This window comes from Vulpes vulpes, chromosome 10 (assembly GCF_048418805.1).
Source record: "Vulpes vulpes isolate BD-2025 chromosome 10, VulVul3, whole genome shotgun sequence".
Taxonomy (NCBI): domain Eukaryota; kingdom Metazoa; phylum Chordata; class Mammalia; order Carnivora; family Canidae; genus Vulpes; species Vulpes vulpes.
In genome coordinates, this window is record NC_132789.1 from 92618046 (window position 1) to 92690134 (window position 72089).

At 34.8% G+C, this 72089-nt stretch overlaps 1 pseudogene; it reads right to left on the reverse strand.

Moving 5' to 3' along the window:
- Positions 1–15877: 15877 nt before the first annotated feature.
- Positions 15878–53516, reverse strand: LOC112926942 (cell cycle progression protein 1-like; annotated as a pseudogene).
- Positions 53517–72089: the final 18573 nt, after the last annotated feature.

Here is a 72089-nt window from a genome sequence, read left to right on the forward strand (position 1 = left end):
AGATATCACTAAACTGAAAATGCACTTTTAAAAAAGAGTATGCCTAGATGGAATGATATTTATTAATGATACATATTAATGATATTAATGATATTTATTAATGAAATCCAGTCCATTCTTTGACCAGAAACCCATTTCATCCAACATTTCAAAGACTTTACTTGTCAGGCTTTTCTCTTGCTCTAAGATCCCATCCTTACCGAATACTCAGAGCTACTCAGGCATCATCCCTCTCCACACTGAATCAGAACTGCAGCACATCTTGCTTCCTCGATTGCTCCCAAGCAGTCTTCACACAAGGAGATTTAGTTAAAATTTCTGGAAAAGAGAGTGTATTACAACACCACACCACAAAATTAACAAATGTGAATTTTAAAAGTCCTGTTTATATGCATTGGTGAATACTACACTTGTATGTGAGTATAAAAATATATCTTTTTTTTTTCCTTTTTTCTTATTTTGGAATAATAGCCATATATTCAAAAAGGTGACAGTTACTTTTAATTTAAAATGAAGAAGTGGAACAACCCATAGTAAGAGCTATCTGTACCCTGACAAGGGAAAAAATAGCCTAACACAATTTTTTTTAAAATATAACATTACTAAAACTTCCTGTGCTTCAGCTTTCTGGTCCATAAGACAAGTGTAACACCAGTACCTCCTGGAGCTCCTGTATAATTTAAGGATAAACCACTTAAAATAGTTTCACAAATGGTATATACTCAATAAGAATTTGCTATTACCTCTTTCCTTCTTTTATTTCAAACTGCAAGATTATAAAGAATATCCCAGAATCTATCAATTATACCATTAACCATGAATTTATCTAAATAATTCACTTTGTTTTTCCTCACCAATTTGGATCTTAAGTTATTTTCTAATATAAATTTGTCAACGGAGAGAGAGGTTCCTGAGAAGCAAATACAAGAACAATCTATCCTCATTATTTAGGATTCCATAATTGTGAATCACTTACTTGCCAAAATTAATTTGTGACCACCAACATTTATACAATGGTGCTTTCACAGTCATTTGTGGGCATGTGCAGAGGGGCAAAAATTGTGAGTCACTAGCATTTTCAACTGAGATCTCATGGCAATGCTCTGCCTTCTTGTTTCAGCTCTCACACTATAAGCAAGTGTTCTTTTCATGGTCTATTTATTACCATGTTTTTCTCATTTTCATGCTTTTTGTTGGTGATTGAGCTGTATAAAATGGCCCCCAAGCATAGCACTGAAGCGCTGTCTAGTGTTCCTGAGTACAAAAAAGACTATGATGTGCCTTATGGAGAAAATGTGTTAGATAAGCTTCACTCAGGCATGAGTTACTGTGCTGTTGACTGCAAGTTTCTTTATATGTTTATTGATTTTTATTCTATCTAAGACCTTATGGATGATATGTTTTAGAGGTCCTGGATTATTTTATGTCCTTCTGAAAAGCAATCAACAGTATGCCATAACCAGAAAAAGAATGTGGAAATTTGCCAATCTGTCCATGAGCCCATTCAAGAAAGCACTAAAGTAATATCTATAGTGTTTAATAAAGTTATAGAGACGGTGGAAAAGAGGTTCAATAGGTGGATTCATGAGATGAAAAAACAGATTTTTTTTTTAAGTATAGTATATAGCATTATTGTGAAGCACAAAAGCTGAACCATGCTCAACAAAATGTTGAACACTTCTTGGCTACTGCTGGCTGGCTCACATGTTTCATTGGAGAATTCTGCAGGTCAGGAGTCTGGGAAAAATGTTTAAGTTACTTGCTAAGTATAAAAGGATTATGTGGAGGAGTAAGTTTTCAATAGTGATAAAACTGGAGACTGACTTGCTTTACAAGGACATTGGCAAATGAACCTATTTAATGCAATAGCCTCCACAGTCCTTGGGTTTACATCATTCACAAGCCATATAGTAAATTAGTGATGAGAAATATATATTAAATAAGGTGTCTTTAAACAAAAACTAAGATAAAGCCAGATTAGGTATTGATTGATGAAAATGTTGTGACCAGAGGCTTGCAGGAACCTAACTCAGCATTTCCCCTAGGAGCAAAGGCTCTGTATTACCTAATTCAGTGTTTTGACATGAACTTAGAGAACATAATTGCCACAAATAATGACTGTTGACCATATCTGTCTTGATAGCTACATTTTTACTTTAGATTAGGATGTGTCATTCTGTTTTTATTTTTACATGTTTTTTCTCCTATCTTCATATTTTCCTATTTCAGAGTGTATCATTCATCATTACTGCCAAGGTTAAATCCTCAACTGGCCTCTTTTTCTTTATTTTTTAAAATTTTCATAATTTTTTTTTTAGAGAGAGATAATGTGTGTGAGTGGGAGGAGGGGCAGAAGGAGAAGGAGAGAATCTTAAGCAGACTGAGCATCCAGCTGGACGTGGGGCTCCATCTCATGACCTCAAGATCATGACCTGAGCCAAGATCAAGAATCTGACATTCAACTGGCTAAGCCACCCAAGCTTCCCACAACTGACTTCTTTTAATTTCAGATATTCATGGTTGCTGTGTTCTATTTTGCCTCTCAAATCATCATTTCCAATGTTCATCATTATTATTCTAAGTTCATGTTTTCATCCTTTATGATCATTCTTCAGTCTAAAGTAATTTGCTCTGCATTTCTTTAATGGAGGTCTACTGGAAACAAATTTCTGAGTTTGTTGCTATACCTGAAAGTGCTGCTATACCTTCATTATTGATAGATATTCTTTGCTGGATATAGAATTCTGAATAAATAGTTCTTTTATTTTAGTATTTTAAAGTTTTTCCTACTATTTTCTGGCCTCTATTGTTTCTGATGCAAAGTCAAAGTTATTTCAAATAACTGTTCCTCTGAATGTTGTTTGTCATTTCTGTGGTCATTATGACAATTTTCTCTTTATCTTTAGTTTTCAATAACTTAAAATGATGTATTCTTTTGTTATTACCACACTTGTAACTTGCTGAAATTCTTTAATATAAATATTTGTGTCTTTTATCAAATTAGGGAGCTTTTCAACCATTATATTTTCAACCATTTTTTTCTTTTCAGTCTCTGTCCTTTTTCTGGAATCCTAATTACACATATACCAGAGATTATGATATTGTCACACCAATCCCTCAGGTTGTTTTCATATCAAACACGAATTCATATCATAATTCACTTATATCATTCATATTGTATTATAAATTTTTTCCTCTTTTCTATTCATTATTTCTAGTCACCTATCTTTAACTTCACTATGATTATTTTTCTCATTTCCAAATTTTTGATAAACTCAGCTAATATGTGTATGTGTGTGTATTTATACATATGTTCAGGTTTTATATACTCTTAGTTCTAGAATGTTCTTTTTGGTCTTTTTAAAAGATTTTAATTTTTTGCTGAGATTCTTATTTTCTCATTTGTTATAAGCATATTTTACTTTATGTCCTTGAATATAGTTAGTTATGACAGCTGCTTTAACATTCTTGTCTGCTAGTTCTAACATCTGAGTCAGTCTCCAATGATCACCTTTTCTCTGGATACTGAGTCATATTTTCCAGTTTCTTTATATGTTTATTGATTTTTATTCTATCTAAGACCTTATGGATGATATGTTTTAAAGGTCCTGGATTATTTTATGTCCTTCTGAAAAGCAATATTTTTTTAGTATTAGCAAGTAATTAACTTAACAGTTCTCAAATCTCAAACTATCTTCATAGTTCAATTCCTTTTACTCCTAGGCGATCTTCTTAGTAAATGCACTGTACATGTAGAGTCAGAATTTGTCTAATATATTGACAGAAACTTGAAGTCTCTCTTCCAGCCCTTTCCTGAGATATTACTCTTCACTCTCCAGCTTTAATGGCTGCCTTTCACTCTCAACTCTGGCTTTTTCCCTATTTGGTTTCTAATCGCTCTTCATGGCCCTGACTGCTATTCAGTCTCAAGACACAATCCACCCCCCCCCCACAAAAAAAAAAACTAAAAAAACTCACAATGTTTCATTCCTTTATTCCAAATTTTAACTATCATCCCCACTCTCCAGTATCTAGCTGCTTTTGGTTGCTCTTTAGTACTTCAGGCAATTATCCTTTGTCTATATTGTTCACCGCCTAATGTTGTGATTTGTGGGAGAGGTGTCCCAGTGGAAGCTACTCAGCCATAACTATAAGCAAAATTCCATATCCATATTCATTCATTTTTAAGTGTATATATGTCAGCTTATCTGCACAAGCAACCACAAAAATACCAGGGGCATACAGCAGTAAACTCTTACTGCTTATTCACAAGGCTTCATGTTATCTGGAATAGTTCTGCTTTTGGAATGAAAGTCAGACTCGGGTCTGTTCCTAGTGTTTCATTCTGGGCTTAGGCTGTAGGAGTAGCATCTGTCTAAGGTATGTTCTTCTCCCAGTGCCAAGGTTGGAAACATTCAAATGAGCAAGCAAAAAAAAAAATGCACTGCTTATTAAGGCCTAGATTTAAGAATGACCCTTAGCCTGCTCACTCCCTCCATATTCTATTGATCAAGGCAAATCACATGACCAGCTACAATATCAATGGGTAGGAAGATATATCCTTTTCATAGAGGAGGTAAAAGCTTATATTTACCAAACAACAATCACATCTACCAAATTAGTAACAAAGCCTTCAACTAAGCTATCAGATGAGTAAGAGAATTTTATTCTTGAGGTTTGTTAAATCTAATGAGAAAGATACATAAAAGTTTTCTGCATTGTGGGAATTTTATCATATATTACATGATCCTGGATTGTTTCTATGTGTATGAATATTCCTTCTTTCCTTCTCTGTCTCATAAAAAATAATATCAATGTGATATTATGAAAAAAAATGAAAACCAAAAACTACAGGCCAATATCCTTCTTGAGTATACACACATAGATTCTTTAAAAATTATTCACAAGTAGGCTATAGTCATATACAGATAGGGTAATATACAGTTATGATGCCAGATTTACCTCAGATATGCCAGGTTGATTTAACATATTCAGAAAAATTAATCAATGTCATTTACTTTAATAACCAAGTAGAGCAGGAGAAAAACACATGATAATGTAAATACATGTAAAAAATTGTTTTATAAAAGTCATTACTCATGATAAAAACCCAGAACAAACTAGACAGAGAAGCATTTCCTTAAGATGAATAATAAGGAAAATTACAGCTACCGAGGTACATAATGATAGAAGACTGAATACTTTCACCCTAAGACTGGAAACAAGGCTAAGATGTCCATCCTTGCCACCAAAGTTGATCATATACTAAAGGTCTTAGCCAGTGCAATGAGACAAGCAAAAAGACATAAAAAACTTTACAGAATGGAAAGAAAAAGCAACATGGTATTTTTTCATAAATGCATGATATATGCATAATCCTAAGACATCTATGAAAAAGTACTAAAAATAATAAATGTATTTAGCAAGACCATAACATAAAAATTAATATATAGAAATTTCTATATGAGAGCAATGAAAGTTCTAAATAAAATTTAAAAATCCAATTCAATTAAGAATAGCAGCCAAAAATATGAAATTCTTAGGTATATTTTAATAAAATAAGTACAAAACTGCAAAGTTATGCTGAAAGAAATAAAAAAGCATCTTAAGTAAATGGATATATAAACCATGATATAAACCATGATCATTTCTGGTTCATGTTCATGAAACCATGAACCAGAAAAAATTCAATATTAAGATACCAATTTATCTGTTGATCTGCAGATGCAATCAGTATAACAAATACCTTTCTAAATTTTAACAATCTACTTATAAAACTCACATGGAGCTGCAAATGATGAGTAGCCAAAACAATCTTGAAAAAGAAAAAAAAAGATGGAAAAATTGCATTAGCTTTATTTTAAATCTTACTATATAAAGTTATCATAATCAAGGTAGTATAAATTAGACAAAGAGACAGACATATAGCTCAATAGAGCAGAACTGAAAGTCCAGAAATAAACACACACACATTATGACCTATTGAATTCTGAGAAATGGGTTGAGGTAATTCTGAAATAAGAGGAAATCATTTCAAGAAATGAGACTTAAAGAGGAAGTTGGAAAAAAAATAAAAAATAAAAAATAAAAAATTATAGAGGAGGTTGGGAGATGGTGGCAGGGTAGGAGGACCCTAAGCTGACCTTGTCTTACAAATACAACTAGATAACTATCAAGCCATTCTAAATACGCCCAAAAATTGACTTAAAGACTGATAGAACAAACTCTGTAACAAAAGGTAGGGAAGAGGCCACATTGAGGAAGCTAGGAGGTGCAGAGAGCCAGTGGTGGGAGAAAAACAGATTGTGGCCACTGCAGTGGGTAGGGAGCCCTGGTGTCAGAGAAAAGGTGAGAAATGGACTAATACACAGGGGAGTGCGCAAGGAAATGAATTCCCATAGCATCTTGCTTGAAAAGTGAGAGAGGCTGAATTTCTTGATTTCTTGCAACCAGTGGAACTTAAAACCTGGAGTTTTAAAGACCAGTGGGCTTGTCTGGGATACAGCCTGGAGGACACTGTGCTGCTCTTGGAGAGAAGGCAGGCAAACAACCCATGGACATAAAGTATAGAAAGAGTAATCTGAATTGCAACTGGAGCATGCAATGCAGAGGTTATTTGCTCATCTCAGACTGCATCCAGAAAGATACCATTCACAGAGAGACCCCTTTCCCTAAAGGGGAAACAAAGGAACTGGCCAGCCCCTCAGCATAAGCACAGCAACCCCTGCAGCAACCAGCATAGCACCAGCACTCGCTAGACACTGGCTACCTAACCTGCTTACAAGACCTCTCACCTCTAGTCCCCACCCCTCACCGCCACTACACACTATAGTTCAAACAGTTTAACACCTAGTTAAAACACACCACATTCAGTCCAAGGACCAAACACTGCCCACAACAGGCAAAGAAAGCCTCTGCAAGTGACAGACCTGAAGGATAATATAGGCAGCACAAAACAGCAGAGCATATGCAGCACACACTGGAGACACTCCTGGATGTACTAGGCCCTGGGGAAGAAGGGTCACTCTATGGCAGGACACTACAGGAGCTCTTCTTCATGAGGCCATTACTCTTAAGAACAAGAGATGTTGCTGCCTTTCCTAAAACAGAAACATACACAGAGGCTTAGACAAAACGAGAAGACAGAGAAATTTATCCCAAATGAAACAATAAGACAAGGCCACAACTAGGGATTTAGGCAAAACCAATATAAGTACTGTAGCTGGTAGAGAATTTAAAGTAATGATCATAGGATACTAAATGGACTTTAGGAAAGACTGGGAGACTGAGTGACACTCTTAACATAGCAATAAGGAAAAACATAGCAGAGATAAAGGTCTCAATAAATGAAATGAGAAACACATTTGATGGAATGAAGAGCAGGCTAGAAGAAGCAGAGGAATGGATTATTGACCTAAAAGACAGAGTAATGGAATGTAATCAAGCTGAACAAAAGAAAGGAATAAAGAATTATTCAAAACAGGAGTAGACTTAGGAAACTCAGTGACTCCATCAAATATAATAGCATTCATATTATAGGAGTCCCAGAAAAAAAGAGAAAAGAGGGCTTAAAATCTATTTAAAAAAATTATAGCTGAAAACTTCCCTAATCTGGGGAAGAAAACAGATATTCAGATCGGGAGGCACAGAGAACTCCCATTAAATTTAAAAAGCCAGATCCACACCAAAATATATTGTAATTAAATTTGAAAAATATAATGTAAAGAAAAAATCTTAACGCAGAAATAAAAGGCAGTAATAAATGATATATAAACTTTAAAGGAAAAAAACACAAGAGAACAGATCAAATGAAACAAGGAGCTGATTCTTTGAAAAAAATCAGTAGAATTGATAAACCTCATTCAATATTTTCAAGAAAAAAAAAGAGAAAAAAGACCCAAATACCTAAGACTACAAATATGAGAGGAGAGATAACAACCAAAACCACAGAAATATAAGTAGTTATAAGAGAATATTATGAAAATATATGTGCCCACAAATTGTCAACCTATGAGAAATGGATAAATTCCTAGAAACATTTAAACTACAAAAATTAAACAGGAAGAAATAGAAAATTTGAACAATTACTAGCAAAGATATTGAATCAATAATCAAAAAACTCCCAACAAACAAAAGTCCAGGACAGATGGTTTCACAGGTGAATTCTACAAAACATTTAAAGAAGGGTTAACACATATTTGTCTGAAACTATTCCAAAACAGAAAAGGAAAGAAAGCTTCCAAATACATTATATGAGGCCAGCGTTACGTTGATACCAAAACCAGATAAAGACACCACTAAAAAAGAGAACTACAGGTCAATATCCCTGATGAACACACATGCAAAAATTATCAACAAAATACTAGCAAACTGATTCCAAAAATATATTTTAAAAATCATTCGCAAAGATCCAAGCGGACTTTATCCCTATATTGCAAAGGTAGTTCAATATTCACAAATCAAAGTAATACATCACACTAGTAAGAGAAAGATGCAGAAAAAAAGATATGCAGAAAAAAACATTTGACAAACTAGAATATCCATTTATGATAAAAACCCTTAACAAAGTAAGTTTAGAGGGAACATTTCTCAACAGGATAAAGGTCTTTTATGAAAAACCCACAGCTAGCATCATCCTTAATGTGGGAAAACTGAGAGCATTTCCCCTAAAGTTAGGGACAAGACAGGAATGTCTACTCTTACATGATACTGTATATAGAAAACCCAATAGACTCCATCAAAAACCTTCCAGAACTGATAAACTAATTTAGGAAAGATGCAGAATACAAAATCGATGTATAGAAATCTCTTGCACTCATATATACCAATAATCAATCAGTAGAAAAAGAAATCATGAAAACAATGCATTTATATTTGCACCCAAATTGTGAGATACCTAGGAATAAACTTGACTGAAGCAGTGTAAGACTTGAACTCTGAAAACTATAAAACTCTGATGAAAGAAATTGAAGATGACACAATGAAATGGAAAGATGTTCCATACTCATTGATTAGAAGAACAAATACTGTGAAAATATCTACACTATTCAAAGCAATATACAGATTTAAGGCAGCCCCTACCAAAATACCACCAGCATTTTTCACAGAGCTAGAACAAATAATTCTAAAATTTCTATGGAATTGCAAAAGACTCTGAAAAGACAGTGATCTTGAAAAAAGAAAAACAAAGATGGAGGCCTCACAATTCCAGACTTCAAATTATATTACAAAAAAAAAAAAAAGTTATATTACAAAGCTGTAGAAGTCCAAACAGTATAGTACTGGCACAAAAAAATAGACCTATAGGTCAGTAGAACAGAATAGAAAACTCAGAAATAAATCCAAAATCATAAGGTCAATTAATCTTTGACAAAGCAGAAAAGAATATCCAATGGGAAAAAGTCTCTTTAACAAATTATTTTGGGAAAACTTACAGCTACATGCAAACAACATAAACTGGACCATTTTCCTACACTGTACACAAAAATAAACTCAAAATGGATTAAAGACCTAAATATAAGACCTGAAACCATTAAAATCTTAGAAGAGAACACGGGTAGTAACTTCTCTGATATCAGTCATAGCAACATTTGTACATATGTCTCCTGGGAATAGGGAAACAAAAGCAAAAATAAACAGGACTACATCAAAATAAAAAGTTTCTGCATAGTGAAGGAAATAATGAAGAAAATTAAAAGGCATTTATAGAATGGGAGAAGATATTTGCAAACAACATGTCTGATAAAGGCATTAAATTGTGTATCCAGGGGATCCCTGGGTGGCTCAGTGGTTTAGCGCCACCTTCAGCCCAGGTCATGATCCTGGAGACCTGGGATCGAGTCCCGCATCAGGTTCCCTGAATGGAGCCTGCTTCTCCCTCTGCCTGTGTCTCTGTCTCTGTCCCTCTGTGTCTCTCATGAATGAATAAATAAAAATCTTGAAAAAAATAATAAAAATAAAATAAATGATGTATCCAAAATATATAAAGAACTGATAAACTCAACACCCAAAAAACATAATCCAACAAAAAATGGGCAGAAGACATGAATAGATATTGTCCCAAAGAACACATCCAGTTGGCTGATACTTGAAAAGATGCTCAACAGCACTTGTGGTCAGGAAATACAAATTAAAACCATGACGGGCTGTCATCTCATATCTGTCAGAATGGCCAAAACCAATAGCACAAGAAGCAACAGGGGCTGGTGAGGATGTGGAGGAAAAGGAACCCTCTTGCACTATTAGTCAGAATGCAAACTCGTCCAGCCACTATGGAAAAAAGTATGAAGGTTCCTCAGAAAGACAAAAAATAGAATTACCCTATTATCCAGCAATTGCACTATTGAGTATTTATTCAAATACAGGGAATATTTATTCAAAGAATACACTATAATACTAATTCAAAGGGATACATGCACCCCATGTTTATAGCAGTATTATTTACAATAGCCAAACAATGGAAGCAGCCCAAGTGTCCATCTCTTGATGAATGGATAAGAAGTGATTTATATATACACAATGGAATATTATTCAACAGTAAAAAAGAATGAAATCTTGCCATTTTCACTGACATGAATAGAACTATAGAGTATTATTATGCTAAGCGAAATAAGCTGAGAAACAAATACCATGTGATTTCAGTCATATGTAGAATTTAAGAATCAAAACAAATGAGTAAAGAGGAAAAAAGAGAGGGAGAGAGAAACAAATCAAGAAACAGACTCTTTTTAAAATTTTATTTATTTAATTTAAATTCAGTTAATTAACATATAACATAGTATTAGTTTCAGAGGTAGAGGTCAGTGATTCATCAGTCTCATATAATACCCAATGCTCATTACATCACGTGCCCTCCTTAATGCTCATCACCCAGTTACCTTGTCCTCCCATCCTGGTCCCCTCCAGCAAGCCTCAGTTTGTTTCCTACGATTAAGAGCCTCTTATGATTTGTCTCCCTCTCTGATTTAATCTTGTCTTATTTTTCCCTTCTCTTCCCCTATGATCTTCTGTTTTGTTCCTTAAATTCCACATATGAGTGGGATCATATGGTAAATGTCTTTCACTGGTTGACTTCTTTCACTTAGCATAATACCCTCTAGTTTCATCCACGTTGTTGCAAATGGCAAGATTTTTTTTTTATGTCTGAGTAATATTCCATTGTGTATATGTACCACATCTTTTTTTATCCAAGGAAATGGACTCTTAACTATAGAAAAATCTGATGCTACTAGAAGAAAGGTGAGTGGTGGGATGGGTGAAATAGGTGACAGGGATTAAGGACAGCATTTGTCATGATGAACACTGGGTAATATATAGAATTGTTGAATTACTAGTTATATACCTGAACTAATGTAATAGTGCACCTTAACTAACTGGAATCAAAATAAAAGCTTAAAAAAGCCCCCTCCCAAAAACATAAAATGTAAAAAGAAATTATTTTTCCAAGCCAATAAAAAGGAAAAAAAAAAGAAATGAGCCTTCAACAATAGGACATCTGCACCATAAAAACAAAACAAAACAAAACAAAAATTAAATTCATTCACATCATACTTGAAAATTATTTTGAAATAAACCATAGAACTAAATGTAAAAGTTAAAATTGTAAAATTTCTAGGGAAAAATATGAGAACATTTTTAATGTAATAGATAACCAAAAATTTCTTAGATTGGATGTCAGAAACATGAAACAAAAAAGAAAAATAATAATGAATTGAACTCTATCAAAATAAAAAATTACCCTACTAAAGACAAGCTTAATGAAATAAAAATGGCAAATCACAAATTAAGAGAGAATATATATAATATATATACACATATATATAATATATATACACACACATATATATACAGATACACTTGTTTCTAGAATGTAAAAAGAATTTTTAAAACTCAATGAGTAATACCATTTTAAAATTTAGTAAAAATTTAAGAATAATTCTTTTTATAAGTTTTTATTTATTTATTTATTATTTTTATTTTTTAAAGTTTTATTTAAATTCAAATTAGTTATCATACAATGTAAAATTTGTTTTGAGAATAATTCTTAAGATATATCAAATATTAATAAACATCATTAGTTGAAACAGTAAAGTAAAACTTCAATGAAATGCTGCTATACACATGCAAATGGCTACAATAAAAACTGGTGCAAATGATTGTTGTCAGTTATTTGGAGAAAACTACATCATTGATGGGGAAGTATAATGACACAACCATTTTGCAAAAACAATTGGGCAGTTGCTCTTGAAGACATACATTTACATATGACCCAGAAATTTCATTCCTTGAGATTTGTCCAAGAGAAATAAAAACTTATGTCCTCACAAAGATAGGTAGAAATGCTCAGAGTGGGAGCCCTGGGTGGCTCAGTCAGTTAAATGTCTAACTCTCGATTTTGGCTCAGGTCATGATCTCAGGTTTGTGCACTCAACCCTGTGACTGGCTCTGTGCTGAGTGTAGAGCCTGCTTAAGAATCTTTCCCTCTCCCTCTGCCCAACCCCCATCCCCCTGGCTCATGCACATGCTCTCTCTCTCTCTCTCTTAAAAAAAAAAATGCTCACAGTAATTTTATTTATAATAGTTAAAAACTGAAAGCAATTCAAATGTTGATTAGCAAGGAAATGGATATTATTATATGCAGCACAATGGAATACTATGCAGCTATAAAATGGAACCAAGGAAACATGCAGTAACATTGTGCTAGAAGAAGTCAGAAATATTATGCTGAGGAAAAGGCACTAGACACCAGAGAATCTATACTTCATGATTCCATTTATATGAAATTCCATAAAGTTCAAAATAATCTATACTCACACCACGAACAGGTATGAGGGAACTTTTGAAGGTGACGCAAATGTTATTTATCTTGATCAGGAGAGTGTTTTACGAGTGTACACATGTGTCATAACTCACTGAATTGCACACTGTAACTGGATACTGATTATTCTAAAGTTGACAAAGAAAGACTAAAAATCTGCAGCTTCATTTGTTACTACATTTCATATCTTGAATTAACATTTGGTAATAATTTACAAACTCATGTCAGGCATTGTTATAAATGCTTTACAAGTATGAATATTTAATAAAGCTCGTGTGGAATTTCATTGCTTGACAGTATATTGCCGAGTGATTCCCGACTATTCTTTCAGGTCATCATAATCCTCACAACAACACTGCAATGTAGGCTGGGCAAATGTATTGTCCCCCTCATTTTAAAGGTAAAGAACCTGAAATATGTTGAGGCTAAGTAATTTATTAAGCAAAGTCCCTCAGCTACTAAGAAGAAGATTTGGAAATCTAATCCTATCATTCTTTCTGCTGATCCTTCTAAATAATTCATTGGCAAATTTTTTGAATTGAATAAATTGTATATTTTTGAGTAATTTTCAAATTTGGAAATTGATGCTATTTGTCCTTGCACTTTTAGAGAAAGAAGCTTGCATAGTTGACTCATCACTACTTAACTTTGTTCTCGTTTTACTGCAGCTATTGTAAACAACTAGTCCATTTGCAACCCACGTATGGGGAGAACACACCTCCCATGGACTGTTTATCTTGGGTGGTTAATGATCTTGAATCCAACATCTACCAAGGTTAGTGCTCAAGAAACCTTTCCAAAGCATTCATTAAAGAGAATTTTTTCCTTCTCAGAAGCAAGTTCAATGTGAATTCTTGCTTTCTGACTCATCTGCCAAGTCCAGCACATTGCATTTTGCCCCAGAGGGACCAGAGGACTGAACCAACCCGTCAAATTCTTGCCATAAATTTAGCTTAAACTATGAGATTATTTCTCCTGGGAAGGATGTTTCACACCCTTCAAGCAATCCCTTGGACATTTTAAATATTTTTCTCCTTATATGAGTGCTTTTTATTTAAGACCAAGCACGATATACTTCTGAACTAGATATTTTCTTTATCACTGTGCATTTGCTGTTAGTAGTAAGTAGAGATGTTGTAGATGTGTGTGCATGTATGTGTGTGTGCAAGAGAGACAGGATTGGAGGAGAGGGAAAAGGAGGGAGGAAGGAGGGACAAGAGTCTATTAAAAGACATGTGTCTATCATCTAGATATTCTGTGGAGTGATTTCTGTGCCAATTAAGAATGTTTACAGAATGCTTTTTTTTTTCCTTCTGGGACACTTTTGAGGAAGTCTCAAAAGAAATTTACTTCAGGCATAACATATATCCCGACTATTAATTATATGATTTATGGATAGCTGTGTTTCCAATACAGAGAGTTATTATGGAATACAGAACTGTAAGAAAGTGTTCCTATAATGTGATAGGTAGAAAATGTCCCCTGCTCCAATATGTCCACGTCCTAATCCCTAAAACCTAGGAATATGTTACTTTACATGGCAAAAAGGGACTTTGGAGTTGTGACTAAATTAAGAATCTTGAGATGGAGAGATAATTCAGGATTATCCAGGAGGGCCTGAAGAAGTCTCAGAGGTCCTTACAAGTTGAAAGGGAAGCAGGAGGTCAGAGGGAAATGTAAAGGTGCTAGGCACTGCTGGCTTTGGGGAATTCGTTTGTTCATTTGCTTTTATTTTAATTCCAGGGTAGGTAACATACAGCATTATAATAGTTTCAATTGCACAATATAGTGATTCAGCTGACTTTTGAATGCAGAAGAGGCTACTAGCCAAGAGTGCAGGCAGCCTCTGGAAAATTCAAGGGGATAGATTCTCCCCTAGAACCTCCAGCTCTGCCAACACCTTAATTTTGACCTAGTGAAACCCACTTCAGATTTTGGCACTCCAGAACTGTAAGATAATAAATTTGTGGGTTTTTTTGTTTTGTTTTGTTTTGTTTTAGCTAGCAAATTTGTTTGTTACAGCAGCGATAGGAAGCAGACATGAGAATAGATGGTAAATGTTTTTTTTTTTTTTCCAGAAAAATATAGCCTTTTTACTTGAACATTTGTTTACTTCTAGGAAATAAGTGCTTTCCTAATTTCAAGCAACTATGATAGAATTGCTGTGTTCTTCTACACTCATTTGCCAGAAGGTGGAACTGGAAGTCACATATATGACTATGAATGGAAATTAAAAGGGAAACTCAACAAAAGATGAAATTCTGAACTGTGTTTAAATCTTTCTTTGAGAAGTAGACGTTGCTGGGTAGAAATATTCAGAGGTTGCATGAATACTCCTGTGAACACTGAGTAAGATTCATGGAACTAGCAAATAAACCCAGTGGTTTTACCAAATATCACTACTTGAGGAAATGTATAAAAAATATCACAAAGTATAAAATCATACATTAATACAAATGCCAGATTTTAAATGAAGACCTTTAGTTTTCCTCATGATATAGTTTTATTGTTTCTTCCACAATATTCAGATGTGCAAGAAATTTCACAAGAGAACAAGTCAGCAAGCTCCTGAGAAGGCAGAGAATTCTTCACAAGTCAACGGGCTCTTGAATCCATAAAAGGACAAGAAGCAAGTACAAGATTATAAAATGTTAAAGATGAAATCCCATCACAATGTACTTTTTTCAAGCTCTACTGCAAATTTAATGCGACTATCAATGTTAATTACACTTTGTCATATGATTTGAGCTTGCTTTAGGCTCATGCACGGAAAGGAAGATTCATTCCCTGCACAAAATCCGTTGCATGCCTGGCTTCCTTAAACCTACAATTGAACATTCCCAGTGCCAAAAAAAGTTCAACAAAGCTAAACTACGGGAAAATGTAAGTCAGTAAGATTTTGCTTGATGCTTCTGAGTAATAACGTGAAGTCATCGAACTGATACTTAGAAATGATAGAAAGATATTATCTTGATAATTTCATTTTAGTTTCAACACCAAACATGGCAGAAAGCATCCATGTTTCTGTTGCCATTTTCTCATCTAACTTAATCATGATGATCAAAATTTAGGCTCAAAAGGTAAGTACCCCAATTCCATTTCAAGATTTGCCATGTGCCTTCCACTAGTGAGACCATATTTATGTCATTTACCTTCCCTTTTATAAGATTGTGACTGTGGGGGCTCTGGTCTTGTTGTTGATGCCTGGAGTTTTCAATATTTACCATACATTGCTTTTTATCTGGTTGACTGGATCCATATGAAGGGGAAAGAGTGTGACCAAAGAAATGTCCATATATGTGTATCCATCCAGCTTCTCAAACACCCCATCATTATCTACTTGATATTCCTTCATGTCTTTAAGATAGCCCTTAATATCATTATCAAAGTCCCGTAAAGAGCTTCTGATCATGTATAAAGACACCATTTAGGAAAAGCTCATTGATGTATTGATTGAGTTCTCTCCAATGATGAAAACTATCTAGTTTTTCTAATAAATGCTTCTTAATTAACTGTCTGAATTCATCTACCCTTACAGCATTCAATGCTTTCATATTAAAAAAGGTTATTGGATTCCTGTTGAACACATTCGAATATACCAGAACAAGACATTCTGAAAGAATCATAGTTTTCACTACAGCCATACACAGCACTGCATTTCTATCAGTTTGTATTTTTTCTAAATTCTTCAGTGAGTTGGCATTTCTCTCCTTTCCTCTCTTTGCACAGTAGGGCCCTTATTATTCTGGTTTTGTGTATGTGCCTTTTACTGTGGGTGTAAATATTCACTAAAGACTATGGTTGGTTTTCTAGCTGCTTCTACTTTTGTGGCACCAAATCTTTGATTGCCCTCTTCATCAAAGATATTCTTAGTGTCTCTTTGAGATGCCTGAAAATAGATTTAACTGAATTCAAACACTTTTTTGGATTTTCTATCTAGCTTCTTTAGCCTGGTTAATTTTTTCTTTATGATGCCTCACAAACTCCTTGGTGGAATTCTTCATGGCATCAAATATTTTCTTAACTGAACCAAAAAATAATCTCCTTCAACTTCTTTTTAATCCTGTAGTTTTCTCTGCTCCCTTTCTATTTTCCATCATTTTTTTGTTTTACATTTTGATCTTTTGCCTCACTATACAGACTTTTCCACAAATCGGAATGCTGCTGTTTGAGCTTTAGCTTCTGTTCCAGCTCAGTGAGTCTTTCCCGTAAAATTTCTATTTCCTTTTTCTTTTTTTCAGTCACTACATTGGGAGAGTCTGGGTTGCAGTATGACTCACTAGAGCCCTGCTGCTGGAGCTCCACTTTTAAAGCCATGGTTATTAGTCATTCTCTCTCTAGCTCCTCCCTTAGCATCTTTGCTTCTGCAGAGTCTCCGTTTGATTAAAGAAGCTGTGTCTTCAGCTTTTCTTCTTCCAGATGCTGCTTGAGTTTCTGATTTTCTGTAAGTAATTCAGTCCCTGTCCCTTTATCTTCCAATATCCTAATCTGTTCTCTTAGTTTCCTTAACTCTTCCTGTAATGAAGATAAGGCTTTTTCTTCCCTTTCCAGAGATATGTTTAATACTGCTTCTCTGTATCGAGATTCTTTTTCTGAGTGTCAAAGGACATCTCTTCTTCAATAAGGGCCCAACATCTTACAAGATTTCCCTTCAATGACTTATAATCTATAAAATATTCTTGTTCCTGTTGACATAGGGAAAGAGAATCCTTCCTATCATTTGATTCATCTTCACATATCTTTCTGACTGTTGACGCTTCTGAATCTGAATTGTGCCATAGAAATGTCCAAACCCCACGCCAGTTGCAATAACCAAGGCAAGTATAACACACTTATTGAGACCACTGCTGAACTGGCATTCACACAACTCCTTAGAGGGTTCCATTTCTTATTCGGGGAGTAGCCATTTCTCAGATTCTGAACTAGAACATCCTCTTCCTAGCACGGCGTCATCTAAAGGCAGGACTAGGCTGATGACTGGTTTCATCACTACTTGATTTATCATCACTAGGTTGGGATGAAAATACACTTTCTGGCTGACAGAATGTATACTGGCTACTGGAAGAAAAGCCCTTGTTTTTTGTTTTGTTTTTTTAAGATTTTATTTATTTATTTATTTATTTATTTATTTATTTATTTATTTATTTAAGAGAGAGAGAGAGAGCAGAGGGAGGGGGGAGAGGGAGAGAATCTCCAGCAAACTTCACACTCAGCGGAGAGTCCCACTTGGGCTTAATCCCAGGACCCTGAGGTCATGACCTGAACTGAAACCAAGAGTTGGTGGCTCAGATGACTGAGACACCCAGCACCCCTAGCCCATGGTGAAGTCTTCTGAACTCTATGCTCCTTCAACAACTATAGCATCTTGATTTCTAATTTCTTCTAACTTAGGTGGCTTAAGGTTAATAATATCATAATCATCACTGACATTTCCAAAATAGACACTTCTTCTCTCTCAATTGCTGGTTTCATTTCCATCAACGCTGGATAAGCAGTTTCTTCTATTTACCCTGTGCCATTTTGGCTACTCTCTCCCTGCTCTGACTGCAATACTTAGAGCCTCTCTTGCTCTAAAGATATATATTCTAGAGTGAGCCCACAACTGTCACTGGCTATACCATGTTCAGAATTCACTATCTCTAGATCAGAACCCTCATGATTGGTGACAGTCCAACCATGAGATGAGTCACTATCACTGGAATTTTCAGATGCTTTTCAGGTCTAAATGGGCCACACCATCTCTACCAGAGTGTGTTGGCTGTCACGGTGGTGGTGGCCACAGCCTGTAAAAAGTACTCTAACCTTTATGTTTCAGATCCTGTTCTAAGCCCTAGCTGTTTCTCTTTTGTAGTCTTCAGGGCTTGGAATTTTAATTAGTGAAAGATAGGATTGGTGGCATCAGTTTTTAGGATGACAACACTGAGTTGTTTCCAGGAGAGCAGTAACACCAGCATCAGAATATCATCCCTCCTGAAATGTCTGAAATTTGAGACTATCTTCCAAGAGAGTCCTTCTTAGTATCTGAACCCTCAGAGTCAACAAGTTTCTCATACAGAGTGTTTAGTAAATACATGTTGGTTGAATCGATAGAGAAGACGGTTGCCTATGAATAATTTGTACTAAAGGGACTTGATGAATAATATTATCTCCTCTATTAGCTGTTGGTGTCTGAGTGTCACCTTGTATGCCTGTGGGGAAAGGCAGAGTGCACCTTTGAAGAAATGAGAGAGTAATAAGAGGAAATGTAAACCCATATGTTTTAGAGGTAAATAGTATAACAATGAAGGGACATTTGAGAGAGACACAAAGTATGGTGATCGAGGATGCAAAGCTCTGGCATCGAATTGCATTGACTCCAATACTGAATCTCTTATGTTTGAACCATGTTGTTTCTGGGAAGTTACTTAATATTTGTGTGTCAGTTCCATCTTATGTCAAATGAAGAAATAAATGTCCCTACCAAGCAAGCTTACTATGAGGAATGAGTGATTCAGTATGAGCAACACACATAGAAACATAGCAAATATGTACAGGACACATACAGAAACTCTAGGTAAGCTCCATGAAGTGAAATGGAGTGTTTGGGGGCAGCAGTAAAAAGGATGTGCTTTTTATTAAAGTGATGTGATTTTATTAGAGGAAGGGTTCATGAGACACTGAAGATAAACTTCCCTATTAAACATTTGCCTATGGCTAGTCCTGGGCATTAAAACAAACTGACAGTCACACTTTGCTAGTTTAGGAATATTTTTCTTCTTTATCATCTCTTCATACACATTGGCTTTTGATGAATTTTCACCATTTTAAAGTCATAGACTCACGTTACTGACCTCATTAGCAAGGGGCAAAGAAAAGCTGCATAGTCAGTTGATAATAAAAATTACTGTGGCCTCTAATGATCAATTAATTGAAATAATAGCTGCAAAGTGCTTAAAACTAAGTAAGCAAGCCCAAAATAACGGCTGTTGCTAAATGGCTGCTTGTATATTATTACATCAAGTCAGAGTAATGCTGCTCCTGTTGTCTGTGTGTAGGTTGCTATGGCCACTGGACACAGCCATAGTTCGCAGACAGTACAACTCCAAGGGGCATACTATTTATGAAATGACTGTTCACATTATAACTGCCATTAATAAAATGCCATTATTCCTTTTAATGTCCTATTTCTTTTTATTATTGATGTATAAGGGACATGCAATAAAATGTAGAGATTTCAAGTGTTCATTTTGATAGATTTTGACAGCTGTATACAGCATATAACCACCATCCAAAACAAGATATAGAACTTTTCTGTAATCCCATAAAGTTATTTCTGCTCATTATTGAAAAATAAGAACCTACCTTATCACCACCTTGGTAACAAAGTTAACCACTTTCTGATTTTTATGACCTTAAAATTATTCTGTTTGTTCTTGGGCATCATACACATAGAATCATAGAAATGTATTCCTTGGTGTCTGGTTCCTTTTGTGCAGCATAACATGTGTGAGATTCATCAGAGTTGTGAGTGTATCAGTAGCATGTTCTTTTTTATTGCTCAGTAGTATTCCATTGTACGAGTACAATAGGATTTGTTTACCCATTTCTTCTTCATAGCAATTTGCTTTCTGTCATAGGGTTATTATGAATAAGGTTGCTGTGCATATTCTTGTCAAAGATTTTATGTTGACATATGTTTTCATTTCTTTTCAGTAAATATCTGATGCAAGATATATTGTAGGCTTTAATGCAAAAGCTAAAACTATAAATCGTCTAAAAGAAGTGATAGGAGAATATCTCCAAGCCATTCAGAGAAGCAAAGATTTCTTTGATAGACACATAAAGCACTAACTGGAAAAGAACAGAATTGATAAATTGGACTTTGTCAAAAGAAATATTCTCTGTATCTGAAGATGTCATTTAAAAAAATGAATAGGCAAGCCCAGGAGTAAGAATAAAATATTTGCAATTTGTAAAACCAACAAAGGATTTTTGTCCAGAAAATCTATAGAACTAATACAAATCAATAGTAAAAAGACAAAAGGCCAGGAAAAGGGGGCAAAACATTTAATCAGACAACTGACCATACAAATACCCACTAGAGGACTTGTATCACCTAATTTTAGGACTTATTCTACCCTAGAGTATTCTCACAGTGTGATATTGGTAAAAGGATACAAAAAATAAATGTATGAAACAGACCGATAGCCCAGGAAGAAACAGATATATATTTAATTAATTCCCCTTTTCAATTATTCTGCTGACGCTTGCTGCCCTATTATCTCTTTAACACTCCAGTGTTCTCATTGTTCTTTCACTTCTATGACTTCCTCTCATAATGTCAGAAAATCACTTCTGAATTTCCACTTGCTTCTAACTCTCTTTTTTTTTCACTAGAGCATATGATATCAACCACACAGTAAGAAATATTGTTTTCTCAACAAAAGAACATCCTATGCCATAGTTGACTGGTAACTTACCTAATGTTATTTACCTAATGTTATTTGTAGATCCACAACTTATTTGTTATTACAAATATATTTCTCTTGGTTGGTTGAGGAAATGTGCTAAAGTTGAGACAAACATTGCAAGAATGTAAGGTTAATAAGAGAAAAGTGTCTCATGGCTCTCCTTATGTCACACTATATAGGAGACCCTGATGCCACACCTGTATATAAAAAGCCTCCTTATCTCAAACTAGAACCCCTATAGGCCAGTCTATTTTTAATGTGAGATTTATTTAAATAGCCTCAGTTTCTGATCTCTTCAGTGATGTGGTGTAGTCAGCTATTATTGGTATTTTTAATTACATGATCTACACTTGAATGTTAAAAATGGAAGTAAGCCATAGTAATCAGCAACAGGGAGAGAATAATCCGAGACTATAAAGTTCTTAAATCTAATGCTTCACAGTCTTTTTTTTTTTTTCAGAAGTATTATAAATTTTGATTTGGGGAAATATTTTCAGTTCTACAGATTACTTCCAATAACATGAATCAAAGAGAAAGCATCACTACTGGGAGTTTTTAAATGATTTTATTTGTTAAAGGAATCCCCAACTGAATGCTTTTTGTGCATTTCTGAAAATTATAAAATGATAGTGCTATAAGAAGTCTGCTTTTATATTTGAAAATTTATTACAATCATCCAGAAACCTGAAATCAATAAATTAAAAGAAAATTGTACCCAAATAAAAAAAAGATAAAGGAAAGGACCCAATTTGTTAGTTTTTCAGATAGATAATTATATCCAATAGCATTAATGTTAAAGAGCATATATAGAGGGCAGATTGCCTGAGTAGCTCAGTCAGTTAAGCTTCTGCCTCTTGGTTTCCACTCAAGTCATGATCTCAGGGTCATGATCTCAGAGTCCTGAGATTGAACCTCACCTTGATCCCAACTTGAGGCCCCTCATTCAACTTAGAGTCTCACTGAAATTCTCTCCTCCCTCACTCCACCTTGCCCTTCCCCCCCTCCCACGCTTACTTGAGTGCACTCTCTCTCTTACTCTCTAAAAATAAATAAATAAATAAATAAATTGAAATAAAAGAAGCAGATATACCAGTTAGGAGGGGTTCTTCTTCTTAAATATTACATTTAAAAATTAGCCAAGAAACAAACACAATGACCGAGGCAAATCACAATATTGGAAGTGATACTGTTCAGGCTCCTGGAATAGGAGGAAACAACAGTCTCCAGCATGCACGAGCCTGACAATCACATCTGTTTTAGTGTGTGTGTCAGGGCCAGGAGTTGGGGGAGGCCTCCCAACAGTAGCCCACTCCCATTCAATTTGCAGAATGGAGAAAATAGCAAGCGAAAGGATTTCTGGTTTATTTTGACAATTTTCTAACACAGGAAGGAAAGTACTACTGACACCTGAGGACATAGCATATTCTGATCCGTGTGCTAGGGGCTTTGACACACTACCTTATCTTCAAACACTATGCTAGTTTCAGACATACACAGGAGGTATTTTTATGGCTTCGTGATTTTTATTTGTTTATTAATTTTTGCTTATTTATTGCAAATGAAGATTTTAAATTTGAGAGAGATCGAGGAATAGCTTTCAAGTCACAGTCAGCACTGAAATTTGAGCCCAAATTTGAGCTGGGCTAACTCAAAACAACTTTTTTTTTTCACTACCACAGCAGTATCATTCTCTGGTTAAGGACACAGACTTGGTGGCAGGATCCCTGAGTGAAAATCCTGACCCTGCCATTCATTCATTCATTCATTCATTCATTCATTCATTATTGTTCAAACTTGAATAAGTCATTTGATCTTCCTAAGAGCTATATTTCTCATATATAACATGGGAATAAAAAAGAACCTGTCTCATAAGATAACACTGAGGATTAAACATATTAATTTATGTAAAGCCGTGGTAAGAGCTCCCTATACATACTATGAGCTCAATAAATGCTCATAGTTATTAATACACTATGTAAATATTATTATGGATATTAGTAAGTATGTATTAATTGGCATGTTGTAATAATTTCTGAATATCTTTTAAGTGAATTGAAGTGTAATCTGTAATTCCTTTTGAGAGAGAAACTTTATGTACTTATTTACATTATACACTAAGATTTTTTTGGAAAGAAAAACATATATATGCTCATGGCATAGGGGAAATTATGGTCATAATTATTTTGACCAGAGAAGCAATGGAGCTGAATCATGCCCATTACCCAATTAGCCATGATCTACAATCATCAAAACTATAGTTGCTGTCTTGACATAATTGTTCTTTTTATCTTGTTTAGGACATAAGGAGTAACTATAGATAACACTATTTGACAATTAAAATCTAAATGATCACGGTGCTTCAAGATGTCTATCCACTAATTAGAAAAATGATTAACAAGGTATAATTTGCAAGTTTGTCAGTAGTAGGATTTAACTAGTATTCCACTATTACATATTAAAGTTTAGAGATTAATTTTCTCTCAAAAATTATTAGTGCTTCATCCCCTATTTCATAGGAATAAATTTTAGAACAATTGTTTAATCTTAAACAATTATTTTTGATAATGGAGAACCTATCCCCAAATCTTGGCTTCAGACTTTTCATTCAGAGCAATGTAAACTCTTAGGGAAACTTATTTTCAACAATGGCAGGACTGCATCACACATCTTTTACTGTATTTCCTTTTTCCATTTCTATATACTGCTCTTTTTTGTTTTTTTAGATTTTATTTATTTATTCATGAGAGACACACACAGAAAGAGAGAGAGAGGCAGAGACACAGGCAGAGGGAGAAGCAGGCTCCATGCAGGGAGGTCAATGTGGGACTCAATCCCTACACAAGGGATCACACTCTGAGCCGAACGCAGATGCCCAACCACTGAGCCACACAGGCTCCCTACACTGTCCTTCTTTTTCCTTAAGTATTCCAAGCATTAAAATGGCAGGGACATCTTAGCCTTCTCAGATTTTCTTTTATCCGTTGCAGTTTCTCATGAGGTTCTGAGTACATGCCTGCTAGGAATGTACATGTGATAATCTCAAATCACTATACTTTGGGTTTATCTTTGGCTCACCATTTTCCCTTTGAAAAAGCCTCACTTTTCTTGATATCCTCTCTGCCTCTAGCTCAATTCTACTTTGAATTTCTCAATTCTTTCTCCTACTAGGCCAAAATATAAACCTATACTTTTTTTTTAAGATTTTATTTATTTATTCATGAGAGACACCAAGAGAGACAGAGACACAGGCAGAGGGAGAAGCAGGCTCCCTACAGGGAGCCTGATGTGGGACTCGATTCCGGGTCTCCAGGACCACGCCCAGGGCCGAAGGTGGCGCCAAACCACTGAGTCACCCAGGCATCCCCAAACCTATGATTCTTAATACTGTCCTTAAAAAGTATTTAAATGAAACAATACAGGATCCCTGGGTGGCTCAGTCGGTTAAGTGTCTGCCTTCCCCTCAGTCATGATCCCATGGTCCTGGGATCTAGCCCCACGCCAGACTCCCTGCTCCATCGAGATCATGCTTCTCTCTGCCTCTCTCTCCCTCTTTCTATTGCTCATGAATAAATAAAGAATCTTTTTAAAAAATTAAACAATATGTTAAGCATATTCTTTCATTCATCCATTCATTCATATAAAGTGAATATTAACTATTTGCCAGGCTTTATTTCAGATTCTGACAACACTTCAGTAAACAAAACAAACTAGAATTCTCTCCTCATGTTTTAAGGGAGACATGAACATACATAAACCAACTAAATAGGGAACATAGTAGAGACCACTAGGTAGGTGAAGAATGGCCAGGATGTGTTAGAGCAGAAGTCTAAAGATGAAAAGTGCCAATTCTGAGTATATCTGTATTTGGGGCAGAAGGAACATCAAATGAGGAGCCCCAAGCTGGGGACAAATGGCATTTTTTGGAAGACAAAAAGAAAATCAAAATGTGGTTAGCAAGTGTGAGAGAAAGTACAAGTTCAGAGTCCTTTGTTGCAGAGTTGAGAATCCATTCTAAGTAACATTTAGTACATTATTAAAGGATATAAGGAGGTTAACTAAGAAGGTTTGTTAACTCCAACCTTCTGTTGGAGAGCCAGTCCCAGCAACTTGGGCCAGCAACCACAATGTAGAGGTGGCCTCGGTGAGAACATCACTGCCACTGCCACTGAGCACCAGAATTATAGCTCACACCATTAAGATTGCAGATTGGGTCCCCAAACTCTAACTTTCAGTAACAGAACCGTGTAGACAGTAGGAATGCTGAGAGATACTGCTCTAGCTTCTAACTTGAGAACCAAGGACTGATCATGTGACATTGGGAGGGTGTTCGAAAGACGACAGTTCATCAAACAGCTGATAAATGCCCACTATCTCACAGAGAAAAGCTTGGAGTTTAAAATGTCAATATGATTTCAAGTGTGTTTTATGCATTTTCATATTCTCCAAATTCTGCATCATGGAAATAAAGAAATTGAATAATATGAAATATGTCTGAGCTCCCCAGCATCACAGAATTAGTGTGAGAGCACAAGAGCTGTGGTGATCAGGAGCACCGATTTGTGCCTTAATTTATAGAGTGCCTCCGAAGGACATTTAATCAGCAGGACCAGCTCTGCCAACATGCATAAGAGCTGCTCGCCCTTATGTGGAATCTTATTAGTACGATCAAATGGAACTGACACCTATCCCTTGGGAATAAGTACATCACTTGTGTAGGACTCTGAGGTGGAGATAATTGACCACTGAAAATGAGCATGAACTATGAAGAGTTCGGCAGAAAATGAATGATTTTTACAAATGTCATTCAAATCTTACACTCCTAGAGTGACACTACCACACTGCTAACAAAGCCAAAATCATTTTTATAAAGGAACCTGAAAATTGAGACGTTTAAACTCCATCAAATATACTAAATAAGGTTTTCTCCTTGTACATTTAAAATGCATCATATTTGCCAATTAGCTCATGTTCAGAAACCATCTTTGCTTCTGTGACTAGACAAGGGATACCAGATACTTGTGACCAGATAACACAACGAAGAAAAACTGAATCCTTTAGCATTTCATTTAATGCCTTAGATTTTAAAATAAAACTTTTTTTCAGCTTCATTTTGCATATGATTGGGAAATAGTTAAAGTCCATTCATTCCACACAAATTTCTACCTATTTCAAGCAAAACACTTTACTGTTTAGAGACAATGGGAAAGATATACTGGCTGTGTATCAAAATGACCTGGGGAAATGTGCTAAAATAAAGACTTGGGGTTCCACTGCAAGATTCTTATTCATTATTATCTCTCAAGGGTTCAGAGAGCCAATACATCTAATGCATTCATCAGTACTTGAATATTATTGCAGTCTGTCCCCAAGCAGATCTCTTAGTAAAATTGCATGATTTTCATCTTATCAAAGAACTACAGGGGAAGAGTTTTTACAGAACTAGGATCCAAACATTTTGAAAAAGCCATCTAAATAGTTACTAAATAAAGGACATGATGAAAACTTAGCTCCCCAGGAAAATCTATTAGAAGGAGTCCCTTTCTTCCCCTAAGGTTTACATTCCTCCGATATCCCAAGCACTTAGGAATATGATTCAAAGAATATTTGGAGGGATTATATAATAATAACAATAATAGTAACAAACAGAACAAAATATAAGTAAAAGATTATAATTTAAAAAAAACAGTGAGGTAGTATTCAACAAATAAATGTATTCAACAAATAATACATTATGTAAATAAAAGCTAGAACAACTTCCAAAACCAGAAAAACAAACTAATCTCTAGGACACACAGTGAAAATATAAACAAAATAAAAACAGATTTGGAAATAAGAATGGGACTGCAACAACATAGAAGATTTTTATGAGACTAATGTTTATAATTACAATTAATAAATATGAGATACATATATTTTTTAAATGTATTAATTACCCAAGCCAAAGCTGTGGAAAACTAAGCCTAACAGCTACACACAAAAAAAACAGAACAAGTTTTTAATGACTTGCATCCTTAAAAGAATTCTAGGTTATGTGGTTTTTATACCTAAAGTAATAAAGCTTACTGCTATAGAATCTATTCCTGAGAAGAGAAATTAGCAATGATCTCTTATGTCACAAAGAATCAATAACAATGATCAATAAAGATTATTAAAAAGATGAATACAGGGCAGCTCCGGTGGCTCCGCAGTTTAGCGCCGCCTTCAGCCCAGGCGTGATCCTGGAGACCTGGATCAAGTCCCACTTCGGGCTCCCTGCCTGGAGCCTGCTTCTCCCTCTGCCTGTGTCTCTGCCTCTTTCTCTCTCTCTCTTTCTCTCTCTCTCTCTCTCTCTCTCTCTCTCTCTCAGGAATAAATAAATAAAATCTTAAGAAATAATAAAATTGAATTCTTATATATAAAAAAAAAAAAGATGAATACCAGAGGCACCTGGGTGGCTCAGTAGGTTAAGCATGTGACTCTTGATTTCACCTTAGGTCACCATCTCAGGGTGGTGGGATCAGGTCCTATGTCAGGCTCTGCTTGTACCCTCCCTTTGCTCCTCTCCCCACTTGCTCTTTCTCTCTCCCCCCTAAAATAAATAAAATCCTAGAAAAACAAAACAAAACAAAAACAAAAACAAAATAAAACTCATTAAGGAAAAAAAGACAGATGTGCAAATAACATACAATATGCAAAATATCATGCAATTGTAGAACATTTTACAGATCATAAGAGATTATTATGAACAACCTCATCACAATGAATTGGAAGCTTTAAAAATGAATATGTTTTACTTAAAATGTTAAGACAGCTCAAGAAAATATAGAATATATATAAGATCATTTGAGATTAGATTTTCAGACAAAAAATGAACGGATCCCCCAAATAGAGCTCAAGTAAGCTTGAACTCTACTGCTCTCTAATGTAAAAGTTCAAGCAGTTCAGGGCTGTGGAGTAGCCATGTTCTAGATCACTTCTCTATCATTCCTAATATTTAGTCCGTATCTCTGTGATCTAATATCATGTCTGGATGTCTGGCCATGTCTGGCCATCACAGCAAAACAAAGACAGTTTTATAAAGAAAATTACATGCCAATCTTATTTATGAAATTAAATATATATATCCTAAATTAAACTATTAAAAACTTGAAAAGGGAAATATCTATACATATAGAGAATATCCACACTTGATATATAACAAAAGTGGCACTTTATCAGTGGATAAGGAGGTATTATGCAATAAGTGGTCAGAGCCAAATGGTTATCTGTTTTTAAAACAGGTGAAACCAGATCATTTTTACATTACCTTATATGAAAATAGTAATTTCCATGTAGATTAAAGTTTGTAAAGCTAAACTTTAAAATGCTTCGAATAGGGAGGCCTGGGGGGCTCAGTGGTTGAACGTCTGCCTTTGATTCAGGGTGTGATCCCGGGGCCCTGGAATTGAGTCCCGCATTGGGCTCCCTGCATGGACCCTGCTTCTCCCTCTGCCTGTGTCTCTGGCTCTCTCTCTGTGTGTCTCTCATGAATAAATAAATAAAAATCTTTTAAAAAATACTTGGAATAAAAAATATGTCTGTGAATTTAGGACAGAGAATTATTGCCTTATTAAAACATATAATCTACAAATTATAAACTACATTATTTTGCAATAAAAATATCTGTATTACAGAAGATATCTAAAACAAAAAATATGATGTTAAGCCACAGATTTGGAGGAGATATTTGCAAAAAAAAAAAAAACTAACAAAAGAATAATATCCAGAATATAAGGAATTCCTTCAAATCAATCTGAAAGAAAGAACAATTGAAAAAAAAAAGGCAAAACACTTGAGTATATATTTTATAGAAAAACTAGGGCCAATAAATATAAAAATATTAGCCATTGCATTGGAAAAATACAAATGAAAACAAAAGTGTGAATGAGAAAAGCCTTTCAAAGTTTTAATTCTGATACCAAGTACTAGTGGGAACACACATTGCATATGAAAATACAAAGCAGTATAAGATTTCAAAGAGAAGTTGTCACAACCTAGTAACACTGAAGATGCACATACTTTACAACATAGCAATTCTACTTCAATGTGTACACCCTAGAGAAAAAAATCCTGTTCATGTTGTCTGTAAGACAGGTACAAAAAAGTTTATTGAAGCTTTGTTTGTAAAAGTAAGAAATTTAAACACCAATATTGATAGAAAAATCTCTTATTAAGTATTCAACATGGAATAATGTATAACCATTAAAATGAACACCAACATTCCTCAACATAAACATTTTTATAAACTGTAGTAGACCTAAAGAGGTACGTCTTAAGGATTAGTCTGACTCAGTCTTTACCATATCCCTCAAGGACTTTAGGTTGATTAGTATCAATCTGTTCAGGCCACTGTAACAAAATGCCACAATCTGAATAAGCTTATACGCAACAGCCGTTTAATTCTCACACATTTAACTCTGGAGATTAACAAGTCTAAGTTAATGGAAACCACAGGTTTGGTGTCTGATGAGGACTCACTTCCTGGATGACCATCTTACCACTGTAGCCCCACATGGGAAAAGGGGCTTAGGAGTTCTGTAGGTCCTCTATTATAAATGGTGCTATCCACTATTGTGACTTATCCAGCTCTCAAAGGCCCCACTTCCTAATATCATTACATTGAACCGTACATTTCAATATATGAATTTGGGGAAAACACTTTCAGTCATTCAACATAGAGGAAGACATAAATAATGTAAAGTCCAGATATAGCTGGTGCAGCTCTCCAGGCAAAGTCAAAAATTGTTATCCATCTTTAATCCTATCTAAAACCTAAAAGAAGAGCAATAGATCTATAAACAATAGATCTATTGATAAAAATCAATATGAATATAGGAACAACTTTTAAGGTTGACCTATGAATAAAAAATAAATATACATATATGTATATATATACACACATATACATACAATTATATATATAACTGAACATAAAGTTATATATGTAACTGAATATAGTTTTATATAGATAGATGGATAGATGATAGATAACTGAATATAAAGGGAAAGTAGTCTTCAATGTATAATACAATGTTCATTATGACTGAAGAAATACATAACTGAAGAAATATAGAACACTAGCATATTCATGTTACTGACCCCAATGAAACACGATTTGAGTTGAGTACAAATTTATTCAATGAAGGAAGCAGAAAAAAACCAAACAGAATGCTGATGTGCAATAGAAATTAATAGTATAGAAAATACAAGAAATATATAGAAAATTGATAAGCTTTGAGAAATCTGAAATCCAAATTTGTTAGCTTATAACTGGAAAAGAATTTTAATAGTTTACCCATTTGAAATATATTAACCTGCTGGACTGACACAGTAATACGACTGGTAGAAAGATACCAATATATATAGTTCAATGCAAATTTATAAAGAGTTTTACATAAAGCAAGAGAAAACACAGAAAGAGGAATGGCTTCCCACGTTTCCACAAATTTCTTTTTTTTTTAATATTTTATTTATTTATTCATGAGAGACGTAGAGAGAGAGAGGCAGAGACACAGGCAGAGGGAGAAGCAGGTTCCATGCAGGGAGCCTGACGTGGGACTCCATCCCGAGTCTCCAGGATGAAGGCAGCGCTAAACCACTGAGCCACCCGGGCTGCCCTCCACAAATTTCTAACAACCTACATATCTCTTAGTGATTTGGATCCTACCAAGCAAATAATCAGTAAAAAATAACCATGCACATTTCTGGTGTTTACTGTGATACTGCATGAAGGGACTGTCAGTACCCAAGGGGAATCACTTATCAGGTCCAAACTTCAGAGTTGTCTAATTTTAACTGCATTTGAGTGCTTCATCACCTAATACCTCCCTTTTTCTCTCTCTCTTTTTTTTAATTCCTTATCAACTTAGCAGTTAAAATATTTTATTCAATCTCTCAGGACCACAATTTGATATACTCAGTTTAAGGAAGCTATTTGATATACTCAGTTAAAGGAAGATGTTTCATCAATGAAAACAAATGAAAGCATTTTGACTTCCCTAATTTTTCTTAGTTTTTACTACCTGTGATACAGAATGCTATATAAATCTGTTGCTATACAAAGTAATGTGTGTCTAATTCATGACATTTCCACCAAATTTAAAATTCCTTATTTTCTTTTTCAGTTTTAGGCCCCTCATGGCATTTTTAAAATGTCTCCAAAGTATTTAGGTTTAGTATAATTTTGTTAGTACTATTTAGCTCCTAACTGGTTGCTTATAGAAGAAATTCGCAATTGCAAGTAACGGTCAGAATTTTGCTAAATAGGAGAGTCCATTCTAGCTACATGAAGGAAATAGTAAATAGTTATAGATTCTTTAGAAGGACTCCAGATACAGACTCTAAAATGAGTTATCAGGGATACCCTGCAATGTCAAACTCTCCTGCCAAGAAAGCAGCTACTTGTGACAGCTATTGAATTAAGAAACTATTGGCTTCAGATCTACACGCTCCTGCCCTGATCCAAAGGCCACTGGATTAGGAAGATGCTGCTAAATTTGGAAGTTGGCTGTATACCTGCAGCCTCCTGGAGGATGATATTTCCACTGTGTTTCACAGCAGCAAAATAGATCTCCAAATTCTATGTCTTTCCTCATATGACTCAGTTCAAAATCCAAGTCTATTGAGCATACATCAGAGTAGTAGAATCAGTCTCAGAAAGAACTCTAGCTACAAGAGGGCCTCAGAAATGTAGTTTTAAGCTTCCTAGTATCTAGGAACATCTGGGTGGCTCAGCCATTGAGCGTCAGCCTTCATTTAGGGCATGACCCTGGGGTCCCAGGATCGAGTCCCACGTTGGGCTCCCCGCATGGAGCCTGCTTCTCCCTCTGCCTGTGTCTCTGCCCCTCTCTCTGTGTCTCTCATGAATAAATAAACAAAATCTGAAGAAAAAAAAAAAAGCTTCCTAGTATCTGTAGGAAAGGAGTCTGGAAGATAAGAAGGGGTTTGGAATGCATATTGGAAAACCAAACCAACAACGATGGACTCACAAGCAAAGCATGGCAAAATCTCACACGGAGTCACAAATAATTACACAGTAAAAATAAAAATGGGAATACTGGCAAATATATTTATTTATAAATAAGGATACTATGATTTTTAATCTTGTACAATAAGTAAATTGCTATTGAATAACACTTTTTAAAAAAGCTTTTGGGACTCCCTGGGTGGCTCAGCGGTTGAGCGTCTGCCTTCCGCTAAGGGCATGAGCTTGGGGGTACAGTGATGGAGTATGCATGGAAGCTCCTTGCATGGAGCCTGCTTCTCCCTCTGCCTATGTCTCTGCCTCTCTCTGTGTGTCTCTCATGAATAAATACAAAAAATCTTAAAAAAAAAACTTTTGCATAAAACATGTATTATTTTAATAATTAAAGTATTAAAAGTCCATTAAGGCTGTTGAAAATTAACAAAATATAACCAAATTATGGGCAATAATAATCAGAGTAAGGGTAAAAGGTTTTATATATACATGTAAATATATATGTAAATATAATGTTACGTATACATATATAGCATATGACATATATCTGCATTTTTTCCTTACTTATCGTTAAAGATCGTTGAGATTGTTAAGCATTCTAGAAAAAATGAAAACGATTTATTGTGAGATTTTAGCATATGCTGTAGTAAAATACATGTCAACAAAAACAAGATGGTGGTTGAATGGTAAATATAATAAGGTTTTTACATTGTACTCTAGAGAAACCAATAAAAACTAACACAAAGTGTCATAGTCAAAAGCTCTAATGCAGAAGATAAAATAGAATATTTTTAATTTCTAAAAATTTACTGAAATAAAGCAGAAATTGAGAAACATAAGAAAAATAACAAGTATAAAATACTTGTCATGATGGAATATTTAAACTCAACCATGTCAAAAACTACATTAAAAATAAATGGACTGACACCCCATTTAAAAGCAAAAGATTGTCAAATTGGATTATAGAAAAAGCAAGATTCTAGTATATGCAACTTGCGAGAATCCCTTTTTTTTTAATTAAAAAGATATGTACAGGGGTACAGATTCAACTAGTTAGGTGTGTCTGTCTTCAGCTCTGGTCATGATCTTGGGATTGAGCACCACATACACACTGAAACTAAAAGTATGGGAAAAGACGAACAAATGCAAATTCTTAGTTTAAGAAAATGCATGTTGTATTAATAAAACTCAAAATAGACTCCAAGACAAAGAAATAAAGGGAGGCAAGTCATAATGATAAAAAAATGAATTCATTAAGAATACATAACAAAGTTAAATATGTGCATGCCAACCAAAAGAGCTTCAAGTTACACAAAGCAAAAATTGAGAAGACTTTAGGGATAAATTCAAAAGAACCCACAATGATAATAGGATATTATCTCCCTCAGAAATTTCTCCCTCAGAAATTGGTAGCAAAATCAGAAAAAAAAATGCAGTAAAGTTAAAAAAAATTGAATAGTATTATCCAAGTTGACCTAACTTACATTTATGGAATATTACAACTAAAAATCTGAGAAATTAATTTTATTCAAGTTTACATACAATATTTACCAATATAAATCAGGTATTGTAGCATAAAATAGATCTCAATAAAATTAAAATGCACTGAACTCACACAGTAATGTTTTCTGCCCATAAGAGAATTAAATCAGAGATCTATAGCAATAAGATATCTAAAAGAAATTCCCACAAAATTGGAAATTAATAACACACTTTAAATCCAAGGGTTAAAAAAAAGAAAGAAATTGCAAGTAAAATTTGAAAATATTTTGAACTAGATGATAATGAAGGAACAGCATAATATTGTAGAATATAAGCTAATGCTATTTTTACAGTTTTATATTGCCCATATTAGAAAATGTATTTTAAAATAGTTAAATCAGTGACTTAAGGTTCTGTCTTAAGAAGATAAAGCAGAATAAATAAGATCATAAAGATAAATGTGAAATGAATGAAATAGAAAATAGACAAAAATAGAGAAAACTAACAAAGACAAAATCTGGTTCTTTGAAAAGATAAAAAAATACTGATAATCTCTTAGCATGACAAGTCAATAGTAAGAGTGAGACAGACATTAAAAAGTTAATAAAGAGATGTTTTGAACAACGTTATGGTAATAAAATTAACAACTTAAATAAAATGGACAATTTTCTTGAAAAACATCGATTTAAAAAACTGCCCAAAATTTTAAAATTGAATTAAATCCACATTTATTATAATTTGTCAATATAAACTGTAATGCTTTCCAACAAAGAACAATACAGACACTAATGACTATATCAGTGAATTATACAAATACGTAAGGAGAAATAGTGTCCATTCTCTTTAAATAGATGAAGAGAGAAGTACTTTTATTAGCACTCATTATTCCAATCCTAAAATCAGAGAAAAGCATTGCTTAAAAACAAACAACCAATCAACTAAATAACTCATGAACATAAATGGAAAAACTAATGAGTAAAATAAAGCAAAATAATGAAAAGCAAAACATTGTTGGGGGTAAAACTCTTAGAGTTTGCAAACAATAAATAGGGTACAAATCTACAAATCTACAAATTATTAGAACTAATTGAAAATAGTATGACCAAAGAAAAAAATGTCATTACATAAAACCATTTGAATTTCTCTTTAATTTTAACCCACAACTAAAAAATAAAATTCAAGGGACATCTGGGTGGTTCAGTTGGTTAAGTATCTGACTCTGATTTTGGCTCAGGTCATGATCTCAGGGTCATGAAATTGAGACCCACATCAGGCTCCGTGCTGGTAGTGGAGCCTTCTTGGGATTCTCTCCCTCTATCTTTGCCCCTCCCCCTTCTCTCTCTCTCTAAAAATAAAATAAAATAAAATAAACAAAATAAAATTCAAAACACAGTTTTTTCAGGGTTCTTCAGAGAAACAGAACGAACCATATATATATACACATATAACAAATACACACACAAATATATATATACATGCATATAATGTATATGTGTGTGTGTATATATATGTATATATATACATGCATGTATATGTGTGTATATATATCTGTGTATGTATGTGTGTGTCTGAGGGAGAGATTTATTTTGAGGAACTGACTCACTTAATGTGAGGGCTGTTAAGTCTAGAATCCATGGGGCAAGCCAGCAGTCTAGAAAGTCAAGCAGATTTCTATGCTGCAATATCAAGGCAAATTCCTTCTTCTTTGGAAAATCTCAGACTTTGTCTTTTAGACTCTCAAAAAAATTGGATATGATGAGAATATTCTGCCTTACTTTCAAAGTTAGCTGATTTTATTTTTTTTAAGATTTTATTTATTTATTCATGAGAGACACAGAGAGACAGAGAGAGAGAGAGGCAGAGACACAGGCAGAGGGAGAGGCAGGCTCCATGCAGGGATCCTGAGTGGGACTCTATCCCAGGACTCCAGGATCACGCCCTGGGCGGAAGGCGGCACTAAACCACTGAGCCACCCAGGGATACCTCAAAGGTAACTGGTTTTAAATGCCAATCACATCCACAAATACTTTCTCAACAATATCTCGACCAGTGTTTGACCAAATAACTGGGCAGTATAGCCTAGCCAAGTTGACATGTAGAATTAACTATTGCTGTTGTCAAATCTTCCCCAAATGATCTACAGATTAGTACCAATCTCAACAAAAACTCTAACAAGTATTTTTTTTGTCAGAATTGATGAGCCTATTCTAAAACCTTTTATTATTATTATTTTTTTATGGAAAGAAAAGGGCATTGAACACCCAAAACAATTTGAATAGCTGAAACAAGTTTGACAAGAAAAACAAAGATCAAATTTAAATAATTTGCCATACCTGATTTTATGACTTATTACAACCCAAATAATAAAGACAGAGGGTTTTATTAGCAAAAAGACAGATAAGTAGAATTGTAAAGGAATAAGAAGTCCAGAAATATACCCTGGACAATTGATTTAAGTCCATTCATCAGGTAAAGGAATCTTTTCGATGGATGTTCTTAGAACAACTGGATATTGGTGGGGCCAGGGAGGATAAACTTTCATTCTCACCTTATTCCGTGCACAAAAATTAGACCAAAATAGATCTTGGACCTAAGCATAAAACTGTAAAGCTTCTAGAAGAAAACAGATCATTTTCACAACCTAAAAGAAAATAGAGTCCTGAGACTGACAACAACAAAACATAAATTCCAGAAGAAAAAAAACTGATAGATAACAAATTTTGAAATGTAAAAATTTCTGGCCTGCTCATGAAAAGACACCAGTAAGAAAATAATATGCAAGCCACAACCTGGTAAAAGTATTTATAGTACATATGTCTAACAAAGCACTTGTTTCAAAAACATGTAAAAAGCACAAATTAATAATTTAAAAATAACAACATGACAAAAAGTAAGCAAAATACTTGAATAAACACTTTTTAAGAGAAGATCTATGAATGGATAATAAATATATGAAAAGCTATGAATGGATAATAAATATATGAAAAGGTTTTTAATGTCATTAGTTCCTAGAAAAATATAAATTGTAACCACAATGAGATACAACTACAGACCACGTAGAAAAACAAAAATCCAAAAGACTGACAAAACTAACAATTGATCAGAATGTACCGCAACCAGTACTTTCATATATTATTTTTGGGAGTATAAAATGGTTCAACATTTTTAGACAACTCTATGATATATATCTATAAAGTTAACCTTGTATCTGCTCTGTGAGCCAGACATCCAAGGGAAGGGTTATATATGTACAACAGGATATTATTGGTAATAAAAAGAATGATAAGCACAATGACTTACTACACACAAAAAAGCAGACACAAAATTATACTTGCAGTATGATTTTATTTACACAAAACTTATAAAACAAATTATTCTAAAGGGACAGAAATTGGATAATGGTTGAAGGAGCATTATAGAATAATTAGTAAGGGACATCAAGGAACATTCTGAAAGGGAAAGAAAGAAGTTCTTAATCTCGCTATAAGTGGTAGGTATAGGGTATATGCTATTGTCAAACTCCCGTACTGATCAGTTAAGATTTGTGTGTTGTTTTGTTAGATACATCTCAACAAAAATAATCAGAGAATTTTAAATATTTCATGTGATGTTTAAATGGCACAATTTATATAGCTCACAATATGTTCAAAATATTCGTGGATGGCATTAGACCAACTAACAAAACAAACCTGCACTTTTGGGTTATTGCAATTTTACTTGTACTTTTATCATACATTGCAGTTAGAAATGCCTCCCGGAAATTTACAAAGGACTTCTATCCAAAAGACATGAGAGTTAAAAAAAAAAAAAAAAAAAAAAGAGAGAGTCCTGAATGAGACATAGAGAGTACCAAGAAGGGGAATGTTGTATATTACGATTATAGCAATAACTGATGATGTCTTTCAGATATAAAAAAAGAAAACAGCCTCTCATGAGAAATATTTGCCATTAAAATAATTGTATTTCTCATACATAAGTTTATCTTGAAACAAGAAGCACACAACTCACTTGGCTATGAGAATTAGCATTCCAAGGTGTATCAGCCAACATCATTTTTTGGGTTGGTTTATTCCAAGCCTTTGAGATTAGAAGTTTGCAAAGAAAATGCTGACACAGTCTTGGTTCTGGCAGTCAGATTGCTTGCATTATAATTAGATAAGAATTTAATGATATTAACTGAAGCTGAGCAGAAAAGCTGCACAGATAAATTAGACAAATAGGATTTATGAGACTTCATTTCTGATGCAAAAACTACATTATCATTCAGTTAATATGCCCAGTCCTTTAAAATCAGCATAACAACATAGATTTCATATCCATCTGGGGCAAGAATTTGAAAATGAACCCTTAAAATTCTAGCAATAATCATTGCTTGGCAACAGGATACAGATTTAAAATGAGTTTGCTTTTGTTTCTGTCTTCATGTAAACCACCTTGGGACCACACTGAGGATCAGGAAGCTTGTCAACCAAAAGACCAATAAGTCCCTCTCCAGTGGGATAAATATAGAACGAGACTGACAAACCTCATCTGCAAGAAAATTAGTGCAGCCATAGGTAGCAGTAGGAAATAAAGTATTAATTGCCAAATATGCAGAAAACTAATAGAAACTGAAGTGGGAGTAGTTTTATGGATTCAAAATAAGTTAAGTTCACTGACATGATAAGAGTGCCTATCAGATGAAGAGGGAATTATTCCAGGTTATTTTTTTTACCTTTTAATCAAAATAAATATCTATTAGAAAATATGACTGATTAATCTTGAATCATTACAAAATGTAGATAGATCTTGTTGGCATTAATGAAAGGGAAATTACCTCTTATTTGAAAAAAAATAATGTATGCAGAGCCTCTTAGCTGGCAAGCATGAATATCTCATAAAGCTTAAGAAAATAACAAAAAAAAAATATATTACATCAAGTAGATAGAGGGAAAGGGTTTAACGTAATTGTAAGTGATCTTTTTGTTTGTTTGGACTTTAAACTTCTTTAGCAATCCCGTTAGCAGTAGTATATCATCCACCTTGGTAGAGAGAGAAGGAATGTTCTGGTTAATTTGCCTCCAAGAAAGACGTTCTTTTAAACAACTTTATTTTTCAAACACAAAGGCACTTGAAAAATAGAAAAATAGTTTAATTGTGTAGGAATGAATGGCCTCCTTTGTGTTATTATCAGCACTTTATCTTCCTCTAAATTGCTTTTGAGATTCTTAAAGAGGGAAGAGGTAGCTGAAAGTTAGGTATATTTATTTTTAGTAGATTCTTCTTTGTTGTTCTATGATACAAATATGCTCAAAATTCAGCTAATGGAAACTAGAGTTTCCGACTTACCGTGGCTCTACTTATAATTTTTTGACTTTACGAGGGTGCAAAAAGCAAGATGCCTTCAGTAGAAACTGCGCCTCGAATTTTGAATTTTGATATTTTCCAGGCTTGTGATATGCAGTACAATACTGTCTTATGATGCTGGGCAGTGGCAGCTCCCACTTAATCATGTGATCGTACACTTACAACGTTTCTGCACCCACACAACCATTGTTTCTCACCTTCGGTACAGTATTTAATCAATTACATAAGATATTCAACACTTTAACCCTATTTAGTAGGGTTTGTGATAGATGACTTTGCCCAACCAAAACTCAACTGGGGCTAATGTAAGTGTTCTGAGCGTATTTAAGGTAGGTTAGGCTAAGCCATGATGTTTGGCAGATTAGGCATATTAAATGTACTTTTGATTTACGATATTTCAATTTACAACGGGTTTATCAAGACTTTATTCCACTGTAAGCAAGGAACATTTGTACATAAATAGTATCTCTAATATACCAATATAAAATCCATGTGTATAGCAAAGATTTTTCATAAAAATAAACAAGTGCCCTACAATGATATCTAATTTTTTTGTTCTAACATTATCTATGCTTCTGAAAAATTCAAAAATTTTGGCTCTAACCTATTTGCAAGTTGGCAATATTATTGTCTGCAAAGTGGAAGTTTAACAGCAACAAAAAGAAACTGCATATTTTTCTATGAAAATGACTTTATCAATATACTAATTGGTTATTTTTACAAGAATCTTGCCCATGGCAAATATTTATTGTTCTTCAAATTCTACTATAACAAATGTTTATTAACTAACTAGTATATGTCCCAAGTTGTTGTAGGAACAAAGCCATGCAGGAGCTCACAGTTTAGTTATAGAGTCATAAGACAAGATGTAAACTATGAACACTAGAGCGACATGGAAAAAATGATGAAGTCAAAATATGGGAACAGAGGAAAGAGTTCTGGCATGCTAGATGGTGCAGGCAGTACAAATGCTATTTTTTGTCCCCCCGCCCCCGCCCCGACCCTAGAAAAGAGTTTGCTGAGGAGATGGGAGAGAGAAGGGTGGAGAAGAGCGATAATCCAAGCAGAACAGCATGTGATAAACAAGATAATCAAGAAAGAGACTGACACAAGGCACATATTGGTGACTAATGACTCAAGCAGGGTTGAGTAACAGGATGGGTACCAGTATGGTGGTGAATGTGTCTGCCATGGTGGAAAGTAATAAAAGGGTGCATGTGCTATATTGAAGACACTGAGTTTTATCTAGAAACACATAGAATGGATCACTGATCAGAGGAGAATGGTGTAGTGGAATCTTTAAGAAGGGGAGTTCTAAGAAGTGGTAGGGTGGTTAACAGACTCACATCTTACAGAGGTTGAGGTCAAGTAAAAATTAGGACCAAGAAGAGTTTTTTGTTTGTTTGTTTGTTTTGCTTTGTGTTTTTCATGTGCAATTAGATAACTGGTAGTCTTATTATTATTATTTTTTTAAGTACAGAGTGAACTACAAGGTGGTGGTAGAGATGTCAGAGAAACAAAAGGGAAGTAATGAATCATAAAACTCTCAGCCACATCCCTAACACATGCATGTGTGTGTGTATGCACACATGCATGATGAACTTATAAGAAACTTTCTTGAGGAGCCAGAAGGTGGAGATATTCCTCTTGTGTATGGGGCAAAGATGGGGTGCTGGAAGCAGAAAAAAAGGGCAAGCACTGTGGAAGAGGAATAGATAGGGAAGGATTTGTAGCATTCCACATTGTTCCACTCAGATCACTGTCTGTGTGAACTACTGGGCTTAGACTGAACCATATCTGAGCTTTCCTCTGGTTCTTCTCCTTCCCCTGTGGATTAGATCATTTCAAAGAGGCAAAAACAGAAGGAAGGGTGAAATCATCTAGTTTGCATATCTCTGTGTGTATACTGGTTAAGGAGCAAGAATGAAGACAAATAGGAAATACATGGCAAAATTGTTAACAACAGAAGCTCTATGCTCAGAGGGGTACCCTATCTCCAAACCTCAAACACCAGGGCTCACACTTTTAAAGTTTACCACATCCATAGTGCAACTATGAAAGTTGTTAGCCTCAAGGGTATTAGGTTTCCATGCACCTCTTCACAGGCTTTCCTAGACCATCCAAATAATCTAAATTACATGGCTCCCTCAGTCTTTTTTGAACCACTTTGCATTATTTTCCTTCTTAGTTTCTTGACTATCTGAAAATAACCCATTAATCAATTTTCTTGTCTGTTGACTATGTGTTCTCTCCCACACTTCATTGCCATTTAACAGCTGGACCTTCTATGTATTGTTTAATAGTTCAACCTGAGCACAAGAAGAACTCATCAGTTATTTCACATGAATGTATAAATTATTGAAACTCAGAGTTTTTGGAAAATGTTGAGGAACGACTGGAATGGCAACAGATGACTGGAGGGAAGGGAATGGGAGGGAAGACTGGAAGGTGATGTAGCTGGTTATCTTTAACCAAAAGGGCAGATAATATTATGAGGCCTACAAAATCAATGTTTTAGACCTGACTATCTCAATTCCATTAAAATTATCCATAGCAGATTCCAGCCCCTAGATGCATGAGAAGTAGCCATAAGGCAAATTGGTAGAAGACATTTTTTGAAGGGGTAAAGAGTATAGGAATATTTATTGGAGATGTAAGCTAATGAGAAGTATTGACAAGGAGTGAGGAGTTAGTGCTGGGAGGATGAGAGTAAGAAAGCTTAAAAATATAATTGAGGGCCCTGCAGAGGTATGGAGAAGCTTGCAATTTGGGTATAGCTTAAGTATGACAAGAATCATTCAATCAATATAAAAACTTTTCTTGAGTACCTAGAAACAAAAGATTCAGTTATAAGCAAAAGTTAATATATTTTCAACTTTCATGGGCTTAACAATCCAGTGGGATGAGGAAATTACTCCAGTGTCATATTAATCAATGTGTAGGTACAAGCTGAGATTAACTGCCACACAAAATGAGGAGTCAAAAAACACAAAAGCACAAAAAAATATGAATCTATGAAAGCACAGTGAAGAAGATATTTTGACGTCAGAGCTAAAGGGCAAGTAGGAGTTACCTATGGGAGTGAGAGGGGGAAAAAAGGCAATAGAGAAACAACGTGGAAATGCTGCACATGTGACTGAAGTCTGAGTTAGGGAGAGTACAGAGGAAGAAAAGTATAGAGAGTGCAGAAAACAGCTTTGAGAAATTTCATGACCTGAGTACGAGAAGAGCATTCACCATCAAAGGAGACAAAACAGCCAGTTAGACAGAAGAAAACCAGGGGATATACCTTTGGGAAAAGGGAAGAGAGTTTCAATAAGGAATGAGCTACCAACAAGGTCCCACACCACTGAGAGGTCAAATAAAATGAGTTCTGGAAAAATTTCCAGTGCATTTAAGCACTTAGAAGGGACTAGTGCTATTAAAAGTCATAATGAAGTGGACTGAGGAGGAAGTGGGAAATAGAAAAACAGAAACTACACACCAATTTGGGGGATTGGGGATATTAGGAGAGAAATAAGAAGTAGCCGAAATGAAAGGATTTTTGAAGATATGAGAAACTTAATCATGTTTAAATATCTCAGAAAAAATCCAAATAAGAGGTAGGAAAGGAAAACTTAGAGGAAAGGTCATTAGTGAGAGGTAGGAAGGGAAATTATGAAGCACAGGTTAGTGGCGGTGGTAGGGGGTGCTACATGTGGAAGGGATGCTTTACCACATACACACATAGAAGTTGTTAGGGTTCATGTTAAGGTTTGCTAACAGGGAGTTCAGGAAAATTTATGTTGAATAAAAGCCCAAGTCAACTGCTAGGAATGAAAGAAGGGGTGGTGTATGCAGCTATAGGAACCTGACCGTAGTCTAGTGTGCTCTAGGCTGCTCCTTCTGAAACATGGGAAAGACCCTGCCTAATACCATTTGCTGCTATGCTAAGCAGTATCAGGGAGGGTCCTTCCTATGTGTCAAAAAGCAAGAAGGCTATGGGAGGACTAAACTCAACATTTAGCCTGAATTTCGCATACACATACTTATAAGAAACAACATCCTGAGAAAAAATAACTCCTTACAAGTATGGCCTCTATAATCCAGATTAAGAAAAAATTCCAATCCCTTAGGTCTATATTTATCCTAAAATACTTCCTGCAACACAAAATCTCAACCTTAAGCAGCTATATAATAAAGTAAGTCTAACAATATTTCCCAGACCCCTGTAGGCAATCTATTATGTTGTACAAAACACATTAATTTAGAAGAGAATTTTATAATAGTTGAGTTTTCAAAATTTGAAGTGATTCAGGCATTTGAGATAATTTTATTTCCATTTGTTTTACTTAATGCATTGGTCATTTTTTCATTGCATTAATATAATGCCAGCCCCATTTGTAGCTACATGCATTTGATGATAAGGCACAACTGGGCATATTTTAAAAATAGACAGTAAATATCTCTCTAACAAAATATTATTGACTCTTATCCCTGGTTCAGATATGTTATCTCCGGAATAAAACAAAGACTCTCTCTCTCTCTTTTTAGAAATGTAATAAAATGTTTTAAAAGACTTTAAAAACAATGTGGAGGTAGAAAAATTCAAGGACAGATTTCACCGATTTGGGAAAAAAGTAAATGTTAATGGATGACCGACAGAAGGAAAATATCAAAACTTGTGTTTGCTTCGGTTCTTTTAAGCGAATGTTGAACATTTTTCAAATCAGAAAGGTGAAGTAAACAACATATGGAGGGATGTGAGGCCCGGGAAAGACAATGGGATAGTAAGTGAACACCTGGCTAGCCCAAATGAATTAAAATCTAATCCCAGATGGAAAACACCTGAAGGTAGAAAGGGACAATATTTTTGTTATTATTTTTATCCTCACAACTACTCTCTAAGAAAGATAAAGTAGGAACAGTTTTCCCTTTTCCATTTCTTATTTGTCAGTCTCCACCTGTCCCTGTTTGCACATTCCCAGAACCACAGGCTCTCAGTGCTGGCAAGGGTCTTGCAGATCATTTTTACAAATTCTCCTGTTTTACAGACAATGCAGCTGGCATCCTGAGAGATCAGAGAGTTGCTCAAGGACACTAGTTGATGTGAGTCACAGTCATCAAAGAACTCAGATGTCCTGATATTCAATGAATAACACTTTTTCCTGACCTGAACTCAATTCAAAAGTTGGACACTTAACCAACTGAGTCACCCAGGTGCCCCAAATGAAGAACCCTTTTAACTGCAACTGGTTATTTATTTATAAAAACTGTTCTGATCATTATAAAACCAAAGTAATCCATTCTTATTCTTCAATTTCTGTAACAATTTGATAAAACATAAATGAAAACATTTTCCCATGAAACTGAAGCCTAGCAAATATTGCCCATATTTAATATCGATCACAAGTAAACTTTTAGGTTAGTAAAAATGTAACATAAAAACGGTAATCAATAAATTTTGATGTGATTAAGTAAACACTTTATTTTAAGAAATCACTATTGTCATTTTGCTTACATAAAGTCAACTAAACTTCACATCCAAATTATTGTTAAAGATATTAATTGTTGTATTAATTTTCTATCATTGCTACATAGATAACACAAATTGAGTGGCTTTAAACAGCACATTTATTCTTTCACAGCTCTGTACACCATAGTCTGTATTGGTTCAATTGTTTCTTCTGCTTTGGGTTGGATTCCAAGGCCAGAATCAAAGTGTCACCTTGCTTGGTTCTTATCAAGAAGCTCTATAGAAGAATCTGTTCTCTAGGTCATTCAGGTTGTTAGGAAAACTTGATTCCTTTTGGTTGCAGGACTGAGGCCCCCATTTCCCCACTAGCTATCCATTAGGGACTCCCCCCTTTGTTCCCAGAAGCCTCTCCCCTATTCTTGCAAGTGAGCCCTGACATCTCAGAGCCTGAAATAGCATGCCAAATTCTTTTTATGCTCAGAATCTCCCTGATACCCTCTTTTGATGTATCTCTCTTCTACCTTCTTCCAGCTAAAGATTTTTCTCTGCTTCTACAGGCTCATGAAATTAGATGATCCAGGATAATTTCCTTACTTTAACATATACAACCTCATCTATATCTTCAAAGTTCCTTTTGCTATGTAAGTTAACATATTCACAGGCAACAGAGATTAGTGCACCATCTTTGGAGGACCACTATTTGGTTTACCACATTTGCCTAATTCTAAGACAAAAAGTACTGGTCCTTCCAAAACTCCATTGTTATGTAAAATCATGTATATATTGGAATCTAAAGTCTAGTTCCCAGTCTTTCCTTATCCCAATTTCATGCTCTGCCTTTTCAGTTCTTGCTTGTGGACTTTGCCAATTCTCGACATTAGTCACAAGAAAACTATGGAAACGTTGTGACTCTTCTAGAACATAAGTTTCACTAAAATAGGGAACAATCACACTGTGATTAGGTGAGACTGAACCACATTGTGCAACTGACACCAGTAAAAATTGGCTACTGACACCTGGTCAACATAAAGGGAAGTCTAGTAAAGTGTCACAGAGCTTGGACTTTTTATGTGCTATTGCAGCGAAAAAAGAATGAAGATGTTTAAGATATCTGCAAATGACTGAAAATTAGGCATGAAAATAATAAAAACAATCTGGATTCAAGCATATCTCAATAGGCTCAGCTGCAGGACAGAAATCAAATTAAATTCATGAGGAATGAAACATAAGGTCACTCTATTAACACAAGATGTGAGAATAGGATGTGATAGCAAAACTTGTGAAAAATTTCAGAGAATTTTAGTTTACTTCATATCTTAACCTTAAAAACCTTCCAAAAAGGTTTCCCATGAAAATGTGCAAAGGTTCTCAACATATTTCTCTTTAAATGAAACCAAAAGAGAGAAAGAACATGTTACTTTATATTTCTAGAGAGGTGGGGATAATGGACTCAAAGCATTTGCTTTTCTAAGAGGTTTTATTACGTATCTTATAATAATTAGAGAGAATTGAGTGGAGAGCTGTTCTTCACACCCTCTCTAATTACCACTCCTTGAAGCAAATTAGAATGAATCCAACTGTTTCTTACCTTGTCAAAGGCAATATTGAGGACAGGAATAATTAATTTTCAAACAGAACGGATTTCTACAGCTTTCATGTGGGTTGAATGCAAATTATATCTAAAAATATGTCCTATAACTTTTCTATCAAAAATGCTATTTTCTTGACATTTTAGACAAGATCAAATATATATATGCAATTTTATATGTTTTTCTGTGCTTCTGTATACTAGAAATGTGAATGATAAATGAGTATGCAAACACATACACAAAACTATGCCTACTTTTAGTTAACATTTTTCATGGCAAGTATGACCTACTTAAAAAATATATGCTCACTGTAGAAAAATCCATATTTATAAAAATGTATTAAATGGTGATTATTTAGATTATAAGATTTTTTGCTTTACAAAATGATGCTCAAGAAAATATTCCTACATAATCAGCTTCTCCAATGAATGTAAAATATTATTTGGCTTATTTAAATTTAATTTATTCCATTTGAAGGCAAGAATCTACTTTTTAAAATGATGTACATTTCTTGGGGCTTACTGTTCAAGTATAGATATAACAAAATAATGGAAAAATCTGTGACTAATTGCTGTTAGGAATGTGTACTCATATTTAGCTCCAGAAGCACTTGAGAAATCATTCAAAATGTAGACTTTTTTTCCCTAAAGATGTGGTTCAGAATATTGACAAGTTATACCTTCATTTATACGCGGTCGAGTATCTTGCCTAATTTCCCTCAATGGCTATTCTAAAGTTTTGCAGCTTCTCTTAAATCCTGCACTGCCTCCTCAACCTTTTATTTCTCCTCATTCACATGCATTCTTCTTCTTACCATGAGGTTTAAAAAAGAAATTTTCCTCTTCTCAAATATGCATTCCCTTCCCTCATCCTCCTCAATTCTAAACATTGTTCAGAAATGAAATTGCAGGGAAAAGTCAGGGAAATCCACATCTAATTCTTATATATTCTATGTATTTGCTTGAACAAGAGCAATTTATTTAAGGATTTTGAACATCTGTTTTCTTATTAGCTAGTGGGAATATTAACACTTACCTTGTAAGGTTTCTGTGAGGATAAATAGTTAACATCTGCAGTCGCTGATAGATGGTAGTCACTAAATGACAATCAGCCCTCAGCTAACCTCCTCTCTCCAATCACCTCCTAAATCTTTTTTGAATAAATCATTCATTCTCTCTCCTACAGTGAATCTCTCTCTCATGAGGCTCTAAATCTCCTTAATATGTAAATATGTCCCCTTCCAACCTTAAACAACAATAGCCAGCCATCCCTTGATCTGGTTTACCATTTTGTCTGCTGTCCATTTTGCCTCCCTGCATTCATAACCAAGTCTACACATCAGACAACATTGATCCATCTCCTGACAGCTATCAGGATTCCACAGGGTTCTGTCTTCAGTCGTATCGTCACTCAGTACACATGCATGAGCTACAATACCAACTCTAAAAGTGTTTCCACACTGATATTATTTTACTAGAAATACCTATTGATTATATAAAAATATAAATTCTCAGGTCCTGGCCCAGATCCACTGAACTACAATATCTGATGACAAACTCCTGGACAAAATCCAGGACATGTTTGTCCATGTTTGTCCAAACATGGACAAAATCCATGTTTTAAAGAGTTTATTTATTTATTCATGAGAGACAGAGAGAGAGAGACAGAGACATAGGCAGAGGGAGAAGCAGGCTCCTCACAGGAAGCCCAATACGGGACTCGATCCCAGGACCCTGGGATAACACCCTGAACCAAAGGCAGATGCTCAATCACTGAGCCACCCAGTTGTCCCTATGTTTTAAAAGATGCTCAGATGATTCTAGCAATGGCACAGGTTTAGGAACAATGGACAGTTATATCAGTGATTCCCCACATCTCCTTTTCAGTACTTCTCCCTCTTTTTTATTTTTTAGTACTTCTCCCTCCTGAACTCAAAATCTATATATTCAATTGCCCTTTATTTATTTTTTAAGATTTTATTTTTTAAAAAATTTATTTATTTATTTATTTATTTATTTATTTATTTATTTATTTATTTGACAGAGGGAGAGAGAGCACAAGTAGTGGGAGCAGTGGCAGGCAGAGGGAGAGGCAGGCTCTCCACTGAGCAGGGAGCCTGATGTGGGGCTCCATCCCAAGATCCTGGGATTGTGACAGGAGCTGAAGGCAGGTGCTTAGCCAACTGAGCCAGGCAGGCACCCCTCAATTGCCCTTTAGGTTGATATTTATAGTTCATGGAGTTGATGATAAAGCATCCCTCAAGAATTGAAAACAAGGACATAAGACGGCCCTTGGAGGACTACAATAATTGCATCAATTTATATTGGGACCAGATCTGTTATTTCCTGGAAAAGGAAAGTAGATATTTGAATGACCACCACTACCTAATTTAATGATATTTAAAAGAAAGATGAAGAATGGAAGCTGGAAAATATATAGAAGCACAGTTTGGAGAAGTACAATTGTCATGTTGGTCATGATCAGTGAAAAGAGAATCAGAATCTTGACACACGAGTATACTAGTTAAGGGAATTATGCTTTCTCTTATAAGATGAAATGTCTTAATGTACATCACTATGATCTGTATGAAATGACAGTGAAGACCCTGTATCTCATTTGTTCTAACTCTGTATGTATAGGAAAATGAACCTACAAATTGGGCAATATGTATATGTTCACAGTTATTACATGCTAGGAGGAGGAAAGAATAAATAAGTAAACAAATATATATAATAATTTTAAGTGCTGTGGCATAAGTAAAGCTACACATTGTCATGTCCCAGTGACTAGAGCAGACTAGTCACTCTGTCAAAAAGGCAGAAGTGAGCTGATAACGTTCATGATACTAAGGAGTTACTGATCAAGACAATAATGAGAGGCAAAGCATTCCAAGTAATGGAATCAGCAAGTGTAAAAAAAAGGCCTTAATGGAACAATGAACTTGGTTGGTGGAAAAACAGAGAAATCTAAAAAATCTAAGCAAGGTTAAAGATAATGAGGGAGAGCGGTAGACAAAATATGTAGAGATTGGAATTCATTCTCAGTATGTAATGGGAAACAGAAGGAAGGTTTAGTTCATGTGAATGTTAATGATTAGATTTATTTTGACATTACACTTGCCTGCTTGCTGAAGAACAGAATGTATAAAGGTGCGAGAAGGTGCTAGAAGTCCAGGTAGGAGGATATGATAATTCAGTTTAAGAACTGAGGTTTGCTTGGAATTGGGAAGCATCAGTGAAGATACAGAAAAGTGGACAGATGCCAGGCCTGTTTTTAACAGAGCTAAAATGTCCTCCTACTGGCTTGGATACAGTGGGGTAAGGGATGTAAGGAATTGAGGATGGGTTCTAGGTTTTGAGTTTGAGCATCTGAGTGAAATGATGTTGCCTGGAGAAATATGTTGAGGTGGTGGTCATCAAGAGTTTCATTTTGCCCATGTTAAATATGAAATGCGTGTATGAGACATCCAGTTAGAATATCAAGTAGACCACAAACATAAGAGCTTGGAGCTCAGTGGAGTTATCGAGGTAGAAGTACATATTGAAGAGCTATCAGCTTATAAGGTTGAGTGATAGGGATGATCACAAATTGAAAAGCATGGGGAGAAGAGTAGCACTGAGTCCTGGAGCACTCTATCAATTTTCAGAACCAGTCAGAAAGACAGAAGTATAATTGTTAATTAATATTGTAAGAGGTCAACCCTGTTTTGAAGTTCAGATCCACTTTTCAACCCCAGTCTAAGTAAAATAAACACACCTTCCTCTGAGCCAAACCTGGGTCATCCTTAATAATGTTCTCTCCCTGACAATTTACATTTAATATAACCCTTACTCTTTCCAGTTTTACCTCCCAAATATCAAGTGAATATATTCAGTTCCACTCTCCTGTCCTCTCCCCGACCTGTTTTACTGTTTCTGTTTTAGTTCCTGCCCTCATAATGTAGCATGTGGATTAAGTTTAGTGGTGTCTGAATCCAGTGTTTGGACTTCATTCCTTCCCTCCTCTACTGTCATAATGGTGTTTTGAAATGTAAATTGGTCTTTACCATAAAGACTTTAATGAGTCTATTGCCTTTAGAACTTAAAATTTCAAACTCTCTTGCAGTTTTACAATCCTCTATACCTTGAAGAGTGACCCTCTTTTCTCAAAGTGTCTTATCACACCATATCTAAATCAATAGAATTCAAACTCATATGCCCCTTTCTTCGCATTTTCCTGTTCTAGAGCTTCATAGTCCACCATGATAGTTACTAGCCATATGTGGCTATATAAATTTAACTCAAAATTTAAAATTCAGCTCCTCAGTCACACTAGCTACAATTAAAAGGCTAATTAGCCACATGTGGCTAGTGTATGCTTTATTAGAACATTTTCACCATCACAGACACTATTCTATGGGATGGTGATGATCTAATACAAACTTTGGCTATTTTTTCACAAATTCTCTACAAAATAAAGGGAAAATGTCATTGGAAGCAATATTTTATATTTTCCTACTCTTAACCTCAGAAATACTAAATCATATGTCTCTCTTTAATGTTACCATAATGTCATAGACAAACTACTCTTACAACACTTAAATTACTAACTTACTAACTTATTAAATAACTAAACTTATTTATGTTATAATTGTTTTAATTCATTTTCTGTGTTTATTTCATAAAAATAAACTATGATGTATGTGAAATCACCTTGGTATCTATAATGTTTTCACTGGACACTAAATATAGTAGGCATTCAAGAAAAGATAAACTCAAAATGGATGAGAGATCTAAATGTGAGACAAGAGTCCATCAAAATCATAGAAGAGAACAGAGGCAACACCCTTTTTGAACTCGGCCACAGTAACTTCTTGCAAGATACATCCACAAAGGCAAAAGAAACAAAAGCAAAAATGAACTATTGGGACTTCATCAAGATAAGAAGCTTTTGCACAGCAAAGGATACAGTCAACAAAAGACAACCTACAGAATGGGAGAAGATATATGCAAACGACATATCAGATAAAGGGCTAGTTTCCAAAATCTATAAAGAACTTATTAAACTCAACACCAAAGAAACAAACAATCCAATCATGAAATGGGCAAAAGACATGAAGAGAAATCTCACAGAGGAAGACATGGACATGGCCAACATGCACATGAGAAAATGCTCCGCATCACTTGCCATCAGGGAAATACAAATCAAAACCACAATGAGATACCACCTCACACCAGTGAGAATGGGGAAAATTAACAAGGCAGGAAACCACAAATGTTGGAGAGGATGCGGAGAAAAGGGAACCCTCTTGCACTGTTGGTGGGAATGTGAACTGGTGCAGCCACTCTGGAAAACTGTGTGGAGGTTCCTCAAAGAGTTAAAAATAGACCTGCCCTACGACCCAGCAATTGCACTGTTGGGGATTTACCCCAAAGATTCAGATGCAATGAAACGTCAGGACCCCTGCACCCCGATGTTTATAGCAGCAATGTCCACAATAGCCAAACTGTGGAAGGAGCCTCGGTGTCCATCGAAAGATGAATGGATAAAGAGGATGTGGTCTATGTGTACAATGGAATATTACTCAGCAATTAGAAACGACAAATACCCACCATTTGCTTCAACGTGGATGGAACTGGAGGGTATTATGCTGAGTGAAATAAGTCAATTGGAGAAGGACAAACAGTGTATGTTCTCATTCATTTGGGGAATATAAATAATAGTGAAAGGGAATATAAAGGAAGGGAGAAGAAATGTTGGGAAATATCAGGAAGGGAGACAGAACATAAAGACTCCTAACTCGGGGAAACGAACTAGGGGTGGTGGAAGGGGAGGAGGGCGGGTGTTGGAGGGGAATGGGTGACGGGCACTGAGGTGGACACTTGACGGGATGAGCACTGGGTGTTTTTCTTATGTTGGTAAATTGAACACCAATAAAAATTAATTAAAAAAAAATCCCCACACACTAAAAAAAAAAAAAAAAAAAAAAAAAAAGAAATATTTGCCAAATAAAAAAAATCCACGAATACATGAAAAAAGGAATGAATTAATATGGACTTTGGGACTTCTTCTTTGATGGTATATTTTTATCAGTATAAAAAGATATAAAATGATATATCAAAAAATTACATAATATAATAAAATTTAGGAAGAAAGATGAAAGTTTATTTTTAGTTTTTTGAAAATTCATCGAAAATAAGCATGGAGTTTATAATGATACAAAAATGCAGAAAGTAGTTGAAATATCATTCATTTAAAAGAACAGAGAAAAGGTCCTAAGAAAAGGCAGTTGAGCATACAATCAGAGATCCACCATTTGATGATCCATTAAAAAGAGAGGGATATTAGGCACACATTATACCATCAGTCTCTAACAAGTCACATCTTAGTCTAGTTGATTCAAATAATCTGTTTTATTTAATCTGTAATAAAAATCTTAATATATTATAACATAAAATAACATAATATAAAAGTAGTAAATATTGAAAAATCAAAATCATTCTGAAAATAGTATAAAAGGCATAAATAATAGGAAAGTTTTTGTAACTACTTCAATTAATATATGGCATTGTTTGAAAAATACATTAGTTCAGATTCATGGGTCGCTCTGTCCATTAAGCATCTGACCTCATCTCAGGTCATGACCTCAGAGTCCTGGGATCAAGCCCTGACTACAGCTCCATTGATCAGTGAGGAGTCTGCTTGCCCCTCTCCTTCTCCTTCTGCCCTTCCCCTGCTCATGCACTCTCACTCTCTCTCTGTATCTCAAATAAATAAATAAAATCTTTAAAAAATATTAGTAAAAATATTTAGTGGATTAGATTATTATACATGAAGCATATTATTAAAATAGGAAAAAATCCCTCATTTTTATTTAACAACCTTTTCAACTTTGGATGGAATATAAGATATCTAGATATATTATTCCCCTTGGTTCTTCATGTTGACTAATAGCCTAAAATATAAGTGGATCCAGAATTCTCAAGAACTAGTTACATAAACAAGGAAGCCATTTAATAATCTCATATCACAAAATGTCTGGAGATAGGTTTTTTAAAGTTTAGTTCATTTACTAAAAACTACAACTTTCTTTTTTTTTTTTTTTTGCTCCACTCAAAGATTTGGGAGTGCCTTCACCAATGTCTCAGAATATCTGCTGCAATTCTAAACATGTCTTTACAAAAGTGCCCCCAAATAGGAATGAAAAGCATAGGACAAAATTTTTTTTTCTCTATACAGGAATCCCTTATATGTAACAACAAATTTTCACAGAAGCAGAATCTTTTTATATTCTCTTTGCCAGATGAGAAACAAAGGCCTCTATCTATTTCCATCATTATGGAATGGAAATGGATTGTTCTGATTGATAAACTAATCATGACTTACCTCTGGAATGGGCCATATCACCATCGAAACAAAATTAGGATTCTGAGAGCAAGGAAGACAGGGGAAATGACTAGTATGCAGACCGAGAGGTCTGCCATAATCATAAAAATCATTAAAGAAAACCATGGAAATTACTAAAACTGATATACGATTATAAGTACAGGTGGTCTGAGAAACAATTCTGAGTATGAGAATAACAAAAGAAATAAAATATCATGTTATTTCTCTTGTATTACTAAAGTAATTCTTAGCCTTTCTTCAAAGCACTTATATCCTCATGATGAAATTTTACCACTATGAAATGTCACCTTATACCTGGTAAAGCTCTTCTTTTGAAATCTATTTTATCTGGTATTAATATAGCTACCTCAGGTGTCTTATGATTAAGGTGCATGGTATATAAATTTTCTATTCTTTCATTTCTATTCTATGAGTGCCTATATATGTATATATATATGTATATATATATACCTCCATACTGTTTCTCACAATGGCTACACTAATTTACCAATTTATACCAATAATGTAAGGCTTCCCTTTTCTCCACATCTCTGCCAACACTTTTTATCTATTGACACCAAAATAAGTCCATCATAACAGTTATAAGGTAACAAACAACTCCTTGTGGTTTTGACTTACATTTACCTGATGTTGAGTAGTGTTGAGCACTTTTTCATGTACTTAGTGGCCATTAGTATGTCTTCCTTGGAAAAAATATCTATTCAGATCCTCTACCCATTTGCTAATGGAATTATATATTTTGCTATTGAGTTGTAGAAGTTCCTTATTTTGGTTGTTGACCCCATATCAGATATATGTTTTACAAATACAGTCTCCTATTCGGTAGGTTGCATTTTCATATTATTGATTTCTTTCACTATGCAAAGCTTTTTACTTTAACATAGTCCCACTTTTGTTGCCTTTGCTGTCACAGCCAAAAAATTATCACTAAGACTGATACCAAGTAGCTTTTTTCCTGTTTCCTTCTAGGAATTTTATGGTTTGAGGTGTTACATTTAAGTCTTAATCCATTTTGAGTTGATTTCTGTGTCCAGTGTAAAGTATTTGTCTAGTTTCATTCTTTAGCATTTAAGTGTCCAGTTTTCCCAATAATAAAGAGACCATCCATTCCTCATTGTATATTCTTAGCTCTTTTGTTGTTAATTAATTGACTATATACGCATGGGTTTGTTTCTGGGCTCCCTATTTTGTTCCATTGATCTCTGTGTCTGTTTCTATGCCAATACCATACATTTTGATTACTATGGCTTTGTAATATAATTTGAAATCAGAAAGCATAATGCCTCCAGCTGTGTTCTTCTTATTCAGGATTAATTTAGTTTTTTGTGTCTTTTGTGATTCCATATGAATTTTAGGATTGTTCTATTTCTGTGAAAAATGTAATTAGTATTTTGATGAGGATTGCATTGAATCTGTAGGTTACATTCAGTAGCATAGACATTTTAATAATATGAATTATGTTAATAATTGGAAGAATTAATGTTATTTGTGTTCTCTTCAATTTATTTCATTAATGTTATATAGTTTTAAATGTACAGGTCTTTCACCTCCTTGGTTAAACTTATTCCTAGGTATTTTAATCCTTTTGATGCAATTCTCTTTATTTCTGATTTCGAATGATTTGGCTATAATGTAACTGAGTGTTCTTTATTTTTCTTAAATCTTGTCTAGAGGATATTGAGCATATTTGCCATCAAATTTGGAACATTTTGACACTCATATCCTTAAATAATTTTTATTTCTCAATTTTTCTTCCGTTTTCTTCCCAGACTCCAATTACTTAATGGTAGACCACTTAATATTATGCCACACATTACTGTGGTTCTTTCTTTTTTTCTCTCTTGGTGTTATAGTTTCAGTAATTTCTACTGGTCAGTCAGTCTTCAAGTTACTTGATCTTTTCTCCTGCAGTACCCAAACTTCTTTTAAGCTTACCTAGTGATTTTTTAAAAATTCTTCTATTACGATTTTGTGGTTTTAGAATTTACATTTGTTTTTTTCTTACTGTGTCTATTTTTCTAATGACACCCCCCATTTCTTTGTCCATTATGTTAATCTTTTCCTTTAAAATAATGAAATTTTTACAGTAGCTGTTTTTACATTTTTGTCATCTATAGGTTTGTTTCTATAAACTGCATTTAAAAAATGTTTTTACATCTTTATTCTAGAAAGAGATAGAGAGAGAACATGAGCATAGGGAGGAACAGAGAGAAAGGGAAAGAGAATCCTAAGTGGACCCTGTGTTGAGCATGTAGCCTAACATCGGGCTCAAACCCAGGATCCTGAGATCATGACCTGAGCCCAAATCAAGAGTCAGCTGTTTAACCAACAGAGCCCCTCCAGGAGCCCCTCTATTCATTGCATTTTTGTCCAAGTTACAGATCACATTTTCTTGCTTCTTTGTATTGTATTTTTTTGTATTGTATGGTGGACTTGTGGATATTATGCTGTTTATTTTAATTGTAGTATAGTTAACACACTATATTTCATTAGTTTCAAGTGTACAACATGATTCCACAAGTCTATAAGTTATGCTGTGCTCACCACAAGCATAGCTACCATCTGTCACCGTGCACTGCTATTATAATACCATCAACTGCATTTCCTATGCTCTACCTGGTGCTACTCTGTTTAGAGTCTGGTTTTTCTCCCTGTTAGAGAATATTAAGCTTTGTTTTAGCAGTGAGTGAATTTATGGATGATTTTTTACTGATGTTTATGTCAAATCTGAAAAAAACACATGTATTAATCAATCACACAGACAAATCAAAAGATAATTCTCTGAAGAGCTCAAGAAAAGGTACAGTGATTGATTTCCATTTTTACTAAAATTATGTAAATGCTTGTCTTTTGTGTGCATTGACCATATGTAAATTGCTCTTTTAACTATTAAAAATAAAGTATTTGCTTTGCATTTTTTAAAAAAGAAATCATATAAGAACTAAATTTGTAAATAAGTTAATTAACCATAGAATGAATTATGTTTTAACTAATAAGACATATATCCAATTAAGCTATTAATAAATTTTGTGTGTGTTAAAAATAAAATACATAGATGAGAAAAAATAGGTATAACTCTTAAATTTTGTAAGGACACGTCTAGAGTAGCCCTTACCCTGGGGCTAGGGGAGCCCTCCTGTCTTCTAGGAGCTTCTTTGAATATTTGAAATGTTACCCAAGATCTCTCCATTCTGACTGGTATTTTCTGCACTGTTTGACTTCTAAGATCTCTATTCAGCTCAGAGCCCTCTGGAATGGTTTGTTTGTTTTCTGCTGGGCCTCATGGAGTCTTACCCTGGGTACATACAACTTAGTATTTGGCCAAAAACTCAAGGAAACACCTTTTCAGATTTCTGTGCTCATTTTCTTGCAGAGCTAACTCATCTTTGGTACCTTGCTCCACAGATTCAGACACCTCAGCAACGCTGATACCTGATTTCTGCTTCCTCTTCCCAGAAATTCCGTTACTCTCTGCTTGCGATCCAGTCCTCTGCATAAAGTTTGAAAAGTGCTCTGGGTGAAAAATTGAGATAACTGTGTAGCTCACCTTGAGTTACAGCTTCTCTAAAAGATCACAGCATGTTTGCTAATGCCTAAAAGCAGTTGCCTCATATATATTTTTTAAGATTTTATTTATTTATTCATGAGAGACACACAGAGAGAGGCAGAGACATAGGCAGAGGGAGAAACAGGCTCCTTACAAGGAGCCTATTGCAGGACTCAATCCCAGGGCCCCGAGATCACAACCTGAGCTGAAGCAGATGCTCAACCACCAAGCCACCCAGGTGTCCCACTTCATATTTTTTATCAAGTTTCACAGCTGCTTACTGTGGACGGGTAAGCATAATACCTTTACTTCTAATACCCAAGCCAATACACTTTTCCAGTACACTTATAAATAATACAATTTCTTGGTCTCACATTAAGCAACTTGTCCCAGACCTGTCACCCTACCTTAGTGAAAAAAAAAAAAAATACTGTTTTCCAATGTACTTTGTCCACTCACATCTAATTTGCTTTTATTTTAAAACAACAGACTAAAAATCAAAAAGAATTTACAGGGTCTATCCTTGAAGGTTCTTTAGGGGATTGTCTTTCTGGAGAAAAAAAAAGTCACACGGAATAAACACAAAACATAGATTCCAGCCATTGCTTTGTCCTATCACTCCTAAATACTATCACTTCTCCAGTGTTTGAGGCTCCCCAGTGATAAGTGTGCTAAATTAAAACCATAGAGCTTCTTCACTGAGGAGCTATGATTTGTGTTCATCGTTAATCCCCATGGCTTTTACATCCCCAAGGTGCCCTCTTTTTGCTTCATTTACATTCTGATACCTCTCCTGTTCCATGGAGACAAGGTTCAGCTCAGCATTCAGCAGTTAGTGTTCAGCAGGAAAACAGTGAGCACAATGCACTGCTAACTTATAATTATTCTAAACGAAAACAATTTACCACTGAGATAATAGAGAGAATGCTGACATTCAGGACCTTATATAATGGATTACTCCTTATTTTAACCTACAATTCTAGATGGCCTTTGGTTACATATTTATTTGCGACTGCGATGCAGTTGCCCAGCAGAATTGACAGAGAGAACAAAGGGGGGAAATTGGTAAGGAAAAAGTGGCCGTTATAAAATAGTTCTAAGACCAGTTATTCTGTTACTTTCATATTTCTTTTTTATCACCCAGTGGTGCAACACATATTTCTTTTGCTTTCATACCTATAATTCATCTTCTAGCGGGTGATTGGATGGGTGAAAGTGACTTGGATTTATTTCTTCCCTGCTTGCCATATCACTATATATTTATTTGGCTTGTTGTTAAAGTTTTCAGTTACACTTTCAAAAACTTAAAGAGAAATTCTGACTGGATGAGAATAGCTTGAAGAATATTAGAAAAATAGGATTTAAAGGAAATATTTGTAATTATTGCTCTCATGACGTGGATGGAGCTTGAGTGTATTATGCTAAGCAAAACAAGTTAGAGAATGATAAATACCATATGATTTCATTCATATGTAGAACTTATGAAACAAATGGATTAACACAGGGGAAGGGGAAAAAATAGAGGTAAGCAAGCTATAAGAAATTCTTCTCAATTTTTTTTGTAGGCTCCACATCCAACATGGGGCTTGAACTCACAACCCTGAGATCAAGACCCAAGCTGAGATCAAGAGTTGAACACTTAACTGACTGAACCACCCAGGCACCCCTAAGCAACCCTTAAGAATAGAGAATAAACTGAGGGTTCCTGGAGGGGAAGTGTTTGGGGGAGTGGGATGAGTTAAATGTGTGATGCGCACTTGTGATGAGCACTGCGTGTTATATGTAAGTGATGAATCACTAAATTCTACTCCTGAAACTAATATTACACTATATATTACCTAACTAAAACCTAAATAAAAACTTGAAATAAAAAATAATGATTGCTCTCAATTGTAGGGAGCTAGGAATGTAGTCATGAAGATCAGATATATATCAAATTATGTTACTGTTCTCTCATATTTCAAATGTCAATTAAGGAAATAATAACCAGGGACACCTGGGTGGCTCAGTGGTTGAGTGTCTGCCTTTGGCTCAGGTCATGATCCTGGGGAGTCCTGGGACAAAGTTCCGCATCAGGCTCCTCACAAGGAGCCTGCTTCTTCCTCTGCCTATGTCTCTGCCTCTCTCTCTATCTCTCATGAATAAATAAATAAAAACTCTAAAAAAAGAAGTAATAACCATCGTAGTTAACATGCATATCTAACCGCGATTTCACTTAAAATGCTCTTTTTATTTGTTGATTATTCACTAAGAATGAGATCGTGTGAATTAATTATCTCTTGGATTTATCTGAGAAATTTTTCTAATATTTAGAAAAGGAAGGATTGATCAAATATTATAGCTTTCATATGGCAGATGAAAAAATTCATCCATTTTCTTCGGCACAGAACATATGAAATAATAATTGTATTCCTGAAACGTTACCCCTCTCCTAATATATTTTTTCTTTTGAAACATAAAAGGAAATAAAGAAGTCTTCTTAATTAAAATAAATCCAAAAGCAAAAATATTTATATTTAATGATTCCAACATATTCACAGTATGCTTCAAGTAACAGGCATCTTGAATCTTTTTATTACTTGGGTCCTAAAACATAGCTTATAATTTCTTCTAATGCGTAAGTAGATCATATAAGGTAAGATTGTCTAAATAGGCTAGTTTAGTAAATGCCATCCAGACACATCAACCTAACTGCTTCTCATTAAAAACATAATCTGCCTTCCTATCTTCATTAAGAAGAAGAAATGTTTCCAATGAAATATTTTGCCAAGTAGCTTAGTTCAAAATGTTATAACTATGCATGTGGAAAATTGGAAACTCAAGTACTGGTGATTCTTTTTTACATTAATTTTCAAACAGCCAATGTATAGACTATACTTAGTAAAATCAAGGTTTAATTGTTTCATTGGTCTAATTAAAATAATCTTTATTGAAAGATACACTGGCAGTGATTTGTGCATTAATTACGAATGCTGAGCATCACAAAACAGCATGATCTTTCATTCAAAAAGCACAGCTCTTTGCCCAGTTAAGTAATGTAGCAGTAGGAAAATGTCATGATTCAAGGACTTAGGCAATGTAGCAGGAGCTCTGGGATTTTTTAAAATCTCAATTTACCTACAGAATGACCTTGGACTAGTCTCTTGATTCCCCAAGTTCAGTTATTAGAACATAGCTGGAAAATGGGAAACTTGCTTTAACTATGTGTTGTGCAGAAACTTGCTTTAACTATGTGTGTATAAGCAGGTGTTAAGGCTGGCCATTATGGTTCGAAATAAACTCTGAGACTATGCAAAATAAAACAATCATATTATTTTCATCAAAGACAGAAATATCATTATTTTGTAACCAAAAGAATGATGATAATTTTTCCAATGAGATAATTTTAGCTCTAGGTTACTATTTATTTCTCTACCTTGGCTTAATTCTTTATTTTGACTGATAGCATTTAAAAAGATTTATTTACCGATAATAGAATTACAATATGCTATGATTAGAGGAAAAGCATATATAACAGTGTGATGTTAAAGAGAAAGTCCAGTGCTTGGAGAAATAAGCTCTTCCTTTAAACTCGGCTCTGTTACTGATTTGATGATTGAGCATGGGCAGCAAATTGAAGATAACTCTTTTTTTTTTTTATCTTTACAAACATAATATACAAAATTTCTGCTTCATCTCTGTCTCATGGCTGAGAGAATCCAATTAGAAAATATCTATAAGTAGTAATTCTTTCCTGAAACTTAAATTGCCATGATCATCACCATATATCATTACTTATGGATAGTAACTAAAGGTAACATGGGCCCAGTTATGCCTAAACCATGGATTTATTCTAACTGTGGAAATTGCTTTTATTATAGGCAACATATGGGGCACCGGGGTCGCTCAGTGGTTGAGCATGTGCCTTTGGCTCAGGGCATGATCCTGGAGTCCCCAGATCGAGTCCCACATCGGGCTCCTGCATGGAGCCTGCTTCTCCCTCTGCCTATGTCTCTGCCTCTCTGCCTCTGTGTTTCTCATGAATAAATAGATAAAATCTTTTAAAAAATGTGCACATGTGATTATCTCATCCATGGTGGACAAATATGCTTTGAGAAGTGGGCAGGTGAGGATGGTAACAGAAAAGAGATAAAAAGATTATAAATATTTTTTCATCTGATTGTCTTGGCATAGAGAATAGCCTATTCTTGTTTGTTGGTGACTTTAAGAGTTGTGCATTTGTGTTAATTTTTCAGAAAAGGTGTCATTTAATCTTAATCCACTTGGTCTCATTAGAGACAATCAGAGTATTTTCCTGGTTTTTGGAACATTTTCTATACGAGCTATCTCTTGTTATCAGAACCAATTTTCTATAGACGTAAGAATGATACCAGAAAAAGTCTGTTACTTTTTGAGTTAAATGGATTCTTCAGAAGAATGTATTATCCTGTGAATAAGACTTTTTTATTTGATTGGCAGAGTAAACTACTATGACAGAATAAACGTTATTTCAGTTTTACCCTACTTCATTGCTTTTCAAAAAATATATTCATAAACAGTGTAAGAGAACATACCTCAATAATCTAGCACCTGTTTCCATTCCCCGAGAACAATGCAGAGACCATAGGAAGTGCTCATCAAAACACACTCAGCCAGCCACTAATTGAAACTCAATCTTCTAATTTTTTCTGTATTTTTAGGTCATGCTGATTTATGGTTCTTTTTCATTGGTACAAATCTATCATTTGCCTCATAGTTGTTTCTTTTTTTTTTTTTCAGAAATTCTCTCTTTCCTCATATTCATGCCAAATAGTCAGATTCTAGAAACCCCCTCTGTTTTGCAGCTGTTTATGTGTTTACATCCTCTGCCCATGGACACTTTCATACTTGAATTATAGATAATATATGCTAGTATATTACATATAGTAGCAGGTTTAAAATCCATGAAAACAGGAAACTGCCTTTTTTGCAGCCTCTATAACACAAAGCAGTGTGTCAGTGTTTGGCACATGGCAGATAGGACATTTTTTCAGACAGAATAACTCAATGTACAGATAAAACCAGCCACTTAGTATTTATTTCTGGATGCAAGAGTGTATCTGAAAGATTTTCAGCACTCATCAAAATGAATCTTGTGTGTGTGTGTGTGTACATGCTTTTAAGTATGAAATTTCAAAATACTGTTTTTGAAAAATAACAACAACATGATTTTAAGTCAATGACTGATTGTCAGAAATTTACTCTCATAAACATATGTTGTGTGTGAAATAAACATTAATTAAATTGCATGTCTGTGGGAAGATTTAAAGTCAATATATAGAATAATTACATGGTACTATTAATAGCAATGTGTTTTTATAAAACGTAAATGATTTTCATAGCAATAAAAATGAGGCAGGTTTTTCTTTTCAATTGTAATATTCAGTTTTATATTATTTTTAGTAATTGCTATTCATTCTCATATGTGATAGAAAGATAAGGCACATTGATCAATATAGCTGCAGAATCCAAGTATCTGTATTCAAGAAAGAGAGAGGGAGAGAGGAGGTAGATGGAGAGAAGAAAACAGGAAGAAAAAAGGAAGGAAGGAGGGAAGAGGGAAGGAAAGAGAGAGGGAGAGGAAGAAACGAGAAAGAGGGAGGCGGGCAAGAAGGAGAGACAAAAATTTTTTTCCAGGGGTAGTAGCAACATGCCCTAATTTTAACTCCCCATTATGAAAAAAAGAAACTCTTCCACAAATGAAGTAATCCTCAAACTTGACTCATCTGCATGTTAATGGAAAAATATTTCAATTTTACCGGTGTCTGTTACAGACTGGGTATGACCCAACTCCTTGCTATTTCAGAAATAGTCATTAGAATTTAATATTGCTGTCTGTTGCATTCACAGTCTGAATATTTTAATACATAGGAGGAAATGATTCTGTATGAGAAAATGCTTGAAAATGCTGTATTTAATTAATGCCCAAGGGAAGCCATGAAAAAGAAAAAAAATTGTACTTGTCACATACTAATTTTAAACACTGTTTACCAGATTTACTTATATGCACTGCTCTAGCCTCCCACTCAGCAGTTTGATAATAGCAGAGCAGTTCCATGCAGCACGAATCCTTGGTTTCTAGAATTCAGTGGGAGGAATAGGATACAAAGAATAGATGAAGAAGCTGCACATCAATGCAGCTAAATTCTAAGGTTTAGGGCAGACCCTCAGTTATAAACACCTGCTCAGAGGCAAGCAGATACATGGGAGACTATAAGCTTAAACTGGATACCAGCTATTTATATCCTCACAAGGCGGTGAACTATTTGGCTTATGTAATACAGATGGTAGATGATAGATAGGTAGGTAGATAGATAGATAGATAGATAGATAGATAGATAGATGATAGATGATAGATAGATAGATGATAGATACATGATAGATAGATACATGATAGATACATGATAGATAGATACATGATATAGATAGATGATGATGATGATAGATATAGATAGATAATAGACAGATGATAGATGATAGATAGATATAAATAGATGATAGAGATGATAGATAGATAGATAGATAGATAGATAGATAGATAGATAGAACAGGCTCTATCAAACATTTTTAGTCAAATCAATCTAATAGAGTAGTTTATAAGTGTTTCTTTTCTAAATGAAGAGACATTTGTATGAAGAAAAAGAGAATGAAAAATAAATTCAAGAGGTTCTCTTTCAATTTCACTATGTGGCTAGAATTCAACAGAACTGAATTCTATCTCAGAGAATTCTAGGAATTCTTTGACTTCTGTTTCAAAGAAATAAAATTGTCTTATTTCTGACCTGGATTAAATAAATGTAAACCTTTACCACAAGAGGCAGAGACCCCTGGTATTGGACCACACCAAGGCATGAATGTAGTCATACAAAGAGAAAGAGAAAAGAACTAATGGGAATTATTTGGTTAGGTGCCATGCATTAATGTTATCTCACTTGACATTTGTGGTAATGAAATGAGGCAAATTTAACCTTATGTATTCACAAAAATTCTTAGAAAAGCAACTCGTTGACCAGAACACTAAATTAAGTCTAAGTATGTGTTGCTTCCATTGATCATGTGTTTTGTGAAATAAAATCAAGCTTGTTGGAGTTAACTATTTATTACTGTTTATCTTCCAAGTCTGCCGGCCAGTCCACAATTACACAATCAAATTGTGGTTATATATTTTCATGGCATCCTTCTCCCTCCAGGGCACTCTTTGATGCAATCCTGAGTACTGGCCTTTGGCTTGCACTCTGAAAATATCTCCAGCTCTTCCCAATCTTTTGCCATAGGGGATAAGATGTGGGGAGCGAAAAGAACATCAGATGTCCTAGATTGAACAGTCTCCCCCCAAACCCTTGACCCTGCCGAAAACCCAGAATGTGATCATTTGGAAATATGGTCATTGGAAATGTAATAAATTCGGACTGGATTAGCATGTTTCTAATCCAATATGACTGGTGTCTTTATAAGAAAAGAAGCACAGAAATAGACCCAGAAGGTGAAAACCATGTGAAGACAGAGATGGAGATTAGCGTGATGCTCCTACAAGTCAAGGAACACCCAGGATTAACATCCATCACCAGAAGCTAGAAAGAGACAAGGAAAGATCCTCCCATAGAAACTTCAGAGAGAACATGGCCCTGCTGACACCTCAATTTCAGACTTCTAGCTCCCAGGACAGTGAAACAATAAATTTCTATTGCTATAAGCCTTAGAGTTTGTGGTAATTTGTTATGCAGCCCTAGGCAACTAATACACCAGCTTTACCGACTGGGAGACTTATTCCATACATCCTTCTTTAATCTAGCCTGCTTTTTATTTATGCCTACCCAAGAACCATAATTTTCCTTCTATTACACAGTCATTCTCCTTTCTATTCTAGTCTAAATCCTTCCCTTCCTGTGAGAGAATTTCCAGCACCCTTGATCTTGTCTGCTCTTTGCCTCAAACCTTTTGAAAATATCGATGCATAGATCATGGTTTCATGAAATCTCAAATAGTTGCCCATAATCAGAAGAATTGGAAGAGAGGAACTGAAGACTGCTTTAAAGTTAGGGGCTCAGTGTCCCAGGAGAATGAGGAATGTGGTCTCAACCTTGTATGACCTCTCTCTTACTTTGGCCAATCAAAAGAAGGATTTGAATTTCATCTAGATGATCTCTCAGAAGCGATTGTTCTGATTCTTTGTTCTCCTCTCTGAACCGGGAGCATATAGCAGGGAGAGGGTCATCCTTAGTGTTATTTTAGTCCACTATCAGTGAAATAATTCGCCAGTACCAGACCTAATAACATTGTTAAAACTGAACCATACAGCAGAGATTTGGCTGTCAATTATTTAGGCGTTGACAACCTGCCCTTTGTGTCTTTTCCATGGAAACAAATAAAAAGATAAATACGAGTCACCTGCTGTCCTCTGAAGCTTGTCATCGGGTAGGCTGGTGTCATGGGACTTCGCCAGTGTGTTTTGCGGCAGCACAATGACCCTGCTGAGGTGCCATCTGCACCCCGAGACCTGGAATCCTGACTACAATTACCTGCCAGTGCCAAAGTCAGGGACGGTACACGTCTTGCGTTTACAGTGACAATATTTTTTACCCCAAAACCAGGACACAGTGCCTGACAGGTACAGCTATACCTATGGGAGCAATGAAACAGGATATTTAAATTCAAGACTGTCCTAGAAAATCTGAGATATATTTCAGCCTAAAGTTATCTGATCTGCTGGATGCAATTGGAATTGTGAGAGAAAAGTAAAAGATGGATTCATTCATCTTTAAAAAAAGTGATTAAAATAAACTTATATCAAGTATTTTAACTTTGATCTCAGAGTGTTGAAAAACTATTTTATTATATTACCACATAATCTATATTATGTATTTATATTTTATAGACATCTTTATGCTATAAAAATAAGATGAAAAAATGAAAAAAAAACTTATTGTTGAAGAGCTGTATATATGCAATACCAGTAACTTATAACTTCCTTTTCTGTTAGGATTCAAGTCAGATTCATGATAATGGGAATAATGAGAGCTGCTCTTAGCCGCTAAGCGCACTCTACGTGCTAGGCCTTGGTAGGTGAGATAACACATGTATTAAGCCTCCTGCATGCCTTGTCTCATCTAATTCTCTCAATAATCCATGGGGTAGGCATATTAACTCCACTTTGCGAATGAAAAAAATTAAGCCCAAAGTCACATGGCTAGAAAAACCACAGATCAGGAATCAAACATAATTCCACCTAAATACACGATCACAGTGGTAAATAGGAAATTAGACTTCACCAGAACATCACTTAAGAGAAACTGCCCTCTACCTTTTTCTACTTGAGAGACAATGTCAACAAGCCAACCACTTCCAATTTCAAATGTTAACCATAGTTGCACCCTTTTACCTTCCACATTAGAAAGAGCCATCAGTAAAGCAAGTAAATGGGAATGAAGGGAATACCCAGGAAATAGATTTGGACCACGGGACGGTTTCATTTTCAATGATGAGGATTTTATTTAAATGTGGTCCAAATATAAGAAATAGGAATATTTTATACTCAGTATATTCAGTACAGAGATGTGTTATGTACTGGCACATGTATATATGATGGAGATTTTTATTTCATGAACAGGAAAACTGTGACTATTAAAAAGGGCTAATCAATCTTGTTTTTATTTTTGTGAGAACCTATTTTACTTTATTTATTTACCATACTCCCCACAATACACGTAGTTATATTAGCAGCAATACGTGATTGCTTTTTGACAAAAGACAATTTTACTGATTAAAAACCCGGCTGCTGTACTTAAATATGTAGCAGTTTCCATGGAAACAATTTTACTTTGAGTCAGAGCATATCTTGTTTTAGGGAGAGTAGTCTGTTGTTATGGCAATGGGAACTGAACTTGAGCATTTTTCCCAAAAGAAGACTAACACAGGATAGATAATAGGGTTGCCAATTATGAAGCACAGAGAAATATGAGTGTACTTACCTTAGCTTATAGAAATCCTAGCTGATAAAGATAGTAGACACCATTTTAGTCTTGTTAGGGAATCTCTTGTTCCATGTGCCTCCCTTGCTTTATTTTTAATTGTAACAAATAATAATAATGTCATATTATCCTTGAAATTTTGTTCATTGAAGACAACAAATTCACATCATGGTTTCTATAGCAACCGTATATGCTGTCTCATTAAAACATTAGTATGAACAAGAAAAACATTAATATGAACTATACTTAAGATACTAGAAGAATCAAGGATACCTGGGTGGCTCAATCAGTTAAGCATCTGCCTCTTGATTTCAGCTCAGGTCATGATCTTTGCAGCATGAGATGGAACACCCTCCCAACCCCCCTTCCAGCTCCACGTTCTGCAGGGAGTCTACTTGAGATTCTCTCCTCCTCTCCCTCTGTCCCTCCCCCTGCTCATTCTCTCTCTCTCTCTCTCTCAAAAATAAATAAATAAATATGTTTAAAGAGATACCATAAGAATCATAATTTGTCACCTATTTCATGACATTATGGCAATGATGATAATAACAAATAGTCAAAATTTATAGACTGCCATGTCTAGAATACTGTAAGATAGTTACATTCTCACATTAAAATTCTCAAAATACCTCTCTTTGTGTGAGATATTATTAATATCTTCATTGTACAGAAAAGGAAACTGAAGCACAGAGGTTAATCTATTTATCCAAGGTCACACATCAAAGAAGTGCCATAGCAAAGAACCAAACCTGTGAAGTCCAAGCTCTTAACTACCTTATGTTAGCATTTCTTAATTGCTTGACAAATTAGTTTTTGTTTTCTTATATTAATATTAAATCTCAATTTAAATTTAAACTACTTTAAATTATTTTTTATTTAAATAAATTATGTTTAATATCTAGTCTTTCCAAGAATGTGCATAAACTTCAGACAAGAATTGACAATACAAACTTGAATTTAACTGAACCAAATAAAAATAGAGTGAATCATCTCAAAAATGACCCTGTGATATTATTAGTACGTTTAATCTTAGAACTAATTAATATTTAAGTAATTTAGGGTTGTAAATGTGAGAGCCTTATTTGGAGTGAAAAGAGAAGGATTTCTTGAGGGATTATTCTGAATATATTTGTAAGTCTGAAATATATATGCAAATATGAAAATGGCAACTAAAGGATTTACTGTGATAGGTCTCTAATTAGAATTGCAAAATATTTCATTTCAGGGGCTTATGCCTTTCCTCATCAAAAATGTTCAGCCTTTTTAAACCAAAGCCGTTTTTCCTACCAGTTTGTATGTTGCAGATGAATCATGAATTCATCTCATTTTAGTCTCTTAGGCAATGATTACATAAGTATTTCAATAACACAAAATGTTCATTCCACTTTGTGTTATTGAAAACACTTGCATTATTAAAAACAAAACAAAACAAAACAAGACAGCTTTCCCTGCTACCTTGTTTCCGTGTAGACAGGTGAAGTTATGATAAATAAGTGGCATCTCAAAAGATAATGGTTGACAGGATAAAGGTTATAAACACATAAAAAAATCACTGCAATAAATATTTTCTAAATGCAGTGATATTAAAAGTATTCCCTTTTGAGTTAGAAGTAGGCAAGAATGCTGCTATTATCACCCCCTCAGCATTGCACTAAGACCTGAGCCAGCCAACTAACACAAGCAAGACTGGTTAGCAAAAGGTTATCAGATGTTCCTTTTATATTAACACTCAAAACACTTAATACTTGATATTAAGATGTTCTTAAATAAAGAACACTGCAAACAGTAATTTGCTTAAATAGCAACGTGGGTTAGTAAAAAGCCATTGCTCTAGCTAATGGCTTTTCTCATGCCTGTGCTTTGGTTAACTTGCCAGTGCACGTATCCTGTATAACCCAGTCCTCCCACCTCTTTCACAGCCCAAATCCTACACCTTCATTCGCCGACTGAGCTTACACCTCAATTATTAATTGTTCACACAATGCTTGTCCTCTACTTTCACTCTGGTTTTTGGTCTCGCACTCACATATGCTCAGATCTGACTCACTGATAAAATGTATCCAGCTATGACCTTGATGCTTCAAATTGCAGAGAAAAACAGGAGTTTACTTCTAGGCATGCTCACTTCCTGAAGACTGTGTAATCATTAGGTAGTCAGGAATATGGACTTGGACCTCAGAGTAAGAACAATGTTCGAGACACAAATGGCAGTTATTCACAAATGTGTATGTGTGTGTATGCTGTGATATAAAACAATATATGATGTTCTAATATCATTCTAAATGTAACTGCAATTTACTGATTCCCAGTTAGCACATATATTGCTACAACTGAAAATCAGTTTTCAAGGTAGGAACTATCTTCATTGAACAGATAACTGAAGTCTAAGGAGAAAAAAAATAATATGCCAAAGTGATACAATTTGTCAATTAGTAAGTAATGGATCTTGTACATGAATACAGGTCTTATGGTGGGGGGATGGGATAACTGGGTGATGGACATTAAAGAGGGCACCTGAGGCAATGAGCGCCGGGTGTTATATAAGACAGATGAATCACTGACCTCTACCTCTGAAAGCAATAATACATTATATGCTAATTAATTAATTTAAATAAGTATTTTTTAAAAGACGTGTTCATTTCTCTATAGCACAACATAGCTCAAAAAACTTCAAAATATTTTAGCGTATCGTAGAAAGGATGTTTTGTTAGGCAAAACATCCTTTCAGAGGTACCTGCTTTCAGAGGTAGAAAGCAATAATACATTATATGCTAATTAATAAATTTAAATAAGTATTTTTTAAAAGACATGTTCATTTCTCTATAGCACAACATAGCTCAAAAAACTTCAAAATATTTTAGCATATTGTAGAAAGGATGTTCTGCCTAACAAATTGATTATTATTTTGGAAGCTATGTTTTTATCTTTCTTCATTTTCTGCAAGATAATCATTATATTCTATAGTTTCATCAATTTCAATGGATCCTAGGGCTTTTTCTTTCTTCATAATCGTCATCTCTTAATTCATATTTGTTTATATACATCCAATCTTCCCAGCTTTTTCATAATGCTATTTCTGCAGGAAACAACAGCTTTATTTTAACATTGAATACATTTGCTCTGTCTCCATCTTTGTTTCTGTTCTTTTTTCCTTTGTATACCGCTGATTGATCACCTATCTATCATCTATCATTTGTTTCATATCACTTGTGAGCACTGAAAATGGCAGAATGTACTGTGCATTAATCATGAACAGTTTCTTTTGACTGATGTAGAATCTCTTTTTTACTTCACTTAAAACGTATGGTTTCTATTGTGCCTAGTTTAACAGATTGATCAACTTTTTAATCAAATATATTTTTTCTACAACAACCATTTCTGTATATTGTATTCGATACAAAATCACATGCAACCATCTTGCAATATATTTTTTGTAATCATTCTTTCATTCATTCCACAAACATTTATTTGAGTCTATTATGAGAAGTGTCCTGAGCTAGGCCTTGGGTATAAGGGGCAGTGACACAAGTCTGTGCTGTTAAGGAGCTTACATTCCGGGAAGACAAGGAAATAAATAGCTAGCACTTATAGTGGATTATAAATGCCATTATAGAGATAGCCAAGACTTCTTGTTTCTGATTCTGCAGAGCTTAGAAACCCCTATTCCACCATAACAGTAAGTAAAAAGCTAAATAGACTAAAAAAAAAAAAATCAATGACTTTTCTAGAATATATGGTAGAGTGGTGGACACAGGACAAACCAAAGCCCCCAAGATTAGAGAGACAGACAGAAGAATACAGAGAGTCATGATGTTCCTAGAGTAGAAATAGCCACTGAAACCCGTGTCAGGGTAGGAAACTTTAACTGTAGCTGATAAACTGCTGGAGGCTCAGTATGGACAAGTCAGAGAGTTAACTGATAGTACCCAAAGTTTATAAAGAACTTATCAAACTCAACACCCAAAAAAAACCAAATAATTCAGTTACGAAATGGGCAGAAGACATGAATAGACATTTTTCCAAAGAAGACATGCAGATGGCCAACTGTCACAGGAAGAGACGCTCCATATCACTGATCATCAGGGAAACACAAATCAATACCACGATGTCAGACCACCTCACATTTGTCAGAAGGGCTACAATTAACAACATAGGAAACAATAGATGTTGGCAAGGATGTGGAGAAAGGGGAATTCTTTTGAACTATTGATGGGAATGCAAAGTGGTGCTGCCATGCTGGAAAACAGTATTGAGGTTCCTAAAAAAGTTAAAAATAGAACTTCCCTAAGATACAGCAATCATATTACTATGTATTTGCACAAAGGATACAAAAATACGGATTTGAAGGGCCACATGCACTCTGATGTTTATAGCATCATTATCATCAATAGCCAAATTATGGAAAGAGCCAAAATATCCATCAATAGACAAATGGATAAAGAAGATGTGGTATGTATGTATGTATATATTTATTTATATAATGACTTATTACTTGGGCATCAAAAAGAATGAAATCTTGCCATTTGTAACTATGTGGGTGGAGTTAGAGTATATTATGCTAAGCAAAACAACTCAGTCAGAAAAATACAAATATCACATGATTTCATTTATATGTGGAATTTAAGGAACAAAACAGATGAACATAGGGAAAGAAGGAAAAAGAAAAAAAGAAAAAGGGCAAACCGTAAGAGACTCTTAACTATAGAGAACACACTGAGTGTTGCTAGAGGGGAGGGATGAGCTAAGTGAATGATGGGTATTAAGAGGGGACTTGTGATGAGACTGGGTGTTATATGTAAATGATGAATCACTAAATTCTACTCCCGAAACCAATATTACACTATATGTTAACTAACTAGAATACGTTAACTAACAAGAAAAACTTGAAACAAATTTTTTTTTAATTTTTTTTAAAAATAGAAAACTCCAGGGGGATTCAATCATAGGGAGTGTCTCAACAATTTTGTGAATTTTACCTCTAGGAGCTTAACCAAGTTTCAGAGTAAATATGAGAGAAAAATTCCCTGGAGGCCTA